The sequence below is a fragment of the Gossypium hirsutum genome, chromosome D08, assembly GCF_007990345.1.
Source record: "Gossypium hirsutum isolate 1008001.06 chromosome D08, Gossypium_hirsutum_v2.1, whole genome shotgun sequence".
Lineage (NCBI taxonomy): Eukaryota > Viridiplantae > Streptophyta > Magnoliopsida > Malvales > Malvaceae > Gossypium > Gossypium hirsutum.
The window spans coordinates 62526663-62597441 of NC_053444.1; the positions used below are offsets into that span (position 1 = coordinate 62526663).

Below are 70779 nucleotides of genomic sequence, written 5' to 3' on the forward strand. Positions count from 1 at the left end.
TAATAATATATATTAAGAGTAATGTAGTCTAATAATATAAAATATAAAAATTTCGATAAGGATTGCGAGCCGTTCAAGTCAAGTATTATTAAGCTCGAAATTGACTTGACCAATAGCTCAAGCTACTTGAGTTAGGTTCAATAATTACTGAATCGAGTTCAAATATTTTTCTAGTTAAACTCAAATAGCTTACCCGCACCAATGTCTCATTTACTTCCAACTTTAATGTTATAAAAATCATACTAGTGGTCGAACTAATTTTTATTTAACCAGTTTTGAATCATCCCTTTAATAATACTTAAATAAAAATAAAATAATATTTTAAAAAAATCAAAAATCGGTTCAACCAGTTAATTTACCGGTTAATCTCAAAATTATATATGAACTATGGTTTAATGTGTAGTTGTATACATAAAATTTTGATTCGATCCAATTCTTATAAATTATTAACACTATTATTGATATAACATCATTTTATGTTTATATATTGCATACATAAATAATTATATTTATCCAAGATAAAAATAAATCGATGTATTTATTTCTTTAAATGTGCATAATTAAACCAAAATTGAAATTTCAAGGATATATTTGAACCACAAATAGAGTTTTATGTGTATAATTATACCAATTTAAAGTTCATATATACAATTACACATTAAATAGAGGAATACATGCATGGTATTTGTAGGGTCAAGTTTCTCTCCGTGATAAATGGAAATGGATTTGACTTTTTTCTAAGCCTTTAATCATGTTTGAATAGTGATGTGATTTAAAGAATATCATGAACTAGCGTGGCTAATATAAAAGTTAAATCATTTTGAATTTATTTTGTATTTTATATAAAAATATTTTAATTATAATATTTATTACTTTTTAAATATATTATAATTTGGAGGGAACGTAATTACATCAACAAAGTTTAAATCCGATCATTGTTCCTTTACACTACTAATTTGTTATTTTTTAAATTAATGACTTGATACTCGACTAACTCGTAACAATATAGAACTTAAATATAGTGTGAAGGGTTAATAATTTTTTGGGCCTTTAGACTCGGCAACTAGGTTCAGTTTGATATTTATATTATTTTTGCTCACTTTGACACTTGAACTTCACAATTATGTCTATTTTTTGTTCCTAAATTTAAAAAATATAAAAGTTTGATAGTGTGGCGCTCTAGAATTATGCACGTCGTCACTTGAACATTAAAAATTTTATATAAATTTTCAGGTGATGATATGGTACAATCTCAGAGTGTTATATACTCAGTGTTTTAATAACTGAATCAGTGGTTGAATAGTTCAGACCATTGGTTCTCAATTCAACTAATTCAATCATTAGACCAACATTAATTAAATAAATAATCATAAAAATCTAAAAAAAATTATTAAACCGATTTAAACCTGCTCAACTGTCAATTTTTGTCCTGAATTCGATTTTTACTAATTTCAAATATTCTCCGAGTCAATCGGTTCAACTCCTTTGTTTAGACCATTATATCAATCAGTCCTACATCCAATCCAATTTTGTTCCAATAATACTAGTCACGTCATCAAATATTGACAGTATCCAAATTCACAGGCAAAAATGGGTATAGTTGTCAAGTTCAATGACAAAATGGACAAAAAATAAATACATATACTTAAATGGATCTAATTACTAAATCGAAGGGCTAAAAATTATATTATCCCTAAATGAAAAAGCTGGGGAATAAAAGGCTGGGTATGTGGATGCGTGTGAAACATAGTGCATAAAATCTTATTATTGTGTGGATTTGGTAGGTGGCGTAGGCCAAAATTTCCTCCTCAAATGCCAAAAAGAAAATCGTCATTTAAGAAACAACATGGATGGATCAATCAATCATTTTCACCTAAAGCAATTTAATAATTAAACAAAATTGCAAGGTCAGTATACCAATGCTACAATTTAGCTATCTTTCTTTTGTATTTAGATTTTTTCCCCTCATTTTTATTATGGCAAATGGCTTATTGACAGAAAATATTCCTGAAAATAAGGAACCTTTAATTGAAATTCTAACAAAATTCCCATTTTAGTCAGAACAAACAAAGATTTATGTATAAGCAAAGTTTTGTTTTTTACTCAAATTTAGCTGATAATTAAATTTGGGAATAATTAAAAGTAATTATTATACTTAAGGTTATTAAATTATTTGTAAGTTTACATTTTAGTCATTTAACTTTAAACAATTATAAAATTATCACTGAATTGTTTGAAAGTTTTCATTTAAGACACTAAATTATTCGAGAGTTTTTATTTAAATTACTGGGTTATTAAGTTTTTTTTTTCTTTAAGTATGACTAGCGAGTTTCAAGCGACGATTCGTATGATGGATTGGTATCTAGAACCTTAAATCCAAGTTGATCTGACGGTTACTGTCGGATATAAGAGAAGAAAACTGTTCAAATTTTGATTCGCAATACGTGACGTTCAAAGTTGTTTCATTAAAAAATGAGATGTAAAAGAGAAAGCGAATGATAGCTTTCTATTGGTGTAGGTTGTATGAATAAATAAGGTCATACAACAACGATCTTAACGTCTGGTGACTTAAATGAAAACTTTTGAATAGTTCAGTGACCATTTTGTAACTTTTTGAAATTGAATGACCAAAACATGAACTTACTAATTTACCCTTAATTTTTTTAATTTTTATTATTTTTAAGATAAAAATCACACTTTGCATGACAAACAATCTAATGATTTTTTTTTGTAATTATTATCCTGTTTTAATTATTTTAAAAATAAAAATTAGAAATTTTAAAATTGAATCCAAAATTTACTAACCTCTGTTATTTCTATGTTTTTTTTTACTAAAAATATGTTTATGATGAAGGAAAAAATGTTTGTGATATTTAATATCTAAAATTATTTATGATTTTTTTCTAACCTTCAAATAAGAAGATAAATACATTTTAATGTGTTCAAACCCGCATCTTCTTATACTAACAATAATACCAATAAAATTAAATGAAATAAATTAAAACAAATAAGATTTTAAGTGGAAAAAAAAGTGAGTTAGTAATAAAAATTAAACTTTAGGTGAACATTTTGGGAGTAAAATTTCCACCGTCAAAACCGCGTTTTGTTGAGCAGTGAGCCATTGACTATGGAAAGGATACAAAAAGCTTCTAAAATTTTAATGATAAATTTAGTTCCTAACGTTTGTATATCTTACTAAAATAGTTTTAATTGTATTTTTTAGCTATCAACCTTTGTTTTTTTTTTCAATATGCTTTTTCTAACAGATTTAAAAAAGTACCGTTAAAAAAGTTAACGGGAATGATGTGAAATTTCATATGTGGAATATTTCTAATGAGATAACCTAATAAGATAACTACATACAGAAAATAATAAAATAAATAATACATTAAGTTAAAAAATAACTCTTAATCTAAAGAAAATAAACGTATTTATCTATAAAAAAATTAACTCAGTAGAAAAACTTCTCAGTAAACAAACATATGAAAGATTGAAATCTTTTGAAAGAAAAGAAAATTTGAAACATTCAATTTATTCATTAAATTTGTTAGAAAAAGAAGATTGGAAAAAAAAAAGAGAATAAAAGTTGTAGGCCAAAAAAAGATTCAAAAATACAAGTAAAGTCATTTTGACAGAACATGTAAACATTAGTGGCCAAACTAATAATAATAATAATAATAATAATATAATCTTTGCCCCTAAATTTGTTAGCTAGATTTATTTTGGTATTTGTATTTTTTATTTATTTATTGTGACATTTAAATTTGACAATTAAATCCATTTTTAGTCCTTGAACTTGAAAAATATAAAAGTTTAATGATGTGACATATTTAGATTATGCCATATCATCACTTGAAAATTAAAAAATATATATGAATTTTCAGGTGGTGATGTAGTATAATCTCAGAGTATCACATCTAGTGTTTTAATAATTAGAACAATGGTTGAACAGGTTAGACCATCGGTTCCCAATTCAACCATATCAATCGGTTTTACCCTCAAACTAGTAATAATTAATTAATTAAAAATTCATAAAAATTATTAAATCTATTTAACCTATTCAACTATCGATTTTTGTCTCGATTTTTTATTTTTATCAATCTTGGGTCAATCAATTCAACCCGTTTATTCGGGCTATTATATTAATTAGTTCTCAGTCCGTTTGATCTGACTATGTTCCAATAACACTGATCATATCCTCAAATCTTGATTCAAGTTCAAGGACTAAAATGGATCTAATGACCAATTTCAAAAATCAACAAAATGAATCTAATTATCAAATTCAAAAACTAAAATAAAAGTTATTATTAAATTAGCACTAAATAATAATTTTTTTAGTTTCATTAAAAAAATTAAAATAAAATCAAAATCTGATTGTCGGTTATAATATAAGTTTTATGAATAAACAAATAAATAATTTTTCTGGTGTTAAGCTTTTTGAACATTTATTATTTTCCCTACCTTTTAAAAAGAAAAGAAAAAAAACCAGTGGACAACCCTGCCTCAAAAAATTTCATTTAAATCTTTTATAATGTATAAAATTTTAAATTTGTAACGGTAAATTATATTTTGACTAAATTTAATTTTTTAAAAATTATAAAGATATAAAATATTAAAATGATAAAATTATAATAAAAATATATAATTTAATTCTGGCCCTCAAAAAAAAAATTCTAACTTCGCTACTAAAAACAACAAACAGGCCATTTTTAAAAAATCTAGCAACTATTAATTTTTTTCATCTCTTAAATTACGATATCAAGGAATAAAAATTTTCAAACTCATTAAATTAAATTCCAACTGTTTCATTTAATAAAAAATTTACCTTAAATAAAAATTAACTAATATATTAAAAAAACTGTACTTGCTAAATTAATTTTGCATTTTAGAGCTTATTATTTAATTTTTTTAAAAAAATTATATTATTCTCTTCCTCACGAGAAATAAAAAATTAATATAACTATAATTTATTAAAAATAATTTAGAAGAAAATAATTTTAAAATAATAAATAATACAAAACAATGCAGATATAATAAAGGTAAAATGCATTCGTTAATGATAAAATAGGGGCTAAATTCGAAATACAAAAAAAACGGACGACGTAAATGAAATTTCGTTAAAAATCATTATCCTCATCATTATTAACTTTTTGGGACTTAAAAGGTAAAATAGGAACAACAATTATTATTCCATTTTTGATTACCCCACGCTCCCAGCTTATGACAACGATTTGATTGTGTTGGCTTTATTTTGTATTTAATTAATATTTCATTTCGTCTTTATTTTCAAAAAAATAATTTAAAGACATTTTAATTTCAAATTTTGAGAATTTAGTTATTTCATTTTAATTTGTTAGAATTTGATCCTTATATTTTACGAAAATTGATGAATTAGTTCAATTATTGATAGACACTTGAACTGTTTATTTTTTTTGTTGGTTTGTTACGTATAAATGGTTGAATTATTAATTTTCAAGTCAACGACATAATTTAATGGTGTTACTAAATTAGATTAATTTCTCTTCTTTTTTGTGAAGTAATTAAAGTAGGTGTTTTTTTTTATTTTTTTTGTAAAATAAAAGGATGAAATTTATAATTAAACCAAATTTAAATTTCATTTAAAATATCGATTTTACTAGTAAATTGATCCTAAATTATAGCTCAATTTTAAAAGTGATACCTAAATTATTAATTTTATCTTAATTTATCCTAGAAAATGATATCACTCCGTAAGAACTTGACACATGGCATGTTATTATTGAACACTATGTATTTTTCTTAGTCAAATGAAAGAAAATCGATAATTTAAATATGACTTGTGGTAAAAAATTTAAAAATAAGTGTATAATTAAAATACCAATTTACAAATAAAGTGAAAAAAGACATATATCCAAGATCGTGCAGGTAAATACATGTTTACAGTTTGATTAGATTGCTCTAAATATATTCAATGTCAAATTTAAAATATATTTAATTTCTAAATTGATAACTAGATAGATAGAATAACATAATCGATACAATTATAATACCCATACGAGAGCTCAATTTCGAAATTTAAAGATCAAATTACAATTTAAGCAATAGTTTGAGGACTTGTAGTGAAAATAATCCTACTTTAACTGACTAACTAACCTCCAGTTTTTCGCTACCCTCTCTCTCCAGCTCTGCTTGGTTCTCGCTTCCGTGATCGAAAGTCCGAAACACATAAATTAATCAGAATTAAATAATATATTTGGAGTCCGACACCAAAAAGTCCTCCATAGCCAAAAAAGCTTAAAGCCAAAACGCCAAAAAGCCACAACTAAACACCAAAAATTCCCTCTCTCTCTCTCGTCTAATCTTCTCGCCCGCAAAGGTTTCCTTTTCAGACAAGTACTTTACGGAATCGGCGCCACCAATCACCGTCGTTATCGTCGGATTCTGGCGAATCTCCGGCCACATTTCACCTGATGCGAGATTCTCATCACCAAGGTCACTCTCTTTCTTTCATTCTTTAAATTGATGTGTGTGCCTCTCACCTGAACAGTAAACGACTGGTTTTCTATGCGGCGGAGTTTCTAGGGAGAGCTGTGAAGCAGTTTTTTTAGTTTCGTTGCTTTCTGGTGTTCTTCTTCCGATCTCATTTTTCTTCGAAGATTTTTATTCTTTTTTCAAAGAAATGTAACTGCTAGATTAAATTTAATTTGTTTTTCTCTAGATTTGCTCTTTTTTTTTCCATATTAAAGTCCGCAGTAAATTCAGTGTTTTAGAAGCTGATTATTATTTATTGAAAACGTAGATTCTTACTTAGTGATTCGACATATTCTAGTTTTTGAATCTGAAAGTTCGTTCTATTTACTTAATTTAGTATGGCATTTTTTCTTTTTTGTCGTCATTTTTTGTTTTATTTTTTTTCTCATTTTCCAATGAATGCAGTTATTTTTTTCTTTTTGTTCAATGAATGCAGTTGATTTCTTTCTTTGATCAGTGTCAAGATGGAGTAGAAATTTGATTTTTAAAAACAAATACTACTTTGCAGTTTTGTTCAGAGCTAATAGCGACGTGTGATGTGATGCAACATTTTATTTGAGAAAAAGAGAATATTATCTGAAATTTTCTCTCTTCAAGAATATTAGACTTGTCTTTTTCAGAGTCTCTCATATTTATCATTTATCCCTTCAAAATCAAGCTCCTTTTTTCTTCTTTGCTTTGAAGTCTCCTTGTCTCTGGTCTCTCTCTCTCTCTTTTCCAAGAGAACTTGATTGGTAAAGAAAATTACAGGTTTGAATTGCAAGGAGTGTTGCATTTTGAGTTGGTTAGAACTTAGGATGGGATTTGTTGTTTGAATTTGTATTTTTCCTTTGAAGTTTATTCTGTTAAGTGCACTCTCATTAAACTAATTTGTAGATTGGATTTGGTATTTTGCCTTTTCCTCTGTTGAATTTACCGTTCTTTATGTATTTTTAAGGGGAAAATCTTTAGAAATTGATTTGGGATTTTACATGTGATGTTAACAGGTGTAGAAATGAATGGGTTTGAGAGCAGGAGAGGTCAGAATATTGAGAAATTTCCAGGATGCTTAGGCAGGATGGTAAACCTGTTTGATTTGAACACAAATGTTCCTGGAAACCGCCTGCTTACTGACAAGCAGCATGATGGTGATCTCCTTTTCATGAAAAATCTAGTTTTGTTTTTCATCTACATTGAAGTTTGATTTGTTTTCTAAATATTGGGATAATTTGGAGAGAGTTGTTTTCACTTGTGTTGATAAGATTAATTATGGCATGGTTTCCTTGATCGGCACTTGTTTCTGTATTTCTTTCTCCAATCCCCCTTTACTAATTGAAGGATATTGAGAACTCTGTAAATTGATACTTGGGAAAGGGTACTACTGCATATATACCTTTACATTTTCTTGCAACATTTTGGCAGCTTTTTAAAGTGCTTTAAGATTATGAAATTTTATTCTGATCCTGGAGGCTTGTTGTTTTAGTTCATGTTGATTACTACTGGTGCTTGCCTTTTCTTTGTCTTTCTATGTTTATGGTGTTAGCTCATATTTCCCCTTAAAATACCTTTCGTATCCAATTTTATACATGAACCTGTGTTGCTTATCGTTGGATATTTATGATTCAGTTATTTCTTGCTATTGTTGATATTGTGCTGTTTGATGGGCAGGTTCTTCACTCTCAAGGAGTCAATCTGACGTGGCAAGGACATTGAGACCCACCTTTGGAGATCAGAATCATCAGATAGAGGATAAAGTGGTAAAAACTGGGCTTAAAGTCTCTGCGATAGCAATTATTATAGACAAGTTGAAATCAAATTCTGAGCAGAACTCATCCCTATTTCTTCCACTTGAATTGTGCTTAAACATCCTTGTGTTTTGATCTGTGTTGCAATTTTTGGTGCCTGCAGATTATATCTGAGCTAAGGAGAGCTTTTTCGAACAAGAAAGGTAATAAAACACCCATAAAGATGCTCATGGCCCAGGAAATGTCTAAAGAAATGGCATCTAGGCATAACCCACCCAATGTGGTTGCCAAACTGATGGGACTTGATGCACTACCAAGGCAGCAGCATAATTTATCTGCACAAAGATGCCATTCTAAAGGTTCTTCTCGGCAATCTTCAAGTCATTCTCATATACTGGCGGAAGGCTGGGAGCAAGATCAGGGCTTTGCAGACAAGGAAATGCTATCCGAAGTAAACCCCTGTCAAGAGCTGGACAAATACAAAGATGTTTATGAAATCTGGCAACAGTCCCCAAGGGCAACTTATTCAAGAGATAGCTCTCGACAAAAAGGGAGGTATAAGGATAATGTGAATGAGAAAAAAATGGCTCTAGTTCGTCAGAAGTTTATGGAAGCAAAACACCTGGTGACAGATGAAAAGCTTCGCCAAACCAAGGAATTTCAAGATGCACTAGAAGTTTTGAGTTCCAATAGAGAGTTATTCCTCAAGTTTCTGGAAGAGCCAAATTCTAATTTCTCTCAGCATCTCTATGATTTCCAGTCTTTACCTCAACCTCCTGAGAAAAAGCGTATCACGGTTCTTAAACCTAAGATGGTTGACAAAGAAAAATTTACTGGAATAGGGAGCGGTGATAAACAGACAAAGAAACCATCTCGGATGCATCACGTAACCGAGTATGATAGAAATAACAGGGCATGTTATCCTCCTCTCCCCAGTCCGAAAGTTGACGAGTATCCTCCTCAACCAACTAGAATAGTGGTCTTGAAGCCCAGCCCTGGGAAGTCTCAGGACATTAAGACTGTGGCATCTCCATCCCCCTCATCACCTAGGATATTACATGGTGAGGATTTTTGTGATGAACCTGAAGATGATGGTGCACGAGAACCAAGAGAAGTGGCAAAAGAAATCACTACGCAGATGCATGAAAATACGATGGGTCACAGAAGGGACGAAACATTACTTTCTTCTGTTTTCTCCAATGGTTACATTGGTGATGATAGTTCGCTTAATAGATCTGAAAATGAGTATGCTGTGGAAAACCTCAGTGATTCAGAAGTTGTGTCCCCAACTTCTAGACATTCATGGGATTACATCAATAGGTTTGGTAGCCCTTATTCTTGCTCTTCCTTCAGTCACGCATCATGTTCTCCTGAGTCCTCGGTTTGCCGGGAAGCAAAGAAGCGGCTTTCAGAAAGATGGGCCATGACCATGATGGCATCAAATGGGAATTCTCAAGAACAAAGGCATGTGAGGAGAAGCTCAAGCACATTGGGTGAGATGCTTGCTCTTTCTGATACGAAGAAGTTGGTAAGATCTGAAGAAGAGGGAAGTACTAAGGACCAAGAGCCTAGGGGATCAACTTCCTGCACGGCTAGTAATCCGAATAAAGAAGAAAATACAAGCGATTCTCCCAAAGATCTTCTCAGGTCAAAATCTGTTCCTGTGTCTTCCACTGTATACAGTGCAAGGCATAGTGTTGAATTATCAGATCCTGAATCTAGCAAAGAACAAATTTCTAAGGAACTTACAAAGGCAAAGAGCATGAAATCATCTTTAAAGGGGAAAGTTTCAAGTTTCTTTTTCTCAAAGAATAAGAAAACGAATATAGAAAAATGTACTGGATCTCAATCTACAGATGAATCGCCATCTACAACTCCTGGAAGACTCGGGTCACCTATAAGTCATCCTCTAAAGATTAGCAATGATGCATCTCAGAGCTTTAATGACAGTTGCAACCAAGTGTGTTTATCTCCAGTTCTAGATGGATCAGTAAGTAAAAGTACATTACCAGATTTGACTGGCACAGGACAGAAACAAGGCACAAATGCTGTGGAGGTACTTCTAACTTCCTCACGTTCTTGGTCATGCATATCTTTATTGAATGTTTACATCTTGTTTAGATAATGAAATAATATCTTCATCGGCTTGAACAAAAACAAAAGGAAAAATCTCCGCCTTTTATGATTGAAATAACTAATTGTTATATTTTCCATTCTGTGGATTGAACTTGTTAATCACTTAATAATACTGTGCTTACCTCATGTAGGGAGGGTTGGCTGTAGCAAAACCTTCAATGCTTGTCCATATAAGTGAGAATCAGGACCAGCCAAGCCCTATCTCAGTTTTAGAACCTCCATTTTACGAGGATGAGAACACAAATCCAGAGTCCTCGTGCAGTAGCAAACCAGTGCACCGAGGTAAATTTCACTTAATAAATTGGGAACTTTGTTATTTGTCTGATTTTATTTCTCCTCATATACCGTCCCATTTATTAATACTGGACCAGGGGTGCCACCTAAGTCTAACTTGATTGACAAGTCACCTCCTATAGGATCGATTGCACGCACCCTGTCGTGGGATGATTTCTGTTCAGATACAGCCACATTAAATTCATCAAAACCCTCTAAGGTGTCCCCAGGTGCCAAGGAAGAAGAACATGATTGGGTTTTATCGGTCCAAACACTGTTATCATCTGCTGGTCTCAATGACAAGGAGTATTTTGAGTCATTTATTGATGGATGGCATTCACCTGAAAGTCCATTGGACCCGTCCTTGAGAGACAAATATGCCAACTTGAACGACAAGGAACCTCTACATGAGGCTAAGCGACGACAATGGAGATCAAACAAGAAGCTCGTATTCGACAGTGTGAATGCAGCCATAGTGGAAGTCACAGGTTATGGATCAAACAATCGCATGAACGAGATGTCATTGCGCAGGTCCCATATCAGGGACATGGAGAGTGCATCGCCCACATTGGTTGACCATGTGTGTGCCCAAATTAAGGAATGGGTTTCCGGCGACAGTAATCATGTGGTGGACAATGATGATGACTGGGACACTGACAGCCTGGTGGTGGAGAAGGCAGTGCGAAAAGAAGTGGGTAAAGGATGGGTTGATCAAACAAAAACGGAAACAGATAATTTAGGAAATGAGATAGAAGGGAAGTTGCTACAAGAGCTCGTGGAAGAGGCCGTGGTCGATTTAACCGGTACAATGTTCTAACCGAGCTCTTATTTTTGTATTTCTCCCCGTCCTTTATTTATTACAACTTCATATATTATCTGTGAATTTATGCATTTGATTCTCAAGAATGAATTGGTTCGCAAATGTTTGGTATATATAATTTTGAGCATCTTATTCTGTCCCCTCACCAACTGACCCTTGTATTTTCCATTATTATCTGGTGTTTAGAAAATAAGTTTGGGAAATTTTCTACCACTTCACAAGTAGTGTTAGGGGTTGACAAGTATAAAATATTTAAAAAATAAATATTTTAAAGAAAAATACATATCAATTTTTCAAAGCTACTTATAGAATGGTAGTGTGTCAAAAGTGGTGGTTAAGGTTTTTCAAAAACTAAATTTGCATTGACAAGTTTTTAGGTCAAAAGTGAATTCTAATTTGGAGGAAATGGTGAAAATGTAACTGTTATAACGAAGTAGTCTATCTGTTGTGGTTAGAACAATTATTAAAGCAAAGATTAAGAGTGGGTTGGATCAGATTTTTTTGGATATTTAAAAAAAAAAAGAGGAAGAATTTATCTATTAATTGTGGTAACTTGAAGATTTCTTTTAAAAGAAAAAGGAAACCCTCATAGGGAGTGGGGGAATGCAGGTTGACAGTAACTAAAAAGCTTATCTCCTGAGATTTTTGGTGGAACTTCTTCACGTGTAAATTTTGTAATACAAGCAGCCAAAACCATTGGCTCTTTTGGTTGGTTTGCCTAATTCTATTTCTGACTGCCAAAATGCATGTTGTGAAATGTTGTCATCTTTCAACCCATAAATAAATATTTTAATATTTATAAGTTAACATCAGTCTCGATTATAATGTAAACTTTGGTTATAAAAAGAACATTAAAAAATGAATTAGTCAATACCTTCTGCAAATTGCTCAACGATAGGGACAAACCATAAGACAAGGAGGACCAGACCTTGTATAAATACAAGCACAAGTTATATAGAGAGAGATAAGAGGGGAGATATCGAATATCTTTGTATAATTATATTTTAATAATTTAATCGTTGAATTTATCATACATGTAAATTTTTTAATTGATCCGATATTTATCATTTCAATCTAAAATAGTATATATATATTAATATTTATGAAATGGTTAAATTTTTTTACATAAAAATAATTAGGAATTTTTAATTTACGTCAATTTGACATACATAATCTATATGAATGGAATATGAAATATGACAATTAGATTGTTAAAATATTAATCGTATAAAAATATACAAAAAGGTACAAAACTTACAACGGTATAAATAGATCTCCGTACACACATATCTATATATATATATGTTTTTTTTTATGCTTGTGTGGAGTAAGAGAAGAATCCTCTTACATCGATGTAAAATTTGATATTTTAACAATTCAACTATTTTTTTAATATTTTGTCCATATAGATCATACATGTCATATTTAAGTCTCATAGTCACGATTAATGGACTACAAAATATTCCCTCATCAAAAAAAAATGAATGATACATTTAATTTGTTGAATGTGACATTACAACCGTAATCTCCCATTTTGTTGTTTGAATTCTCAACACTCCAACCGACCACCTTATAATTTTAGATTCCCAAGTAATATCAAGATGTTAAAATATAATGTGTAATTTCAATCCACACATCCCTTAGGATACCTTAGTTAATGACTGTAATATTAATTTTTGAATAAATTTACCATTTATTTTTATTATCGTATTCAGTTTCGTTCTTTTTGTTTCCCAAATAAAATTTTAGTCTCAAAAGAATGAATAATAGATACCATACCTTAACATTATAATTATGATATTTACTCCAAATAGTTATTTATTAGTATATTAATTATAATTTATAAATTTATTTTACCCATTATATATTTACTTATTAATATATAAATTGTAATTCTATGAAAATTAATTAAAAATATTAAAACAACTAAACTTGTTAAAAAAAATTATAACAAAAATAATTTAGTAGAATAAGAATCTAGTATAAATCAATCATTAAACAGGATAACAAATTTATCTCTACATAACCATCTAATTAGCAAAAATAAATCAGGATAAGAATTCACACATTTAATAAGATGACTCGACCCTAGGATCAGTTTTTTAATCGTCAAAAGCAAAAAAAATAAAATAAAATATTTGGCTTGAAATAATCTACATCTAAAATATACGATTGGAACAATAGGTTGATGAAAAGGGGAAAATAAGGGACATAAATCAACTGCATTATATATTTATAGGTTCAGAAAATAGTACATTCACTCTCACATTCAATTACAAAGCAATCCAGCTAAAACTGGGCTTAAAGACCTATATGCTATACACATCAAACGACTGTGATGCTATCCTATTTGATCAGTTTGAGACCCGACAATTTTCTACACAATATGATTACACATAAGCCAAAAAAAACAAGTCATGAACACAACACAGACATAAACATGTCAAAATCTATATACTACTTTAGAACACAAATCTGATGCGAAAAAGAAAATAATAAAATAGGTCGAACATACAGAAGATATCGTCACCTGAGAGATGGGAACGGTTGTCTTGATCATGCTCTACTTGGAATTCGTGCTAGATGCGTTCTGGTTTAGTAAATCATATTTATCAGCGCTGTTGTATCTATCACCACTGTTCATACCATACTGCAAAGACAAAAATTCAAGGGCATGATTTAGGAAGTAACAGCTAATGTTAAATGGCAGGTATTGTAGCTCAAAACATAATTCAGCACGAATGAAAATAATAGGTTAATCTTGTTTTGTTGAAACGAAATGGGTCGGAACAACAGAAATGTTCAGTATTCTAGTACGTGAATGTCTGTCTTTATGGTCTTAACAATTAAGAGTATACTAATTCTTGACAAAACTAGGCTCCCATTAGTTATATAAAGGGCGGAAATCAATGATAACTGTCACAACCGAAATAAAGGCAGAGTATCACATACAAGTATCGATGATAATGAATGAAAATCTAGAAAGGCTACAAAATGAATTTATTTAGTTGGTCATTTAGAGTCAGGATCTATCAATCAAATCCCCATAGTCAAAGCATATCTCAAAGATAATCAAGTCGACAGCTGTGAACCGCATGCATATTCAATTATTACTGACAGTTCAGACTGGGAACTGAGTTGGATAATTAATCTGTTTCAGATTAGACTGATTTCTTAAATAGATTCCATGCCACTAAATCAATTATATTACGTGATAAGAGCCACTAGACTTAATTCTATTTCAAAGAATCATTTCAACAGATCAAATTATCATTCGAGTCTGATGCAATCAGTCACTAGTTAGAGTCGATGTGGTAATGTTACGGTGTGAATCTGCAAGAAAACCATATGCACACTTGCAAACTGCATAAATATTCAATCATTAGGCATTTGCTACAGAGATGCTTGGTTAATTGTCACTAATGAGTTGGACCATTAATTAGTCATTCTACCACCAAATACTTCATTAGATTCCCCGCAACCATAGATATAACCTGGCAGTAATGATATGACTGTCCTATAAAGACATCTAAGAGGAACCATTTCCACACAGTGATCATTCAATCCAGAATTATATATTGCATAGAGGATTTGACATGATATAGAATAAACTCATAATGCAAAGAGCGGATTGTCCATCTTTTTTTCTGCAAAACATAAGTTATAATACTAAAGAATCAGGATACCTTTTCTCTTATTCGAGAGCCCCAGAAATCAGAGTGAGAAACCCTGCCGTCACCCTTGGCTGAAGTAGATGTGTGGTTAGACTGAGGGTTTAGCAGTGGCTCCGTAGTTCTACCTCTTTCATAATCATCTTCATCATCAATGCCCCTTCTTCTAACAGAAACCATTGCCCGCAAAATTACTGCCACTAGCAAAGCTAATACCTGAAGAATATAGGAAAAATTCTTACAGTAAAGAAGCACGCATATTTGCAGGATGTTTGAAAAAAAAAGTATGATAATTTTATTTTTCTAATAAAAAACACAATTAATTCCATCTAGCCATTGAATATATTACCATGTATGCTAACTAAAATTCTAACCATCTCATAATGGTTTGATTCATCTCAAACAGGAGATTTACCTGAAGTGGACTTCACCTAATGTAGAGTTCAAACAGCATTTGTTCTCCAAAAAATAATTAATCATGGATGGGAAAGCACAGTGATTTGGTTTAATCTCAAATAATTATCAACTTAATTTTATCACCTTAACGAGGAAAATAGGCCAAGGATTTCATCAGATCAATTAATGAATTTTTCATCTGACTAGTAATATGCTACAAAGACATCATCATTTTTGAACATGTAGAAAACTAGTATTCTTAATCTTTCCCATGCATACTTGTTAAGATTTGAACCAAAAACTTACAGCAACCACTCCCCCCCCCCCCAAAGAAAAAAAAAAGAAGAAAAAAACTAGTTCAACTGACTATTCTCAAGATAGCACCAGGCTAACTAAATTACAATATCAGTTTGATTTCTGAGAGACTGAGACGTGTAATAACAATCCTACACCCATCCAATCATTGCTGGAGCAAAAGCCCAAGGGATAATATATTATATAGCTAAGGGACAGTTCAGTAGTAGCACTAAAAAAGGGCATCCATATTAAGAGGGGGGGTCCCAAATTAGAGAAACTGCAAAAACTTGTCAGAAGATCATTGCCAATCAATGAACTTTAGTAGATCATCTGATGAAGTGCCACAAATCACACAATATGCGCTCATTTTGTTACTGGATTTTCATTTGACTTTTGATCATAATAATTGCAATCAACAAATTTAGTAAGGTATAAAATGCTTGAGAACATGGGCTAACTACCTGTATTATGACCACACTGAGGCCAACCCATTTACATATATCGATATTGTCTTCTATGAAGGAGCGAAGACTGTCAAGTTCTCCAGTTGGGTCAAACGGAATGTCCTGTCATAAAATACATTATTTAGTAATAGATAATAATCTGCACAAACACAATGCCCCAAGGAAACTAATTTACCTTCTCCCAATGACGATCAATTGCAATAAATGCCACCAAAGAAGCTTCTATTAAAATGAGAACAATTTTGATGAGTGTATACTGGCAGTTGATCAAGTCAAGGGAAAAAATGCAAAAGAATGTGGTCCATTATACAATTGGCAGGACAGCTATAACTTCAACACTATAGTCCTTGTTATAGAGCCTTGTAACACCAACTACTAGAGGCTTAATACTGAAAATGTAGAACATGAAATTATGAAATTTGTGCTTAAAGTTTTGAACCTATTTTAAGCATGTCATTTTCTTCTGCTACCATCACTTCTCATAGACAAAAGCATATATAAAGTTGAAGAACTTAAAATTTCAGTATATAGAAAACCGTGGTTTAAAATTTGCAATTCTCGTTATAAATTCAGGCATGTAGAGATGTTCAGACTAGCTGCATCTAAACCTCTAAAGCCAACTTCATTCGAAAGAATATATAAAGACTCGTCTAGGTAGGATACAAAACAAAGGCAACAGCCATTAATAGATTCAGCTGCAATGCAACCAATGAGACTAATGCAGCACAGCACAATGCCCACACCCAAAAAAGAGTAGATGAACCTGAAACAAAGAATAAAAGCATCAACTTAATACTCATGCAAGCATTTAGAATCCCAATCATTCAACCACAATCACTGCCAAAAGCAAATGTTGTATCGCCAATCATATGAATATATCGAATTGAAAGACAACCAAATTCTGAATTGTAATAGTCACTAAAAACACTCTTGTACTTGTTAAAAAAAAAGGTGCTCAATACACACTAATAAATTGGTCCTAAAAGTAAGGCTTTGAAGTTGCTAAGTTCTGCGATAATTCAATATTCTAAAACTATCGACTATATATTAAGAGCTGAAACTAAGATTCAAAAGACCAACTTAGCATTGAGTTAGCAGTTCTAATACATGGCATGATTTTGCTGCATAGTTTAATGAACTCCATCTAAGCAATCTAACAAAGTATTTCTTGAATATTATACAATAAAAAGCATATCTAAGTGCAACTGATTACATAAAATGATCAAAGGTTTAAGGTATATCAATATCAAAGAGACCTTAGTTTCTAAACATTTACAGCTCTGTGCTTTTAAATTTGATAAAACATTTAGTGCAGCCCAATTCAAAATCCCCTGGAACTAGAAGCAATTAATTGTAATAAAAGAATTAAAAAAGCATTCACTAAATAGAATAAGTAGTACCATGGAGCAGGTAGCTTCACCGAACTCAATTCAAACCCGACTCCATTATCCAACCCGGAGACCAAACCGGCAGCTAAATCATCGAAAACCTTGGCTCCTCGAGCTCCCCCAACCTCCGGTCTCGAATTGAAGAGAGCCGAGAGAGAAGAATCCGGCCACGGAACTGACGGCGGAGGAGAAATGGGGACGTGATGATTCCATTGATCCAACATCCAAAACGAGTAGAGTAAAATCGACACTCCAAGGAAAGCTTGGAGAAAATTCAAGAACTTCAGAACAAAAGCAAACGAAACATGACAACAATTCGGCCGCATTCCCTAAGATTTCAAAACGATTTTGATTTCAATTTATTTTTTTACTTTACAGAAACCCTAATTTTGATGATGGATTTTGAGAAATGGATAAGATCGAAGCTGCGTCTTTTGGATTTAATTCATTTGGCTTTATTTTGCTTCAAAAATTCTTTGTTTTTTCTGATTTTCTTTTTTCTATTTCCTTTTTCTATTTTGAGTGGGAAACAGAGATGTATGGCCGGGTTGGCCTGGTCCGACTTGGTTCACATTTGGGTTTATATTTTCATCACGAATCAGTTTACTTTGTCTTTGTCGTGTTTTATTATTTAGAAATATAAAATATAAAATATAAATATTAATTTATATTAATATTTATATATTTTATAATTAAAATTATATGAAAAAACATATTATTATTTTCAAATAATAAAATAAGCTACCTAAATATATCAAGCTTGAGCATGTAATTTTTTTGGAACTGAGCCTTGACCGAGCCATGAACACTCCTAATGAGGAGAGTTGGAATTTAACTTTGGTCAGAATTAAGATTTAATGATCAATTAATCCATTTAAATTCGAAAGCAAGTGAAAATTTTTAAATGATTTAAAAATAAATTAAAATAAACTATTGATAAATATAAACAAATTTAGATTAAAATAAAAATTGATATTTCGAACTAAATCAAGTTTGGCCAACTATATACAATATCAATATTATTTATGGTCATAAACCCTAAACTCTCAACATGATCTATGAACAACTCAAGTATGTAATTTGGAGACATTTAACATATTGAGCTGACATTGTTTGAAAAGCACGAAAGAAAATAGTTGGTTTCGTCAAATGTCTCCAATTTATCTCCTTTATTTTAAATTCATCTTTAAAATTTAAAATATTTTAGTTGAGTTTTAAAAATATTAGTATTTTATCGATTTGGTTATTCCATCAACGTAACAATTTGTAAGTGTTAAATGTCTCTTTAAATATAATATTAAACGTGTTTAAAACATATGTATTAAATTATAAACATATATGTATCTCAAACCCTAATCTCTAAACTCAATATTTAGTATAAACCTAAATCCTAAACTCAAAAGCAGAGAAAATATAATAATTATGATTAATATTCAAGTAAATTTATTAGCAATTATTTATAACTCGTCTACTATTTTTTTTGCCTATTAATAAGGACTTAGATTATTATTTACTAACTGTGCATGAAACTCAAAGAACAATGTTGTATCACATATTGTTCCATTATTAATTTAATTTAATTACCATATTATATACCTTACTATTAATTGCATAATGATTTTATTTTATTTGAGAATAAAATATAAATATAAGATTTATTTTTATCAGTAAAAATTTGGGAAAAAAAGTTATTTTATTTTATTATGGATATGATAGCATACTTACACATGTCATATCGTATATATCATATATATATATATGCAATAAAATAAAATTTTAGAATAATTTTAGTAACGAGTAGTTCTAAACTAAGTTCTAAGACATTTGTCACCTATTACATGTTGACACATCATCATAGTTTAACTTTGTAATCAAAATATTATTAAAACATTACAAAAAAAATCATAAAAGCGCATTTTAATTAATAAACACGATTGGCCCCTGCACCACCCAGGTATACAAACTAGTTATATAAATATATGATGCATTAAATATAATTATAACACAAATAAAGGAAATTACACAAAGACCCTAATGCCTAATGGCTTATATATTAATAAGGGTTACCATAATTTTTAGTTTTAAACTTGGCAATTAGATTCACCTTGCTATTTATAATTTTTTTATTCACTTTAGCACTTAAACTTGACAATTAAGTTAATTTTAGTCCTTAGATTTGATAATTATAAAATTTTGATGATGTAACATAATCTCAGAGAGCCACATCATCAAATTTTGATAAAATTCAATTTTAATGACCAAAATAGACTTAATTATCAAATTCAAGTACTACAGTGGACTTAATTGTAGACTAAAATTTATATTTTCCCTGTTAATAATTGAGTCTTTCCTACTTCTCCAAATGGGCCAACCTGTAAAGGGCTTTAAGTAGGTAGTAATTAATTCATAGAACATTATCTACACTTGATTAATTTGCACATTATCAGGGGTGGATCCAAAAATTAAAAAATAAACAATAAAAGGGGTTAATTTATTAGATGAATTTTTTTCTCATGATGTTTTTTTATTTTTTTTAATATGTCTACATTCTCCAGATCCAATTTGACGTGATGAAATTGAATGACCTTTTAACAAACATTTTGTTATTAATTTCTGGTGAAACTTATTATTCGTATTGGTTGTTCATATTTAAAAGATATTTCCTTTCTATTTTATTATTTTTATCTATTGATTGGATTGGATTGAGTCAAATTTTTAAGTTTTTTACTTAAAATATTTATAAATTTATTGATTAAATTGATCGACTCGGTTATTATAATCATAATCTTGTTTTATATTTTGAGGATTTTTTTAATTAAAATAAATTACGTGAGTGAAATACATATGTATACATGTATAACAATTATTTATAAAAGAAATTGTTGATAAGTTGAATCCACAAAGGGGAAGTAGTATATAAGCTGTATTAAAAGATCTCATTATCGGCAAGGCCACATCATGTTTTCTTATAAGGGTGACGATAAAATTTTATAGGTTGATAATGTAACGTTTTAGGATGGATGGTCAGACAATCAATGAGCATAAGGTTTTATGTATTTTTTTATGGAAATAGTCTCACGCAAACATATTTTCAATTCACCGTAGAGCTATCCAATGTTAAAGATCAGTTGGATGTGAGGTTCGTCCAAAAGGGGCATAAGTAAAGCTTGCGGAGGTGATGTAACAAATCATATAAAAAATGAGGCATAGTCGCAGGTTCAAATAATAAAGTTAAAATATTAAAGATTATGATTCAAATTCTATTATATGTATATATTTCATATAAAAAAAAGGCAATAAAGCCATCATAGAATTTATACCAAGCTCTTAACTATAGTATGTATTAAGTTTTTTTACTAAATAAATGTCACAAATTAACTTAATATCAATCCGGCAATATTTAAACTTAAGTAACTAATTCTACCTATGCTTCATTTGTCTTTAATATAAATTTTTTATAAAAATATTTGTTGTACAATGTTTTTTTCTCATATTACAAGTGTGCTATATCCGGTATTTGTTATTTTGTAAAATGGTTGGATATGGACTTAATTGACTATTAGTGTCTAGACCTATTCATAGGCCAGGTCAGGTAAGTGGGAGGATTTAGATAAAAATATAGACCCGAAAATGAGTCTAGGTCAAAAAATAAGGCTCGCTTGAAAAATGGCAGGCCTCGAGTAAGACATTTTTGGCCTGAGTTTGGCCTGATCCGAATTCACAAAAGGATAAAGAAATTACTATTTTTTGTTGTTTTAATGTTATTTTCTTATAGTTTTCTCCCTTTTTTATTACCATTTAACTATTATGTTATTATTGTTTGGATATTGTATAACCTCTTTTTATTGTTAAATTTGTTTTTGTTTTTAGATGCACTTACTTGTTAAGTTACATCTATCTTATTATATATATTTAAAAATAATATAACAAACTTAATATGGGCTGAGCTCGAGTTTTAGCATTTTTATCCGGGCTGAACTTAGCTAAAATTTTAGGCCCATTTTTCGGGTCAGATCTAGCAAATTAGCCTAAGATTTTAATTAGGCCCAACACAAATCCGACACAGCCCAATCCATGGACACCTCAATTAATGTCACATTAATACAAATTAACAATATTAATATAAAAATATCATGTAAATAATAAAATATAAATTCAAATACCAATTAAATAAGTATAAACACGTATTATCCTATTTAATAACTATGGAACAATTCGGATTTTGCGGTCCCGTTTGGACAGTAAACTTGGCGTTCTATTGAATAGCCGTATAACTGAAGTGAACAAAAAATAAATGCCGTCAAGAAAAATGAAAAAAGCCCACAGTGGCAATATTCGTAAATTAGCCCCAAAGGGGTGGTTAAATTCCTTAACCACTCTAACCACACACTCTCATCATCTTCTCCGTTGATAACAGCCTCTTTACTTTCTCTCCCTTTTTTTTTCCTGTTCCTCTGGTCTCTTTTCTTCCATAAACTTAAAAGAAGAAAAAATAATAAATAAAATAAAGCGGGAGTTCTCCGTCAAGTCTCCTTTCTTCAACCACGACAGTTTTCTCTCTATTTCATTTAATACTTTTTCTTTCTTTCTTGCTAAACACATTTTTACGTTTTCCATTTTATTATTATTATTATTTTTCGTTTTTGAGTTTCGAATTGTTGGATTGGTTGAGTAATTGTTTAGATCTGAGTACGATCGGTCCGGATCCGAGTCAAGATGGAGGAGGCATTGGAGCTGGCACGTGCCAAAGACACCAAGGTGCGAATGGCGGCGGTGGAACGGCTTTACCAACTCCTCGAAGGTACTAGAAAGAATCTCACTTCTTCGGAAGTCACTTCGATAGTTGACTGCTGCTTGGATCTCCTCAAGGACAACAACTTCAGAGTCTCCCAGGGTGCTCTCCAGGCACTTGCTTCCGCGGCCGTTCTATCCGGTGATCACTTGAAGTTGCACTTTAATGCGCTCGTTCCCGCGGTTGTTGAACGGTTAGGTGACGGCAAACAGACTGTTAGGGATGCTGCTAGACATTTACTGGTCACTCTCATGGAGGTAAAAGTTATTATTTATATTTGGATAAATATCAAAATTATATAAAAACTCTGATTCAATGTGCGGTGTTTAGATCAATTTTGATTTTGTGTGAATGAAAATTTGATTTTATTAAAAATTTTAAAATCATTAACAATATTATCAAATTAGCAACATTTTTAATCCAAATCTAAGTTTCATGTTTACATATGAATCATAATTCAAATTTGATTCAAGTTGCATGTGCATAATTGCATAAACAAAAGTTTATATTTCAAATTGCAAATTTGAAACAAAGTTAAAAGTCCTTATTTTGTTATTTGGGATCCAAGTTGCAATTGGCACATAACAATTCAGCATGCTGCGCAGTCCCGGTGCACACGCTGCTGGCTTTGCGCTAGCTTAATCTAGCCCTAGGTGTACACTGCAGTACTAACATCACCACCTGTGCCGCACAGTTGCAATCAGGAGACATCATGGCTGGCTCTGATGCCAATTGATAGAGGTCTTTGGGGAACCACACTCTAATAGCTAACTATCGAGGTTGGAGAACCTGCGTCCATTTACACCCCACTAGAATTGGCACATGACAAATTCTTTTTTTTCTTGACTTTGCTGAATTGACCCTATTCAAAAATGTGTGTTAGCGCTGATTTTGAATGGAAATATGCAATGTGCCGTTGGATGTAGTGTTTTATATAGGTTTAGTTGAATCAATGACATTGACAATGTTCCCTCTGGATGGAATTAATTTTCGGAGTAAACATGAGTGCCAGGTCAAGCTTTTGGAATGCTTTACTTTTTAACACTAAATGATGAATTAGTTTGATTTGTAATCTTTTTTCAGGTTTCTTCTCCAACTATTATCGTCGAAAGAGCTGGCTCTTATGCCTGGAGACACAAAAGTTGGAGAGTTCGGGAGGAGTTTGCCCGGACCGTGACATCAGCAATAAGTCTTTTTGCATCTACTGAACTTCCCCTTCAACGGGCTATTCTTCCACCTGTATGCTTTTTTACATTTCTGAAATATATTTTTTATTGTCTCATTTATCAAATGTGACAGATTAGCTGACCTTTATAAATTCATCAGATTTTGCAGATGTTAAGTGACCCAAATCTTGGTGTTCGTGAAGCTGCTATATTGTGCATTGAGGTCAGTTAAACTTCTCTTTTCCAGTGTTATCTTTTGAAGATATTGACAACTTTATGAGGACATGTTAATCTCTCCACGTAAGCATTTTACTTGCCTTTTTGAGGACAGGGAGAGTATAACGAGAAAATTAATAGGCACAAACATCAGGGATCTGAATCTGTTTATTACTAATGAAAACATAAAAAAAAAAAAAACTCATTGGTCAGCACTCCCTTTTATTGGAAAAAGATAACTAGAAACAATTTCTTGGCATCTTGCTGCGGCCTAGGATTAATATGTCTAAAACATGTTTATGTCATTTGACGGTTGTAGCTTGCGCATGCAATCCCGGCCTTGTGGTAGTTATACTTAGCATTTAAAGAAAGAAAATTTATCTCAATTTTAGATTGCTTGCCTTTCAAGTTTTAGATCCTCTTTTTTTTTTTTTCTTTAAGTTCTGTTGTAACCCTCATTTCCATGAATTCAGTAACTTACTAACTTTAATATTGGTTATTTGCTCCTTGGTTTAGTGTCAATGTACATTGCTTATCAAAATTTTCGTGCTTCTTTTGATGAATGTATGTCCTTAATAGTTTTGATCTTGTGTAAGAGTCATTCAGTAATCATTCATTGTGTTATTTATTCTTATATATTTCTGCTTTGAATTGTTTAACGGGTGTTGCAGGAGCTGAGTGCAGTATTCTTTGATAATATGTTCACTTGTGGCATGCTTTTTTCTGGAGAAATTGCTCTTAGATTGGTTTTATATATATATATATTAAGATTTTGTCATATCTGGTGGCAAACACTGATCAAATCATTTCTTTCCCAGGAAATGTATAGGCAGGCTGGTACCCAATTCCGTGATGAACTTCATCGCCATCAGCTTCCTGCATCTATGGTGAATAACTGAATATTTAATTTTTGAGTAATATATTCCATTTTCTATCTTCATGTTGAATTTTTTCATAGCTGCAGTTGAATAATATTCTCTCTTTCTCTCTCTTTTCTATCCCAACTTTGATCTACTTTTTACTTCCTCTGCTCCCTCCCATATGTATTATTATAAATGGTAGTTTGGATCATTCAATGCTGATCAAATTTCCTTATAGAAGAAAGTTATTGGTGTTATTACTTTTTCGTTTTACAAAATCGCATATAAATGCAGGTGAGAGATATCAATGCTAGACTAGAGAAAATTGAGCCACAAGTTAGATCTTCAGATGGAATTTTGGGTGGTTTTGGTTCTGGAGAGATGAAGCCTGCAATCCTTAACCCCAAGAAAAGCAGTCCAAGAGCCAAGAGTTCTTCGAGGGAGTCATCTCTTTTTGCAGGTTTGGATTTGTGTATTTCAAACTCTTTTTAGTTCTATTTTTTTAATTAGAATAGTTTTCATGATATGTTGACCTTTGCACACACTAAACTAGTTCCCAATATTGGCTTCTTCTCTTGACATTTATGGTTTAAATAAGTTCGATGTTTTCTACATTATATGTTTCTCAAATGTGGTGATTACATAATACCATGGTTCAAAGATCTAAATGTTACTGAAGTGTTTTGCGTTTGATTTTTTGCAGGTGAAAGTGATATCACAGAAAAACCCATAGATCCGATTAAAGTTTACTCAGAGAAGGAGCTGATAAGGGAATTTGAGAAAATTTCTTCTACTCTTGTGCCGGAAAAAGATTGGTCTGTACGCATTGCTGCCATGCAGAGGGTTGAAGGCCTTGTTTTTGGAGGTTTTTATCCTTATTCTCATTCTTCCACCAATCTTGTTCTTACACGTGTCTATACTGAAAGAATATAAGAGTTACTGTTATTGGATGAATAGTTAAGAAATGGTTCTTTCTTGTTGATTCTGCTGAAACAAAATTCTTGGTCTTAAAGAACTGACCAATGTCAACTGAGCTAGATATATAAATTCCTAGGTACATAAAGGGGTGTCAAGACCCAGGTAAATAAGTTTTTTGGGCTGTCCCTTCTCTTTAACCTATTTCCCCTTGGTTTTTACATATCCAAAGTTGTACTATTATATTCTTTATTTGCTATCAGAAATCCAATTTTATATGGCACGGGCATACTATATTACCCTGATTCTTCATTTTTTGAAGTACCTGTTTCCGATACATATTCAGATATAGTTATGGAGTATGATCCTCCCAATATGAGGAAAAACAGAAAATATTAAACACACGCATATTGGATATATATATATATCTGTCACAGACCCAATACATATCTGTCACATACCTATATAGCTTATGGGTTGAGACCTGATGGCTTTAACTATTAATACTACTATAAATATACAGGAGCTGCTGATTATCCATGTTTCCGGGGACTCTTAAAGCAGCTTGTTGGCCCACTAAGTACACAATTATCAGATAGAAGGTCAAGCATTGTGAAGCAGGTCTGTGCCATTTTTATTGTGTCTCCTAGTGCTGAGGTTATTTTATTTTAATATTTTAGGAGATTTTTTCCGGGTGTTTATAGGTTATTAATGTGGTTATGAATTAGTAGTGTTGATTCTAGCACCGAGAGTAAGGTGTTTTTTCCCTTCTAAATACTTGCTTTTTATTAAGTTCACTGGTGAAATTTGTTTAGAGTGGTTTAGTGAATTTTCAGACAGATTCAATCCCTGGGAATTTTGTTCTTTCCTTCCTTGATTTTGCCAGTATGGTTATTTGTTTAGAACATATCCATAAAGTAAAAAAATTGCTGAAGGTTCTTGATAGGGAACATGTCATGGACCCATTATTTTACCCGTCCTTTCCATATTGACACTATTGAAACTTCCAAGAACAGTGTTTCATCTATTCCACCCTGTAGAGGATGATATCAGCTGAAAACTTTTACTTGAGCAGAGGTCATAGTTACATGGTCTTTGTTGGTGAGATTCCATGTTTGTGCATAGTGTTTAAGCTTCTGCCTCTTAACACTTTTGAATGGAATTTAATATAGTGGCAGTCAGTAATCTTGAGAGAGTTAAAATATTACTGGTGGTTGAGTTGAAGACAATAGTTTATTTCCCTCTCCCATAAGTGCTTTTTTTGGCTTTGGACATATGGTTGTTTCTGAGCATGTTTCTTTTTCAGGCTTGCCATTTATTATCATTCTTATCGAAGGAGCTATTGGGAGATTTTGAGGCATGTGCTGAGATCTTCATTCCAGTAAGTTCAACTTTCTTGTGTAGTGTAACAACATTTTTATTCTTGTAAGCATTTCTTAATCTCATGTTATGATAATCAGGTCCTTTTCAAGTTGGTTGTGATTACTGTGCTTGTAATTGCAGAGTCTGCTGATAATTGCATAAAAACGGTAATGATTTATTTATCTCCCCTTCCCTTTTCTATCTTCCCTTTTGTTTTTGATTTTCTGTTTTTGATGTTATCTTTTCAATTTTGCAGATGTTGCGTAACTGCAAAGTTGCTCGTGTACTACCTCGCATAGCTGATTGTGCAAAGAACGACCGTAATGCTGTACTCCGTGCCAGGTATTCTAATGCCTCTTCTATTTAATGATAAAGTCCTTTATTTGTTATGCATCTACTCACTTTTTATCTCTTTGCTGCAGGTGCTGTGAATATGCATTGTTGATACTTGAACATTGGCCTGATGTGCCTGAAATACAGCGATCGGCTGATTTATATGAGGATCTGATTAGATGTTGTGTTGCTGATGCAATGAGTGAGGTATCTATGTTGGAAATTACTTCTATTCGTTAATGTTTGATGTACATAGTCCTGCATTCAGCCCTTCATGTGAAGGTCTGAGTTGATCCATTTTATAGGTTTCTCTCCTCGAAACATGATTGGTTCACGGCTGGCTGATGCTTCACTTGGCATCTTTTACTAATATAATTTTTTTCCTATATAGGGAGTCTGATAAGATGACTTTATGTAGCAATGTCAATTCAAAAGTTAATGTTATTTACCTTTTTCTACTTGTTTGAACCCATACTATTTAACAGGTAAGATCAACTGCTAGAATGTGCTATAGAATGTTCAACAAAACTTGGCCAGATCGTTCTCGTCGCTTGTTCTCCTCCTTTGATCCTGCCATTCAAAGGGTATATATTCTCTATTTGATGGATAGTTGGAATAATTCCATTCCTAGATCGTGGTTTCAAAATCTGGCTTTTTGTACAGATAATTAATGAAGAAGATGGAGGGATGCATAGGCGGCATGCTTCTCCTTCTCTCCGTGACAGGAATGTACAGATGTCATTTACCACTCAAACTTCTTCTACTTCAAATATACCTGGATATGGAACATCTGCTATAGTTGCAATGGACAGAACTTCCAGTTTATCTTCAGGGACGTCCTTTTCTTCTGGGATGAGTTTATCCCAGTCAAAGCCCCTTGGTAAAGGTGCTGAGCGTACTCTGGAGAGTGTATTGCATGCAAGCAAACAGAAAGTCAGTGCCATCGAAAGTATGCTTAGAGGTCTGGACATTTCCGAAAAACAGAGGTCAACAAGTTTGGATCTAGGTATTGAATGGAATTTCCATTTTACTTGGTTTGAACTAGAATTCCTATTTTAGATGAGGTTGTCAAATGATGCAGTGATAGTTGCCTTAAATGATATGGAAATTGATTAAAATTGTGAGCGGCTAAATTTCTCTTTTATTGCCCACTAGTGCAGGAGTTGAGCCTCCATCATCTCGTGATCCACCATTCCCTGCTGTTGTTCCAGCTTCTCACAGTCTCACAAGCTCTTTAGGACTAGAATCAAGTACCTCTGGTGTCGGTAAGGGTAGTAACCGTAACAGTGGTCTGATCATGTCTGACATCATTTCTCAAATTCAAGCTTCCAAAGACTCGGGCAAGTTATCATATAGAAGTAGTGTGGCAACAGAGTCTCTGCCAACTTTCTCATCATACTCGGCCAAGAGGGCATCTGAAAGACAAGATCGTGGTTCCTTTGAAGAGAATAGTGACATCAGGGAGGCCAGGCGGCTTACAAATCCACATATTGAAAGGCAATATTTGGAAATGCCATACAGAGATGTAAGCTCTAGGGATTCACATAACAATTACATTCCTAACTTCCAAAGGCCGCTTTTAAGAAAGCATGTAGCTGGGCGTATGTCTGCTGGAAGGAGAAGAAGTTTTGATGATAACCAGCTGTCACTTGGAGAGATGTCAAATTATGTTGAAGGTCCAGCTTCTCTCAATGATGCCTTAAGTGAGGGACTTAGTCCTAGTTCTGATTGGTCTGCAAGGGTTGCTGCTTTTTCTTATCTCCGGTCTTTGTTGAAGCAAGGCCCAAGAGGTATTCAGGAAGTGGTTCAAACTTTTGAGAAGGTAATGAAACTGTTTTTCCAGCACTTGGATGACCCCCACCATAAAGTTGCACAGGCTGCCCTTTCAACTCTTGCAGATATTATTCCATCATGCCGAAAGCCCTTTGAGAGTTACATGGAAAGGATCTTACCCCATGTTTTCTCACGCTTAATTGATCCCAAGGAGTTGGTTAGGCAACCTTGCTCAACGACATTGGAAATAGTAAGTAAGACTTATAGCATAGATTCTCTCTTACCTGCTTTGCTGCGTTCACTGGATGAACAGCGGTCGCCAAAGGCAAAATTGGCTGTTATTGAGTTTGCCATTAGTTCCTTCAACAAGCATGCTGTGAATCCTGAAGGTTCTGGTAACATTGGCATCCTGAAGTTATGGCTTGCTAAGTTGACGCCATTGGCCCATGATAAAAATACTAAGCTTAAGGATGCAGCTATTACTTGCATCATATCTGTATACACGCATTTCGATCCAACCGCTGTTCTGAATTTTATTCTTAGTTTATCAGTTGAAGAACAAAATTCCTTGAGACGGGCACTTAAGCAGTACACACCTCGTATTGAGGTGGATCTAATAAACTTTTTGCAAAACAAGAAAGAGAGACAGCGCTCTAAGTCATCCTATGATCCCTATGATGTTGTAGGAACATCATCTGAAGAAGGATATATTGGTGTGCCCAAGAAGAGTGCTTTCCTTGGGAGGTATTCTTCCGGTTCCATTGATAGTGAAGGAGGTAGGAAATGGGGTACCACCCAGGAATCAACCCTGATCACTGGCAGTATTGGCCAGGCAACATCTGATGAAACTCGGGAGAACTTATATCAGAACTTTGAGACCAGTCCAAATGCAGATGTTCTTCTTTCTAAAACTAATGAATCATCTTATATGGTTTATTCCATGGGTCAGAACTTGGGATCTCGAAACTTGGAAAGTAATTTTAACTTGGAAGGTGTATCTACTCCACAACTGGAAATTAATGGTCTGAGTAGATCCGACTCATTAGGGGCTATTGGTGGGGTTGCTCATAATTATGAGACTTCATCAGGTTTAGATCTTAATCACCTTAAACCAGCAGCTGTAAAGATTAACTCCATGCCAGATGCTGGGCCTAGCATTCCTCAAATTCTTCACATGGTGAGTTTAGTATTTATCCTGCCTTTTTTTGGTGATGATAATTGTTTTTCCAATTGAGCATTTGTAGGAAATAGATTGTTGGGTTTCAAGAACTTCCACTTAATAAATGCTTTCTTCTATTTTTCCTAGATCTGCAATGGGAATGATGAGAGCCCTACCGCAAGTAAGCGCAGTGCACTTGAGCAATTAACTGAAATTTCTGCGGCTAATGATCCCTCGATTTGGAACAAGGTGTATATATATATTTATACATGTTCTATGCAAGTTTGACTGAGATTTGTTTCCTTCTGTTGAAAGCTTCTTAACCTTGCAGTACTTTTTACGAAAAAGAGTGTCCTCTAAGCCTCTATGTCAAAAAATGTAATATTTAATTGTATTTATGCAGTACTTCAATCAGATTTTGACAGCTATACTTGAAGTTTTAGATGATTCTGATTCTTCAATCAGAGAACTTGCTCTGTCATTGATAGTTGAAATGCTTAAAAACCAGGTTTGCTCATAGTTAGTTTTAGACGTTGTATGGGTTTTCTTTTCTCTCATAAGCTAGTGTGCTTGTTCCATCTTTCTTTCTTTTTATTTTTTGTTTTGTCATGATTCCAGAAAGATGCTATGGAAGATTCTGTTGAAATAGTAATTGAGAAGCTGCTTCATGTAACAAAGGATATTGTTCCAAAAGTAATTTACTTTCCTCAAAGTTGCCCTTGAAAATATTCTTGCTCCTCTTTCCCCTCTCAATTGTCTGCTCCATGTTCAGGTTTCAAATGAAGCTGAGCACTGCTTGAACACTGTGCTGTCTCAGTATGATCCATTCAGATGTTTAAGTGTATGTGCTCCTCCTATGGATGTCTGATTTGTTTTCCCAACTAGAGAAAGTCCGTTTTGTCCTTTTTCCCTTCTAGTTTCAGGTTATTATAAGTACTGATGTTGTCAAATGACTGGGGTTGCAGGTCATTGTACCTTTATTAGTTACTGAAGATGAGAAGACTCTAGTTATTTGCATAAATTGTTTAACGAAGGTATTTATTCTGAATCTTAGTTGAAGTTAACATTTTAATTGAATTTCCCCTATAGTTTTCTGGCCAAGATTCTTCATACGGGAATCAAAGTCACGTGCATATATATATATATTTGAGTGATTGCAAAATAATCAGGGCATATGATTGTGACCATTGTTTCCCTGTTTATATGCAAGATGTCCTCAGTTTGGATTAGACTGTTGTTTACTTCCTTCGACTGTTACATTGTTCCTACAAGTAACTTTTGTCAGGTAATGTTAAGTGTTGTCTACGTATTTCTAAGCTCTTTGCTTTTCTTTACAGCTTGTGGGCCGGCTATCACAGGAGGAACTAATGGCTCAACTGCCCTCATTTTTGCCTTCTCTTTTTGAAGCTTTCGGAAACCAGAGTGCGGATGTCCGGAAGGTAATATTTATGTTTTTGCATGTTTGTTGTTCTTGCTTTATAAATTTGTTCTTATGGGGTTGGGTGTCATCAGTTGAGTGAAGGGAGAGAATTTATCATCTGGTAGAAAGAATATTTTTGTGCCTTCTGCATTAGCATTTCTGAACTAAAGGATTGAATTTTCTTATGTTTCTGAACTAAAAGATTGAATTTTCCTATATTACTCGGACTCAAGTGTGTCTAGTACCTATAGTTGACACCAGTATGATTATTGTCTTTTTAAGATTTTCCATGTATATGGAGGATTCCTGGAGGGTCATATTCTCGTACCAAAGCCTATAGCAAAATTTCCTTTAGAACTCTGACCAAAAAGAGCGTTACATTGAAAAAATAGTAGAGGAATCCGTTTGTTTTTGTCTCTCCCTAGAACCAAATGACCTCTCCAACTGTTTCAAAATCTTCCTAGCATATTTTATTTTCCTTTACTCTCTCTAAATCTTATCAAGTTCGGTTGTCTCATTGCATTATTTTTTTTGATTATGCAGACGGTGGTTTTCTGTTTGGTGGATATTTATATAATGCTTGGGAAAGCATTTTTACCACACTTGGAGGGACTTAACAGCACACAGTTGCGGTTAGTTACAATCTATGCTAATCGGATTTCACAGGCCAGGACTGGTACCCCTATAGATGCTAACCAATGATAGCTGGTTCATTTGGAACGGGATGTCGGGTTTCAGAAACGTTTACTTAATTCATTGTTGTGTATTTTGTATATTGTGTGAATACATTTCAATGATGATTTCATGTTCTTTTAATTAAATATATACTCATCTTTTTTTTTTTGGTTTGCTGCGTTTGGCAAAAGAGTGTTTTTGGTGAGTAATCAGATAGTGAAATTGCACGAACTATTGTGCCCATTTTGTAATCACCATTTTCTTTAACATTGTTCTATATTTGATGAAAAGAAATATTGTTTTGGAGAAATATAAATTCAGGTTGGGTCCTTTTTTAGTTGGGTTTGGCTTCATATATAATGATGTTCATGTAATAACGTCAATGAAATTTTGACTATGTTTGTTGGTGTTGGTTGAGGTGAGGATGTTTCAGAGTTTTACAAAGTGTATCTAAAATATACCTAATAATGCCGATAGGGTTTTTAGAATTCGATCGGTAGTTTGATAGTTTGTCTGTTAAAATTAAATAAATTATTAAAAAAATCTTAACATATTAAAAAATATTAAAATTTTGGTTCAATTAGTTTTTTTTGTTCGGTTCAATTTTGATTTTTCATTCGATACTTTGATTGATTTTTGATTCAATTGGTCCGATTTGGTTCAAATGATTTTTCTCTTGAAGGTTGAGGTTTAGGATATTTTGCATTTATGTTTGAATTTTCAATTTATATTTTATTTTGGTTTCATGTCACATAATGTGTAATATTTTCTAAATTTATTCTGATTTAAATTTGGATATATTTTAAAATTATTATTCTGTTCATTACTAGTGGAAACTTTTAATTCTGATTTATATTACATGTGTTTTTTTTTTAATTTTTTTAATACTCCTTAAGGACTGTGGAGTTTTTTTAACTTCATTGATGATGAACTAAATAAACTTCCATAATTACGTTATCAAATAATTAGTTTTAATGGTAATTATATAAATGTATTACTTGTAATTAGCTACATGCTTTAGCTACATATTTACTTGACATTGTTTACTAACATTTATTTTATGCGATTTTTATTAGTGATCGTGAGGGTATTAATATTTTCTTCACATATAATTATATTTTTAAATTGGAATATTTATCTTACAGGTTAAATATTTTAATAAATTTTAATTGATTTTAAAGTTTATTAAAATAACAATAATCATGATATTACAATGAATGATGGGCCCATAAATATATGAAGATACAACATTTTATTTTATTTTTAAATTGTTTTACAACGTCTAATATTCAATATACTCTTCAACATCATCACTTTTTAAATATAAGAAAACTTATTTAAACAATAGATTATATCCACATTAGGAACATATTTGTATTAAATATTTATTTTTTATTTGAAGAATATGAATTATGATCACTCATTGTATAAAAAGAATCATAAGGGAGTATATTCAAAGAATTATACTAACAAAATGATCTTTTAATAGCTTGAACTAGACGAGTTTCATTAATGATCGGAGAAATGACTTATTTCTTTGAAAGAAGTTCTCATAACGTAACCTGTTAAAACTGTTAGATTTTCAATAAGTTGGTATTGTTCCTAATTGAGGTTTTATCTTTCAGTCCTGTAAAAATTCAAGTGCTTTAAGAGGCTACCCGAGGCGACAGATTCAACAAAGTAGGAGAGTCTTGTCTAGCCGCAAGGTTATCTACCAAGCAAATGCAAACATTTGCACTATATATTGAAGGCACAAGCTCAAATCCTACCAAGCACAAATCTTGACATTTTTTTAATAAATTATCATATATCACGTATAATTCATCCCAACAGGATGCTCCCACTGTATTGAACCTGCTGTATTAAGCAAATAGCATAGCTGTTCACAAGTGACCTAAACACAGCAACAGGAGCTCAAGTCCTGTGAAATACAAATGTCGTACACATTGCAGAACACTTCAAAATTCACAACCGAGTTAACTCAAATGCACAATGAACATAAATCCCCTAATTAAAGGCCATTGATGTAGTTGTTAAATGTCACCAGCTTTGGGATGTTTGTGTTGAATGTTGTCGGCTGTCATTATGGTAAAATATGAGTAAATCATAAAGACATAAATAAAGATTGTCCTCACTAAATGCCTTTTATCGTTATTACTGTTTCTGTTTTATATGCTTTATCTTTATCTAAATCCTTGTTTTCTACTTATTTAATCAAATCACTTTAATAACTACAAATATAATCTAATTTTTAATTTCCTACAATTTGGTTGGTCTTATATAAACCGTGGCTTAATTACTACCATGTTTAATTAATTAATTAATTTTATACAAATGCAAAAATTGAAATAAAAGAAGAGAAAATAGCAAATATATATATAACATCAAATTAAATATACTATGAATTCTATTCAGAGTTTAAAAAAAGATTGTACCAAGTTGTGATGCCGTGGCATCTATATCCCTTTCTCTTCCTCCAGTTTTATACAATCCCCTTCTCTCTGAGTTTTTTTTTTGGGTGAATTGCATTAGATCAAAGAGCAAATCGACCATTCTATTAAAAATTGATCCTGTACGTTAATATGAGATATACGTGGCACATCACATGTCATTGTTTGGCTATTCTTTCAACCACGCAAATTTTCAACAGTACAAATAGATAAAAATTTTAACAAAAAGAACTGATTTACTCTTTAATCTAATACATATAGACTGTTTTGCCCATTTTTTAAACAAAAAGAATAAAATAAAATTGAACTTTTAATACAGGGACCTTCATTATACTTTTACCTCAAATATTATTATTATTAAACTATTTTATGAATGTAAAGAAACATTATTGGATGAGATGGCTCACAATATCATATGCACCATTTGATAGGAACAAAAAGGAAAATCCCGTAGTACAGTTTCAATAAAATTGTGCATCTGATTCGCTTATCTAAGCAATATATATATATTTGAGTGTTCATCACCTCAATTCGATTCATTAAACTCTAATAAGCAAAGACTTTTACTGCAGATTTTTTTATTTAATTTTCTTGAAAACATTCCTCTCCAGTTATAGAAAAAAAATCCCATTTATTAGATTTTAAACCAAGAATCGACCATTGGAACCAAAATCTATAATATATATACATATATCATTGTTCAGCTCTTGAGCAAAGCTCAATAATTTAAACCAAGAATCGACCATTGGAACCAAAATCATTATTCCCTTTGACCAGCTAAGTTCAATCTTTTTTCTGAACATATGTCGGGATTAGGGGTGAAATAAGAAAATTATTTTAGGGTCCAAATGAATAAAACTTTTAGAGTGTGAAAATACAATTTTATTATTATCTTAATTTATAAAATTTTAAAAATTGAAGGGATTATTTAAGCACTCTTTTATTTTTGGAACTTTAATCACAAATGTCGAACATGAATATTTAAAAAAAATAAAAATCCGGGTAATATCTGTTGTATGAGATGCAGATATATCTTAATGAACTCATCTCCTTGGCATATTCTCCAGGGAAGTTGATGCCATAATTTTCAAAAAGAAGTAAAATTGTAGTTTTTGAACCAACAGGATATCATATTCTGAGGTGAAATACAAGAATTTTATGGGAATGGGCTTTTTCTTTTTCCTTTTTGGATAGTATTATATATGGTATAATTCTGTTTCCAATCCAAATACTATTTGGATTTTTACAATTTAGTCCCTCCTACTTTTATTTTTAGGTATTTCATCATTGTACTTGTCTTCAAAATTCAAAAGTTTAATTTTGAAAAAGAAAACACATTTAGTAGATGTTAGTCAACAGTGTTATTGATTGAATTTTAACTTTTAAATCAGACAAGTGGAGGGATTAAATTAAAAAGGTTGGAATGGTATAGTGACTGAGTGCAAAATTAGACCTATATATATATATGTTATTCTTTGATTTAGTGAACATGGTCAAAGTTTGTTCTCACCCAGGACACTTCCAGTCTAATCAATTTTACTAATTATTGACAAAATTTTGACCGAACAATTATTTGTTTTGTTTTTGTTTTTTTTTTATGTTCACACAAAAAAATTCACTAATTATTCACTAATGTAGTTTAATATTTGTCTATTTCTTTGAGTTTCATAGTCCTACAAATTATGAAACTCAAAACTCACCAAAAAAAAAAAACACACCTCAAATTGTAGCTTAGATGGCTCAAAGCAAACATGGTGGGAGAAAATTAGGGCAATCCAACAAGATGACGGCACTCGTCGTGGACGACAACATGATCAACCGAACGATTCATCATCGACTTTTGGAGAATCTGGGGGTCGAAAATGAAGTTGTCAGCAACGGGAAAGAAGCCGTCGATATCCACTATTCCGGGAAGATGTTCGACCTTATTTTGATGGACATGGATATGCCTATCATGAATGGCATTGAGGTACAAAATCTTATTTTCTTCATATATATATACACATATATAAATGTTTTGGTTGATTGAAACTCGGCTTCCATCCGGAATGTGTTAGGCTACGAAGAAACTTCGTGAAATGGGAATTCGGAGCGTGATTGCGGGCGTATCGTCACGAGCAATGGAAGAAGAAATACGAGAATTTATGGAAGCTGGTTTAGATGATTACCAAGAGAAGCCATTGACAATGTCTAAGCTTGTTTCTATTATCCATAAGATCAACGGGTAGCAAACACTCCATAGCTTTTGGTTTTGTTGTATCATCAAAGAAACTAACCCATAGTTGTTTCTATCGTAACCAAAGTTAATTATATATCTGCAAAGTCTTTTTTGACTGTTAAATTACAAGCAACATGAAATTATTAGAAAAATCGACCTGAAATTAAAATTTTAATCTATTAAATTGAATTTGAAGTTATTTTTTTATCATAATAAATCAACAATTTATCCATTCAACTCAAGTTGAATTTCAATCTAATCTCGATGAATCTAAAATGATTTTAACCTGAATTTAAAGTGATCGTAACTTATAATAACATGATTTGATAAATTCAAGTTTTAAATTTGAATCTAAGATTATCAAAAATTTAAAATGATTTCAACTGCAAATTTACCCAAACTCGAAATTTTGTGTAACAAAAGAATTTTATGTTTAGTACATCCAGGCAGCAAAATCCATGAATATTAGAACTTGGTGGAAAACTCCATTGGTAAACATCCAATTGAGAAAGATGAAGTCACATACATATAAAAATATATTGGTGACTCACATGATGTTTTTTCATTATGAAATTAACCTTCCTACTATGCATAAGAGTTGTCTTTATATTTTAATTTTTTATATTTTTGCAATTTTAGTACTAACTAAACGATAATTGTAATTCATTAAGTTTTATTTTAAAATAGGATGCAGTAAACATATTATTATATGTGAATATCATGTTAGCTTATTAATGTTTATATATTACTGATAAAATTTTCAATCAATAGATATTTAATGGGTATCGTTTATGTTAAGATTGAAATTTAAAATTTTTAAAATAGGATAGGCATTAAAAATGATCCAATTGGAGAATATTGACTAAAACTATAACTTTACACATAGTGCAAAACTAATAGCAAAATTGAACCAAACATATTTAAATGCTACTGTTTAGATCGGGGTAAAATTACAGAATTCGAAAAATATAAATTGAAATTGATCAATTTAAAAAGTAGAGAAATCCATAACTTAAGCATAGTATAAAGATTAATAGCAAAAATTATCCTTGATTCAAAGTTGGAATGTTAATTCAAACTAATATTTAAAATCTAAATTACATTCTTAGACCTGGGTCAAGCTTGGACAAAATTTTTTTTGTTCTTGAATTAGTCTATCGGCTTGAATTTAAATTAAATATTTTTATTAAAATTAATTATATAAATTTTAATATAAATTTATATGTTTTATTATTTTATTATTTTTTAAACAATTATACAAGCTTTTTTGAGAAAGTCAATCTCTAGTTGAATTAGGACCTAAACTCAATCTGAAAGTTTTTTAAATCAAAACCAAAATATGATTCGATCCATGAACACTTCCAATACCAATTCTCGTTTAAAACAAAACACAATAAACTTAAATTTAAGTATCTTAAATGTGCACACTATAAATTATGTGAGATTTTGATGCATATTCTATTTTGGTTTAAGTTTCATAACATGTAAATTTTATTTAAAATTTTGTAAAATGGATATAGAAAATATAAAAAAATATTATTTAAATTTATTATATTTTAAATTAAAATATATATTAATTATTAATCTTGTGTTTTTAAAAGATTAATTTTAATAATAATTATTTGGATTTGTATTATTTATAACTATGATTTTAGATGTAACTATGCTTGTAACTTGACAATCATAAACATTAATGAATTTACATTTTGATCACTCAATTTCATAAAGTTGTAAAATGTTTATTGAATTATTTAAAAAATTTTCATTTAAGTCACTGGACTATTAAAGGTTTTTTTTTTTTTTTAAGTCTAGTTAGCGATCCCCAAACGAAAATTCGATAATTGGTACGGTAGATCAATACCCTTGGATGAGTAGAAGAACATACCTTAGATCCAAGTCCATCTGATGGTTAGTGTCGAAGATCGAATAAGAAAATTGTTTGGATTTTGGTTCATAGATTCGTGATGTTCAAAGCTATTTCATGAAAAGAAATAGAATTGTATAGTAGAGAAGGTCATATAATAACAAATTTAACAACTCAGTGACTTAAATGGAAACTTTTAGATAGTTCAATAACAATTTTGTAACTTTTAAAATTGAATAATCAAAACGTAAATTTACTAATAATTTAACATTCAGTGTAATTTACCCTTATTTTACTTTACCGACAAACTCGAAATGCATGCATGCATCTACAATTTAACCAAATTTTCTTCGTAAAATCAAACAAATTCCTCTCTTTTTCAATATTTAGAAAAAATGCAAAATGTTGAAAGATTCCTCTCGTAGTCGTAGACCCCTAAAATTAATATAATCATTCTTAGTCTACTTAAGGAATGAGAAAAAATAAAATACATGGGTATATTAGATTTATATTTAATAATAATATAATAAAATATAAAATTATATTAATATTTATATTATTAAGAAATTTAAATAAAAATTATTTTAAAAAATCATTTCATTTAAATTTAGATTGAGTTAAATGGCTCGAAAAAAAATCTTTATTTAAACTTGGTTCAAATTTATTAGGGGTATTTAGATTTAAATATTAGTTTGAATTAACATTCTAGCTTAGATTAACATTCCGACCCGATGTCAAATTTTATTATTAATATTTATACTATGTGTAAGTATGGATTTAATTATTATACTTCTTTGAATTGGTCAATTTTAATTTGTCGTTTTCGAATTTTGTAATTTTAAATTTGGCTTAAACGGTTGCAATTAAATCTGGTTGGTTAAATTCGACTAGTAGTCTTGTATTATATGTAAAGTTATAGATTTAGTTTATGTTTTTCCAATTGGATTATTCTTAGTCCCTATACTTTTCAAATTTTAGATTTTCAATTTTAACACAAATATAATCGTTAGATCCAGTGATGTTTGAACCAGATTGGGTCGCCTAGTTGGAGTACCGATCCAGATAATGGTAGCGGACTAGTTGAACTGCGGACCGGTACAATCCAATTGAACCGGCTAAAAGCTGGTTGAACTGATAGTTGAATAAGTTTTTTATTTTTATTTTTTTATGAATTTTTAATTTTCTTCATCGAACTAATCGAACTGGTCAAACAAGCGAACTGGTGGCCTGATTAGTTCGACCACTAATCCATTTCTAAAAATATTAGTTAAATCCATTACTTAATTTTTTTTAATAATATATAGAAATAACAAAGTAACATGACATTACACATATGATAAATATACATCAAATTTTGCAAATATCACAACTTAGCTTAATGAGTTTAATAGCAATCGCTAGGTCAAAACTATAATTTTAAAATACAAAATGTATAGGAACTAAATATAAACAAAAAGAAGGTACAAAGACTAAATTCACAACTTATGAATAGTACAAGGGCTAATAACAGAATTTAACCTAACTAGAAAAAAAAAACCCTAAACCCCCAATCCCATCTCCCTCTGCATTTCTCCCCCAAGTATCAATCTTTCGAATCTCTCTCGACGCTAAGCTACCAATCTTTGCTCCCATCGATCTCTGGCAAAGGTAATTCCTCTGATTCTTATCCAACCTTCTTCTTTTTTTTAATATTACTTTTACTTAGATTTTTTTCTAATTTAAGACCTTAGAAACTTCAGATTTTGGGTCGCATCTATCTGCTAGTTTCACTTAACAAATCCTCGATTTCGTTTTGGGATGATAAAAACTATTTTTTTTTGATGATTTTCCTTGACTAATTTTATGAAATGTTTTACATAAGTTGCTTGGTTTTATTCTTAGCGTTAATTGTATTAGTTGATGACTTTGTTAAGACCTGTATTAGATTGTTGTTGTTTTTTTTTTTTTACTTTATAATTCAAATTTGAAGCTCATAAATTTATTCAGACACTAGATTCATAGGATTAAGGTTTCAGTTTATTGATGTGAAACATGGGGTGTTGTCTTCTTTGGATGCTGTTGAAAAACATAACACATCTTCGAAATTTTGTTTCCTGTATGTAAAAGAGTGCTTAAAGATTCCTCTTGAAGCCGTTGTCGTGCAAGAACCATGCTGCTAAAGAACCGATACGTGGTCGGAATTCATGGCACTGAAGAGTGCAACATGGTTCGAATAGAGGTTCTGAGAGAGGGTGTGTGGTTTCTTCAGCGGCATCTAAAAAATGATAATATTTCTTTTGCATTAGCAGCACGATATGCTCACATAGTTTATTATTTGTGTGGTTTCCCCTTTTAACAGGTTAGTCTTTAATGGGAACCGAAGCGACAAAGGACCCGTTGAAAGGGGTAGATTGGAAAGCAATCGGTAGTGAGTTGCAGAAAGATCCGAGCGCTGGCGGTAAATCGGTTGTAAAGAAACGACTTCCAAAGAAGATTAGGCAAATCCCGGATTGTTATTTCCTTCCTCGAATGTCAACTCCTTCTACACTTGCCTTTTACGGAGCGTGTATTGCTGGTGGGATTGGCGCCGGGATGTTACTCGAGGTCTGGATAAACAAGAAAATTAAAGGTATATATATCCGACTTTTCTTGTTTGAACTTTTTGTTATTATCATAACATGTTTAAATGCTTATTTGTTTGTTTTAATTATAACCGGAAAAAGGTCACCCAGAACTGAGAACTAGTGAATAGAAATGAAACATCTGATTCTTGGTTTGCATCAACATACATATATATGTATATATATCTTCCATTTTAGGCAAAGCTTATTGCTAAATGCACCTTTTCTTTTTTTGACAGAGGATGGAGGTGTGGTATGGGAGTTTGGCAAGTAGTGCTTCACATCATCAAACGACGTCGTTCTCATCTGAGTTTCAAATGGGAGTCATCTTGGTAGTGTTCATCTCTGAAAGCATAGGATTCTTCTGGGTTCACTTTTTGGGCAAAATTTGATCAATCCGTTCCATTTTTTTAACTTTTGAAATCGAAATTGTATTAAATAAAAATTAATATCTGAAATCAATGATTGCGATTTGGTTCGACGATATATTTTTTCACAATAATTATAATACATGTTCTACAGTAAATTAAATAATTAAATTAATGTCATAATTATAATAATTGTAATAAATTTATAATAAATAATGAGTGTATTACATTTTTAAAAGAGATGGATAAGCCAATAAGTAATTAGGTATAATGATAGGATATATTGTACTCCCAAAGAGAAAAATAAATTTGAACTTTAAAGACAATATTGTTGGAAGAAATAACTTAAACCCAAAGACGTAAACGGATATGCATAATATTGAAAAAGAGTAAAAAATTATGAATAATTGTTTCTTTTATAAATAAGATAATAAAAGCCAGCACAATAATTTGAGTTCTAGCAAAACAAAAAACAATAACCAACACAATAAATTAAAGTTCTAGCAGAACAAGAAAACATGAAAATCTTAAATTTGAAGGACTCCTCAAGAAACTACTATTGCAGCATCCCAAAATAGTTTCTGCAAAAAGAAAAAGAAAAAGGGTAAGTAATAGGCTAGGATGAAAGTGCCAACAATCTGATGTAAGTATATAATATATAATACTAGAACCCAGGTGTAAATGCAATCGAAAACATATCAAAATCTGGGATAACTTACATATTTTGTTAAATGCAACAATATCACAGCTCTGAACGTATTCATTAATTGGTTCCACTGTAAGATGTTCCTCAATCAGAGTATCAACCGACACTAAATCATCCACAATTGTCATCATAATTTGCAATTTCTTGATTCCGTAACCAACAGGCACAAGCTTAGCTGCAACATGAAATGAAATCCAATGTCAGTTGATGAATAAATTCTATGGCATACAATTTATAAACAATATTAGATTAAGCACTTACAAGCTCCCCAAAGTAGTCCTTCCATTTGAACACTTCTTACTGCTTCTTCAAGCTTTTTCATGTCTGTCTCATCGTCCCATGGCTTAATATCCAATAATACCGAGGACTTTCCGGCTGAGACCGAAGAAGAATAAAATCCCAAGTTAAAATAGTCAACTACGAACATAACAAAAACAAGTTTAAAGGCGGCTCACATTCTTTCTTCTTGGAAGAGGCCTTAACTGCAGCTGCACGTTCTTCAGCTGCCTTCTTTTCCTCCTCAGTCTCTTCACCAAACAAGTCTACATCATCATCGTCGTCATCTTCAGCAGCTGCAGCCTGCACTTGCATAAGCAACTTGAGAATCAGCAAGCAAACCAATTGATTAACTAAATTAGAACATATAAGCACCCGGATTAACTTGCCTTTGAATCTGCAGTTGGAGGAGTGGCCACAGCCTCAGCGGGAGCAAATCCCTCAACAGTCACACCACAGCCTTCTTCAGAAACACCTCTAAATCAAGCATTACATTTCTATTAACCATCCAAATCCCACATAATAAACTTATAAATAATCACAAATAAAAGTAGAACTTACGAGATCCTCAAAAGGGCATCGATGTGTTTGTACCATCGAGAAACATTCAGATAGCTAGACGATGGGGCCCCAGATAGAGCTGTGTAGACGGTGATATCATCCTTTGAAGCTTGGTATCTGCAAAAACAAACAAATAAACAAAAACCCTAAACCGAACAAGATCAAACCTAACCACTGTAGAACATTTCATAAAAGTAAAAAATTACCCAGAGATGTAACTGCGAGTGAGGAGATACTCATCGAGCTTCTTCAAGCCGGCAGCAGAACCCAAGTCGTTGAATGTAACCGCCATTTCCTGTTACTGAAATTAAAATGAAATCAAAGAGAAGAGAAGAAATCAGATTATGAACTACTGTTTTTAAAAACTATAATAATGGATTCGATACTAAGGTTGTAATCAAGCCAATACTGACAAGCTCAAGACCGACTCAAAATTCAGAGCTCCATCTTTAAGCTTGAGGCTCGAGTTCAAGATGTAATGGAGCTGCTCGAACTCGATTAAAAATAAATTAGATTTTTGTAACATATTTTACATATCTATATTAAAACTGAATGGAAAAATATAAATTCATCTTCCAACAAAACACAGATTAACGCATGGATTTGACAACGCATGATAAAGTAGTGTTATTTTTCTTTTATATTTATTGCATATAGATTACTTTCTAAAATTATGGAGAAGCAAAGAAGATTCGATGAAGTGTTGCAGACAGGATAGTTTACTGCTAACATTAGTAATAAAGAAAGAAACTCGATCCTATGTTGATTCCAGTAAAAGTAAATCAGAAAATCAAAAATATTAATGAGGTTTAAATTGACAAATCATAACAGTTTTCCTCTAAAGAAAAACTAGAAGAACAGACACTAAAAAAAACAGAATGGAGAAACAAAGAGTGGGAGCTTACAAGGATAGGAGCTGGAGGAAGAACGAGAGTTTGGAACCTGGAAAGGCAAGAGAAGGAGAAGAGAAGCAGATGAGCGGCGCTGCTGATAGGATTTGGGTGAGGGAAGGAGTAGGTTTAATAGTTTATAGGGGTTTGGGTTTGGAATATTTATGTGTTTCACCCCCTAAAACTAAAGTCTTCCTCTAATACTCCGGAAAGTGAATATTTTGGTAAAAAGACCTCTCCAATCTTTCTCAATTTCAAAATTGAACAAATTAATCCCTTTCAATTTTAAAAGTAAGCAATTAAGGACAATTAATCACATCAATAATGTTTTCCATCAATTGTATACAATTTTGATTGATATAATAATAAATTTAGCTTTTCATGTTGATATATTTAGTCATTTCGGCCTTAGCTCTAAAAAATTCAATAAATTTAACCTCAACATTCACACATTTGCACAAATGTTACAAGATAAATTTGTTAAGTTGAGACCAAATTGACAAAATATGTAAACTTTAAAGACTAAATTTATTATTATATCAACTAAAATTATGTACATTTGGTGGAAAATATCATTAGTTGGACTAAATTGCTTTAATTTTTTTAAGAGAAACTAAATTACTCAATTTCAAAATTAAAAAAAATCGGAGATCTCCCAATATTTTCTGTTGATGGCTCTTGAATTTTTAAAACTTCTTTAAATACCATACTTTCTTTTAAGTAGGGTAAATTTACATTTAATCCCTCTTGATTTTGTACCCTTTAAAAAATTATAATTTGATAAAATAAATTTAGTGATACATTTGGTAAATAAATCATCAATCATTATTTGCCTTTCCAACCAATCAAATACGTATTAAAATTAATTATATTCTTATGCTCATAACTCACAAGAATGAAAAATAATATTAAACCATTACAAGAATTAATAGAAGATATATGTTGACATGATTTACGTTCTCTAATCATATATAATCTTTTTCTTTTAAAAGAAAATCAGTGCAAATTGAGCTTGGGGTTCTAGTGTTACAAATTATGACAGTAATAGACCCTCCTTGAAGGATTTAAGCTCTATTTTAATGGATTGCCGGCTTTAGAACAATAAACTTTTACTTATATCTGGAAGATCATATCTCGTAAAGCTTCACAATAATCATTAAAGACCGCATTCTTGCAAATCAAAACCGACCGTAAGTGAGATAAAACCGGGCACAAAATTTACCCTCCGATTAACCAAAATACTAAACTTACAGAAACATCGACCGCCGACCAGGCTCAGACAGCAGCAAACCTTGGACATAAATATATATTGGCATCAATGTATTCGGAGAAAGAACTTCAGAGGCCTTATGATATGTGGTCATTGATTGATTGCGGATAAAATCTGATGATAGAGAAAACAATAGACAGTTAAACTTCGGGCATTACCAAGTTCCGATCGGCAACAATCGAGTAATTATACAGAAACCTGACAGGCGAAGAAGAAAAGATGATATTGTCAAAGTAGAACTATAAGATTGCACTTGTTGAGTAAGATACCTTATCGCTGAAAATGCGAAAAACATCCAGTCCCATAGCTTTGTCGAGTTCCTAACAAAAGGTAAAAACACGATTTAGTAGGCGCACGAACAACATCAGCAAAAAGGAAAATAAGTCTCAGATCTTGGTTTTCAAGTGGGAATAACATCACTGACATTCAATGCATCTGGGGAGCTATTGATATCAGAGATAAGTTTTTGAAGATGTTCATCCTTCAAGGCTTCACGGATGTCATCGGAAGAAGCTGCATGAGAGAACATGATAGATATAAATAGTTGTGTGAAGCGATTTAACCTGATTCGGCATCAAGACAGTTTGTCTAAAGTTTCTCCGGCTCTAACATCATATGGATAATGAAAACATTTTGATCATACGAGCTAGTTATCTTAAGCTGGAAGCCATACATCTCAATCTGGTGTACAATGAGTCCCCGAGAATCAATTTACCTGATGTGGACAAATATTTTGGGGCCTGACGTGAAACTTCATGCAGACCAAATCTAGCTAAAACCAATGCAATCGGCCTACTATAAAATGCAAAAAATATTCTACCACAAGTCCACCACAATACCATCGGCAGATCCTTTTAACGCATTACAACCATTGAATCATCTAAAACCATCATCGATATATTGAGCTGTAAGATATCCCTATGAGATTTCAGTATTTCTCCCATGGATACATTGAATTCTTATTATCGGAAGCAAAAGATCTACTAAAGATATCCGAGCTAGGTAAGATTAAAAAGAATATACCAATAGCCTGCATCTGCATAATTTGTAGCACTTCACTTGGGTCCTCAACTTCTAGTTTCCTCCCCACCAGAAATTCTCGACTAGCAGCTAATAGAAACAAAACAAACAACATTTGAGCTTTTGTAGGTTTCCAAGAAAAGAAGGATTTGATTAAGTTGTTGATATTAACACACCAAGAAGAAGAAAAATAATTCACGTGTATGAGAATGATATTTCATGGAACTGAGTTCTTTGAGTTGCAATGACCTCCAAAAACTCGTAAAGTTAGACACCGTAACATGTCAGGCAAGCAAATGTAAAACATGATTCCTTTCCCCGGGCTTTTAGAACCGTAAAGGTACTCACTTGGTTAGATATAACAAAAAACATTTGTTTTTAAAAGAAACGGTGGCTTCCATCAATGAAAAGTCTTTCACAACTTCTGAATTTTTCAATCACCGAAAAACATGCAGTTGATGAACTGAGTTCTTACTGGGTCTTCCTTCAGATGATTTCGGCTCGACACTGGGGGGTACTGCATCATTGGTGGACTCCGGCTTGACACAAGTTGTTACAGCATTATCGATGGACCCCAAATTCACACTGGGGGTTCCTGTATTATTCACAAATCGCATTAGTTTTTAAATATGGCTGTTCTAGAACCACAGAGCAGAGCTCAACTTCAGCTAGGAAACATCAGTAAAACCCCTTGGCTATGTTATTTTCTGTTGACCCGAACTTGAGTGGAAATACACATCGGTTATATTTGCAGTTGGTTTCCAATTACATAAAGCTCAATATGAATTATTCAACAGACCAGAAAGGCAGTGTCGATACTGCTGAAAGTTACGAAACAAAAAGAGAATTCCAAATTTATCACTTCATAAGAGTTTATAGCATCATCAACACAAGAAAATTGACCTGAGGTGAAATCAATTAGTACCTCTCAACATGTACCAATCTATAAAAAGATATCATTAGAACATCTAATGCATTAAAAATATAAGCATCATTGATTAGAAAAAAATTCTCAACAGATTTTTTTTTTACGGATTCCAACTTCTCGCAGGGAGTTTCTGCATTATTCATAAAAGCACATTAATTCCCAATTTCTAGTATCACAATAACAATGTCACCTTACGAATTTAGCTGCAAAGTACAAGTAAGTTAAAAAGGACAATAAACCCAAATTTTCCTTTAAATCTTTGTCTACAAAAATTGAGACCATACACAATTGGTTAGGTACTTTTAGCAAACACACATTCAACACCATTATTAGAAGTTTAGAATATAAGTTGATGAGAAAGGATTAGGCAAACAAAATTCCTATGATTAAAAAGCAATAAAATCAAGCAAAATTTGAATATTTATCAACCTAAATGAAGAAATAAAAGATGAAATAGAATAATTAAGGGGAAAAAAAGAGAACTAAAAGGAATTGTTGGGTGTTATACCTTTGTGTGTCTTGAAACATGCCAGAGAACAGCTGAAAAAAAATGAAAGAGTAAAATAAACAAATAAAAACCCAGAAATAAGAAAACTGTAAAAAGAATGGAAGGGAGCTGAAGAACTTACTAAGGAACAAGACAAGATGGGCACTTGTATTTGGATTGAGTTTGGTTGCAAACTTGACACTGCCGTGAAGGACCTCCCATTTTTTTTTCTACTTCGCCAAACAACAAAGCAAAAAAAAAAAAAAAAAAACCTTTTTAATGTTTGATTTGGGGCGTTAAAAACTAACCCAAGAAAACAAAAGTAGTTATTGATTGGAGGAAGAAGAAAGGTAAGACGATGGCGGGGCAGAGACGATTGCCTCCTTTCCAAACTCCTAAGGTTTTTTTCTCTTTTATTTGTTAGTTTTTGTTAGTATTGTGGTCTAATAATGATTTCAGTCCCTTTAGTATGTTGAAATTATAATTTAATCCCAGACCGAGATTAATCCTGGAAACTAAGAAGAAACTTCCACACAGACATCAATCACAGGAAATTCGTGGATAAGAAACAGTCTAAAATCTAATCATAACTCAAACAAAGCACACTCACTAGAAAAACCCACAACATCATGAAAAACACTTAACTATTCAAAGAAATCAATCCTAGAACTAATCTTAGGAGCCAATAATGTTCAATCCTCATTGAAAACAACACCAGTGCACGTTGTGGGCTTCGGTAATTATTCAATGAAATTAGTGGATGATAGTTTCTTTTTTCTTCATATTCATGCTTAGAACTTGGAAAAGGAGGCTGTTTTTTAATCTCTCCTGTCTCAACTGTTGTTCAAGATCAGTTTTGTTTTAATGCAGAAACTAGAAAGAGCGACTGAGGGAGAGACGTTACCGTCGAGAGAGTGACGGACGGTGGCGGCAGCCGAAAGATGAGGAGTAGAGGCGGAAGCCGGTGGACAGAGGAGAAATGTAAAGCTGGCACCAGCAGGGGGAACGGCCGACGGGCGACGGAGGTGAAGCACGGGGGTCAGCCAGCAGGGATGTTTTCTTCTATTTTGGTTTCGTGAATTTAGGTTTTTGGGTTTTTAATAGGCTTAATTGAACAGAGACCCTTAACTATGGCCTCTTTATAAGTTAGGGAATAAAGTTTTTTTTGTCGGGTCCGTAATCAAAGTTCGGCCTTGCCTTCAGATACCATACCGCTATACAATTACAACCCATCTTTGCTCAATGAGTGCAAAATACCCATATTTTAGCACCCGGTGCAACGGCTCAAAGTGCAACATCGAGCGCCAATTTGATTTAGGGTGGCAGAAGGGGGTAAAATTACTTTGTTATCTATTTCATTAGGAATTGTGGGTTTTTTGGTCCATCACATTCATACATTTACTATTCATGTAACGATATCTTTATTTTTGAAAGTTGTTCTATTTACTCGTAGCTCACATTTGATATTGGATCAAATAAATCTCGATTTTTATTTTCCTTATGACGGGCCTTGAAGAGGGAGCATGTCAAGTTTCAGCTTGGGATAATGTCTTTGTACAAGCCCATTTTGCCCGGGCCCATACCAGCAAAACATATACACTAGGCCCAACTAACCCAAACAAACCCAAAATTATTAACCTAGCCCAAAATTTAAAAAAAGAGACCAATGGCCCAAACGGCCCAAAACATAAACAAATTTCAGCAAAAAAGAAAACCCTAGGGTTTCCCTGCCTCTCCAGTTTCGCGCCACCTGCTACCATGTGCGTCTGACGCCTCCTGCCATCGCCGTACGGTCACCTGCAAACACGCAAGAAGAAAAGCAGAAGTAGACAAGACTAGACAGAAAAAATTTAGCTTTCTTTGGCTATAAAGCTGAATATTGTAAAATGAAATAGGGGGCTTCATCACTGTAATCGGGAGTCCCGATTTTTGAAAAGAAAAAAAACATTAAAAGAAAGAAATACAAAGCAGAAAACAGAGAAGGTTTTCCCTTCTTTTTCTCTATCATTCTGTTTAGAAGATCTTTTTTTCTTTTGTTTTATCTACTCCTTTTTAGAATATTAGTAATAAAATAAATAAAAGGGGACTCAACGGGAACCGCCACGGTTTCGCCGTCGGAGGGTTTCTCCTCCGTCTCCGATTCAGATCCGAAAGGGGTTGAGGATTCCCCTCTTTCTCGCGGGTTGAGAGAGCTTGGCTCTCAAGGACGCCGCAACGAGGGCTAAAGGGCCTTTCTTTCTCGGCGTTGACCGCCGGCCACGGGGTGCCGCAGCGGAGGCCGAAGAAGGCCATCATTCGGATGGTTGGGGGGAGGTGGAGAGTTTTTGTTTTTTTTATTTCTTATTTTTTTTGAAGCAGATTAGAATGAGATTTAGGGGTTTTTTTTAGTTTTTATAGCATTTAAAACGGCGCCGTTTTAGCCCCATAACCCGCGCGTCGACCCGACCCGCGACCCAGGGTCCGCGTTTTTTTGTGCGGGTGGGTTATTTACGTGCGCGGTCCTTCCGCTTTTGAAGCGCGTTGCAATTTGCCCCTTTTTTGTTATTTTCTTTTATTTTTAATTTAGCCCCAGAGTTTTATTTTGGTTTCATTTTGGTCCACTACAGCACTGCCTTTTGGGGCTATGGTCTATTTACCTGTTTGGTCCCCCCTCTTTCGGCGAATGTCACAATTTAGTCCTTTTCGTTTTTTATTTTAAATTCGCCCAATATTTTCTTTTTTATTTCGATTTAGTCCGCATTTTAGCACTTTTATTATTTAAGTTAATTATTACTATTACTATTATTATACTAATATAATTGCTTCTATATATATATGTATATATGTGCCCATATGTACGTTTTTTTTTATATATACTATAGTTTATATATGTATGTATTTACATGCATATATACATTCTTACATGTATTCTCTTTTATTTGCATAAATATATATATTTGCATATCCTTTATACTTCTAAAATATGTATTTTGTATATACTCTTTATATTTTATGTATTCCATAACTTTTTATATACATATATACATTCACTTACTTTATGATTTATAACTTAAATATGTTTATATATATACATGAACATTTTATTTCCTACTATTTGTATTGTTATTGTTATACTATTTGATATTTATTTATTTATTTATTCATGTATTCGTTATTATTTTTAGGAACTGCTTTAATTATCTTATATACTGGATTTGTTATTTTATGTATTTTATTTCTTTTTGATTATTGCTTATATTAGTTTTACTTGTATTATCATTATCATTGTGTTATACATGTTAATATTGCATTTATTCCTACCATTTTGTGTTAAGTTAATTTTATTTAATATGGTTTTTAAATAAAACCAAATCTCGTATTTAGATTCGAGAAGGTCGTACCCTAACTTACTGGGTTTCGATTTTCATAATAAATCTAAATACACGAATCTTTTTAAACTCAAGTTTTAAACAATCTCGGGAATTAAGAAAAGATTGTACCCTAACTTACTGAGTCTCGATTTTTTCGTTAAACCCGAATAGCAAAAATATCCTTTTAAATTTCCAAACATATAAAATTTTGAAAATAAAGGCAATATTCTGTATTTAGAAAATTTGAGAAAATCGTGCCCTAACTCACTGAGCTTCGATTTTTCTCGTGTTGATTCTAAATAACTGAATATCCTTTTTAAAATTAAAACGCATGCGGTTTAAATACAAAATAAAAGGCAAGCTTACTCTCAAAAAATACGAGGTGTCGTGTCCTAACTTACTGGATGTGACATCTTGTTAATTCGAGATAAGAATGCATTTTTCATTTTGATTTATTCGAGTCATTTTTAAAATAACGCAATGTAAAGAGGGATCGTATTTTTAAATTCTTTTCGAGTTTTTAATTTTCGACACCAAGACATTAAGTAATCAACTAGGTACCAATTTTGGGCGCATCGAGGGTGCTAATCCTTCCTCGTGCGTAACCGACTCCCGAACCTATTTTTCTGAATTTCGTAGACCAAAAGCGTTGTCTTAATAAATCTAAACCGTTTATTAAAAATAATCATTCTTCGAGGTGACCCAATCACACCTCATCAAAAAAGATTGGTGGCGACTCTCATTTTCGTTTTCATTTTCAAAAAAACCAAGTCGACCCCGTTTTCATCCAAAAAATAGCGTCAACAGCTTGGCGACTCCACTGGGGAAGGCATAACACGAGAGTTAAGCCACGAGTTGATTATTTTTTGTCTTTTTGCCGAAATTTGAAATTTTGGTTTAAATTTACGATCCTTTCATTGCATTTCATTCGTCTTTATTTCAGTCTTCACCATCTTGTTTATAATTACTGTGTTTAGATGTATATTTCTGCACATTGTATTGCATGACCGTTGGTCACACCTTTTTAGGTGGGAGTGAGAAACTACGCCTTCGTGAGGTTTTCACCTCCGCATGGGATAGTGAATCGCTTTCAGGATACATCCATACCTATGTCTTCGTGAGATTTTCATTTCCGCATGGCCATAGGGAAATGTATTCCCCTGAACCGAACTCGATCCGTATGAGCCTATAATGGGTGAGGATCGAGGAATCCGCTGGTTCGGGTACCCTTCTTTTAGAGCCAACCCTCATATAGTAGACTTAGAAACTTAACCTAGGTAGAGCCACTCCAAACCCCTAGTATCTACCTGATTAGGTACTTTTGTTTTCTGTGCTTGCTTATGTTTTGTACTAACCCCTCTTGTTGTGTTTTGATTATGATTGCATTGCATTGCATTTGCATCTTAGGAAAGAGAGATGGATTCAAGTTCGATTACTAAATTAGAAAGCTTGTCATGGAATACGAATTCCTTGATAAAGTGGAAAATAATACGACTTCTCGAATATATTTTGAGGAACGTAAAAAGGGCGATGAAAGAGTTCGTGATCTGCTTCGTGGCCTGAGGATTCAAGGAGATTGTCTAAGAGCCTTCGACGTTCCAAGAAGCTGACGAGCCTTATGAAGAGGGGCAGATGATTGATCGTGACCAAGATCAAAAGAAGGAGCTAGCAATGGTATCTATTGGCGAGATTACTTCAAACATGCGGATGAAGAAAAAGACCGATGTTGTTTCTTAGAATATGAAGATGATGTCGTACATGTATCCATTTTATGTAAGGGAATTTGCTTTCTAGAAAAGTTTCCTAAATGTAATTGAATCAGAATCAACGTTTCTTTAGGCATTCATTTCATGCATTTGCATCACATTGCATTACATACATTAAAATCCATTGAAAGAGTCTGAACGAGTAAATTTATTTCAACTAACCTGGAAAACCAACTAACTAAACACTCTTACGATATCCAAGCAAAGGCTAGAGAAATGGAACGAAGGTTGGAAAAATTAGAGCGAATGCAGATTCAGATGCAGGGGCAATTGACTGAATTTCAACAGAAGATGAAAGATCAGATGCTAGAATTACGGAGAACTATGATAAACCAGTTCAACCGATTGCTAGCTGGAAAGTCAAAAGAAGTGAAAGACCCGGTGGTTTACTTTGGGGTTGATAATGAGGATCTTGTCTATTCCTTAGATTGTACTCCAACAAGTGTCCAGGTCCAGCCAGATGGGCGCCCACAAAGAGTACTTTTTACTATCGGATCCCGATATTATCAGACTGGTACATCGACACCAGTGAATTGCCTGACAGGCTTAGGATCCAATTTGAGGAACGATTTAGCTAATCCTGTTGCTAATCTAGCCGAAATAAAGCAGATGAGGGTAGAGTACTCAGATATTATAAAGGCCCCAAGGAAGAAGGAGAATAAAAAGGATAATGTAGGCGGATATAACAAGGGCCACTCAAAGCCAATCACTGTGGGCAGACCAAAGACGGAGATCACCAGCCATTAGAGCCCTTTAAAGCAAGAATCTGTAGTGAAACCAGGTACTGAGAACCTCCAGTTCACACCAATTCCGATGTCATATAAGGAGTTGTATCAAAGCTTGTTCGATGCGCATGTTGTTGCTCCTCGTTACTTGACCCCTTTACAACCTCCTTATCCCAAATGGTACGATATGAACGCGCAATGTGATTATCATGCGGGAATTTTAGGGCACTCAGTAGAGAATTGCATTGCCTTTAAAAAACTGATTGAAGGGCTTATCAGTATGGGCATTGTTAAATTTGATGATTCCTCTAGTGCAGAAAATACACTGCCCAATCATATTAATGACGAGGCGAATGAGGTGTACGAAGAAGTGTTGGGAAATGTTCACATCAACGACGTGTCTGAAGACACAATTGCGAAGGGACCTTGTTAGATGTCCGCCCTTATGAATTCTGGAGTGTTCTAAACAATTAGACTGCGGAAGGAATTCCTATAGTTTTTAGAGCTTTTCTAGAGTAATGTTCAGAACATTTTTGTTGTTTTAGCCTAAAAGTGATAGAAATTCCTTTGTGAAATAGGCTCATATCTGAACGTTATTATTCTAATGAAATACATCTTTGCGATCATTTTTGAGCCAATGTTCTTTCATTCTTTATGAATAATTATTTCTGATTATTTCATTCTTTTAGATTTTCTTCCACATCATTCATTCATTCATAATCATATTGTATAAATAATTGTTCATAAATTTATACTTTCTTTTGTATATTCTTTGGTACTTATTATGAGTCTCCAGATATCGATGACATGAGTGACACTGCTACAGACTCAGATTTTCCTTTTGAGCGAGGCATGTGTTTAGACAGATCTCATGACTTTTGAAATGACATAGATTGTAGCTTATCTCCGAACTTGTTGAGGATGGTAGAATAAAAGGATAGACAGATCCTACCTCACAATGACTCATTAGAAATTGTGAGTGTGGTAAAGATTAGAATTGACCTGACCGCAGAGACGAAACAAGACCTTGTTGAGTCACCTCTAGAGTTCAAAGATGTCTTTGTATGATCATAATAGGATATGCCCGGATTAATCGCTGATAATGAAATATGCACAACAGCACGATGTTAGAAATTTACAGTATGAACGATGTAATTCTTTGCTCGGGCAATGCCTTTCTCATGGAGTCAGCATAGCTTTGCCCATTTGAAGTCAAATTTCTACCTCTTCAAGTTGTTGTTGGGTCCATCCTGATTAAAGAGGAAGATCTAAAGTTTTATGTCGTAGTTGCACCCCAAAAGGCTAAGATCAAGAAAGGGAAGAAAAAGAAAAATCAAAATCAAAGTCAAAATGAAAATGAAAATGAAAAAAATCAAAATTAAAATAAAAAAAACAAAAAGAAGAAAGAAGAAAAAATCAAAATCAATATCAAAATAAAAATGAAAAAAAGAAAGAAGAATGAAAAAATAGAGACCTAGATGAAAAAATCAGAATGAAAAAAAAAAGAAAAAGAAAAGGAGAGGCCAAAGCGAAAACCCGCAAAGGGCGCTTTGTGACCAAATAAGGTTTTGAGTTGAAAACCAGAAAAGGGCGACTCAAATTTCGAGCACAATGAGGCATGGACATCACCATTATCGAAGACTTCTAATGGGCATTGCTTCATTTTGAGAGGCTACTTCATGAGCCAAAGTCATCGTATACCAATACAGAATTTCAGAGAAGAGAGTATTGGAGAATGCATTGAGCTTAAACAATAGCACGATCGCTGAGGTCTCAAATCAACTCAGAAGTGGACACCACGATTCGTCACTGAATTGCCTAGAGTTTAACATCAAAAATTGAAGGAAAATGACTGAGACTTACAAGGATTGACATGAGAAATTACTATTTGCCTTCCTTGCTTGTCGAACATCTGTACCGGGGCAATACCTTTCTCTTTGGTTTGCGGGGTTTATGTACTTTTACCTATTGAAATCTTTGCTCTCCGGGTATTAGTTGAGCTAGAATTGGATGAAGCAGAATGGATCCAATCGCGATGCGATCAGTTGAACTTAGGAAAAAGGTTAAAAGCTATTCTTCAGGGTCGGATGTACCAGAAACGAATGATACGAGCCCATAATGAACAGTGTCATCTCAGAGAATTCCATGAGAGGGTTGGATGTCGAAAAAGATCATTCCTCTCCAAAATGATTCCAGAGGGAAATGAATGCCAAACCGAGAATGTCCCTACGTTGTAAAGAAGACATTTTTCAGAAGAGCACTGATCCTGAGTGAGATTGCTAGTCCTATAAACTCGGATCCAGTCAAGAAATACTTCGTTTAAAGAAGAAAAAAGGACCAAGGTGAAAACCCGCAAAGGGCACTCTGAGTCAAAAAATAATTAAATAAATGAAAAATGAGAATGAAAAATGAAAATAAAAAATGGAGAGGCTAAGGGGAAAACTCGGAAAGGGCGCCTTAGGCCAAAGGGGATTTGAGTTGAAAACCCGAAAAGGGCGGCTCAAATATTTGTTCAAAATGGGGCATGAGGCGATCAGAGCGATTCGAATTTTGATCATATTGGGGCATGTGGTGATCTTGCTATGCATGAATTAACAAGAAAGGATATGCGACGTCTTGGAGCATCGACAAAGCACTGTAGATCTCCTAAACACATGTTAAACTCAAAATGGTCTTCAGAAAGTTTGTACAGAGAAGTTCAAGTTGCGATATCTGAGGCACTCAATTCTCATATTATTTGTTGTTTTTGGAATACTTTTTTTCCAAGATATATATTCCCAATCAATCTCTTTGTCATCCTTCTTTACTATTTTTGGATAACTTGTTCTTTCGAGCTATGCTCAGAACCAACTTTATTCTTAGCTATTGTTATGACCCTTTTTTGCAAGCATGTTGCATTGGAATAATGATTAATGGACTAATAATACGTTCACAAAGGAAGTTTTGCTTATTACTCTCGAAAGTTTCTAAATAATATAAGAGCCTGAAGTAGGACTATTGTTTAGAACACACCAAATTTAAAGGTTGGAAATTTGAGAAGGAATAGTCTAAATTTAGACTTTCTCTTTGGATTTTTGTTTTCAAGTGTATCGATTGAACAAAATGATAAGATGTCGTGTCAATGACAAAGCTTAAACGAACAAGCAAGCAATGATCATCAGGCAATAGAAAGTGGTTACCTCGGAGAAGAGAGCTTCATTTGCGCATGAGTCTTTGGTACAACACCCTGAGAATGGTGTAGGAAACCAGAACGGTTCAGATCCTATATACCCGAATTGTGATAAAAGAGGACTGAGGAAAAGCCACGTATTTCTACCCTTAAATTACTGTGAGAGAATGATGGTATAAATTTTAGCGTCCCAGTGGATATAACTTTGAGGTTTACAGTGGGGACAGTCTGGCTAAATGTTTCTTCAGAAAGCGCCAGTCGAAAAGGAAGGTGTTGTAACATTTCAGTGACAAAACCTTAATAAACTTCGAGTAGTGATAACCTAAGTGGGATCATTCTCGGAAAAATAAAATTCTACATTCATGCAAACACCATTCACACATGTCTAGTTAGGAGCATTTGATTCATTTTGATCATGTCATCCTAATCATTAGGCATAATTAGGTTCATTATACAGGTCTTATTTTCCTGAGATTACAGTGGAACAGACCGAAGAATTTTAGGTCTTATCTCCCTGAGATTACAGTGGAGTAGACCGAAGAATTTTAAATCTTATCTCCTTGAGGTTACAGTGGAGCAGATTGAAGCCAGATATATTATCTCCCTGAGATTACAGCGGAGCAGATCGAAGACACTATCCTATCTCTCTGAGATTACAGTGGAGCGGATTAAAGGATCTTATCTCTCTGAAGTTACAGTAGAGTGGATCGTATCAGGTCTTATCTCCCTGAGATTACAGTGGAGCAGACCGAAGAATTACAGATCTTATCTCCTTGAGATTACAGCGGAGCAGATCAAAGATAGTAATCCTATCTCCCTGAGATTACAGTGGAGCGGATTAAAGGATCTTATCTCTCTAAAGTTACAGTAGAGTAGATCGCATCAGGTCTTATTTCCCTGAGATTACAGTGGAACAGACCGAAGAATTTCAGATCTTATCTCCCTGAGATTACAGCGGAGCAGATTGAAGCTAGTAATCCTATCTCCTTGAGATTACAGTGGAGCGGATTAAAGGATCTTATCTCTCTGAAGTTACAGTAGAGTAGATCGCATCAGGTCTTATTTTCTTGAGATTACAGTGGAACAGACCGAAGAATTTCAGATCTTATCTCCTTGAGATTACAGCGGAGCAGATTGAAGCTAGTAATCCTATCTCCTTGATATTACAGTGGAGCGGATTAAAACCAATGATCTTATCTCTCTGAATTTACAGTAGAGTTGTAACACCCCTAACCCGTCTCCGTCGCCGAATCAGGGTTACGAGGCATTACCGAACAAACACAACCATTTCTAAAACCAAACTGATCACAACATGAAAATTTAATTACTTTCGCATAGCTATTATAATTTACAATCAAAATGTAATTAACATCGTACTCAAACCTATACATGCCATAAGATCGAGTTCAAATATTTAACAAAATACCAAAAGAAGTCGATAGTGTGATGGACTGTGCTGATGATCCCCGAGCTCGTAACGCGTCTCCAAATCTATAAAAACGAATGAACGAAAGCAAACGAAGTAAGTTTTTATAGCTTAGTAAGTCTCCAGCATAACTAAATGTATAATTATAAACACATAATTATTATAACCTTTTTAATCTATTCTACTGAAATTTCAACTAACACAACCAACTAACATTCATACATTATTCTACTCAGACCATTTCATTTATAGTCAGATATGTATACCTGTCGGATGAATTCAGTTTAATATATATATTATACAAAACAACATTACAATTGAATGTATACCACCGAGCATATATATATACATATTATATACATATCAAACCGATTGTATATGTACACTCAAGGTAAGTTCTAAATCAATTCAAATCTAACACAAATATATATACATCAATCACATCTTATATTTGTTTGTATATAAATATACTCATTATGAATTTATACCTGAATACTTAGGTAACACATACATTCGAAATACACACATATATATATATATATATATATCTCAAATGCATACATGATTAATTATAAACACATAGGCTCAACATATATATGTTTAACTACCACATATCACCATATGCATTTATAAATTCAGCAATCACATATATCTAATGTACATATGTATTCATCGATTTCATATAATCACAAATCATAGATATATCTATTGCATATTCTAACACAATTTAAACAGATTCACCGGCATTTTGCCTGCTAGGCTTAAAGCCTGATTCAGTACACCTGCACTTAGCCTGCTAGACATATAGTCTGAAATGTATCACCGGCATTAAGCCTGCTAGACTTAAAGTCTGAATTACTTCACCGGCATTAAGCCTGCTAGACTTAAAGTCTGAATTACTTCACCGGCATTAAGCCTGCTAGACGTAACGTCTGTATTACATTCAATCACTTTATAATAATTCAAACTAACAATTTCATATCTTCACTACCATTCAAAAACTTTTACGTGAATATACATACAAAATCGAAACTTTCACATACATATATAATTCCATACCAAATTTCGATTCAAGAATTTATACATGTGCATTTATACATATTCAAATCTACCATATGAATGTATAATTTCATACTCAATTTCAAAACAAAAACTTGTACATATATAAATGCACAATCAATCCTTGCATACTTATATAATGACATAACTAAATTCAATACACAACACATACATGTATATTTGCATGCTTATTCGACTTTATATATATACATACTTATATAATCATTCAAACCATACATATATATATACCTATATCTTATACATACCTTTGATTAATCCAATAATTTATACAAGATCATACTTGTATATTCGAACATGTTATATACAATATCTATAGTCCAAAGTTTATTCAACTATTATACTTTAAATTATAGCTCAATCATAAGATAAAATTAGTATGCATGTATAAATATTAACTTAATAACTTTTAGTTGCTAATAGACTTACCTCGGATATCAGCAAACACGATCGACTATTCAATTACCTTCGACTTCCCCCGATCCAAATTCGTTTTCTTCGTTCCTTGATCTAAACATAGTCAAATTTAACCTTTTTATTCATCAAAACATTCATTTGAGTCCAACAATACATAAATGGGAAAATTACCATTTTGCCCCTAACATTTTGCACTTTTTGCAATTTAGTCCTTTTTGCACAAAACACCAAATACACAAAATTTGCCCATAACACACAAGGGCCGAATATTCATGGTTCTCATACAAGTCCACACATTGCATTTATTTCACATTTTAGTCCCTCAAAAATTTATTTTCACAATTTAGCCCTAAATACTCAAATTCATCAAAAATCCCAAGACAAAACATGTTAATCTAAGACATATCTTCCATTATTCATCATCAAACATCACAAAACACAAATATTCATCAATGGCATAACTCAAAATATTCATTAAAATTAGAAATTCAAGCATGGGTCGGGTAGTATTCAAAGCAACGATCTCAAAAACGTAAAAATTATCAAAAACCGAAACCAAAGCATACCTTAATCAAGCTAGTAAAGTGCCGAAACCCATAAATGCCATGGATGTTTTCTTTCTTTGCAACATTCGGCCAACAAAAGAGATGATAATGGCTTGTTTTATGTTTTGTTTTATTATACTATACATTATTTATTAATTTACTTATTTAACCTTTAATAATTAATAAACAAAACATATATAATAAGGTTATATTAGTCCTTTGCCACCCACTATCTATGTTTTAGTCTAATTGCATCATTAATCCCCCATTTTAAAAAGACAACAACAATTAGGTACTTTTAGATTTAACCCCTAAATTTTTATTTTAAGCGATTTAATCATTTTATTTAATCGGACACTCAAATGACAAAATTAAAACACGAAAATTTCACACAATTAAATTCACACATAATAAACACACAAAATAATATTAAATATTTTTTGACTCGGACTTGTGGTCCCGAAACCACTATGTCCGATTAGAGTCAAAACCGGGTTGTTACAACTCTCCCCCCCTTTGGGATTTTCGTCCCCGAAAATCTTACCGGTGAATAGGTTTGGATAACGCTCTTTCATTGTATCTTCTGACTCCCAAGTTGCTTCTTCAACCCCATGTTTATGCCACAATACTTTAATTAACGGAATTTTCTTATTTCGTAATTCTTTGATCTCACGAGCCAGAATGCTAATCGGTTCTTCCTCATATGTCATATCAGAGTTAATTTCAATCTCCGTCGGACTAATCACATGTGAAGGATCAGATCGGTATCTACGGAGCATCGAAACATGGAATACGTAATGAATCTTTTCTAACTCAGGCGGTAACATCAATCTATAGGCAACCGGTCCGACACGTTTTATAATCTCATACGGTCCAATGAATCTTGGACTCAATTTGCCTTTACGACCGAATCTGAGTACTTTCTTCCACGGTGAGACTTTCAAAAACACTTTATCGCCGATCTGAAATTCTATATCTTTTCTTCTCAAATCCGCATAAGATTTCTGACAATCTGATGCTGATTTCAGGCTGTCCCGAATCACTTTCACTTTCTGTTCGGTCTCTTTAATCAAATCAACCCCGTGTATCCTATTTTCACTGAGCTCGGTCCAATACAGTGGTGTACGACATTTACGACCGTACAAAGCCTCATAAGGTGCCATTTTAATACTAGATTGAAAGCTGTTATTATAAGCAAATTCAATCAAAGGTAAATATCGTTCCCACGTACCTTCAAACTCGAGAATGCAACATCTCAACATGTCCTCAAGTATCTGTATAATTCGCTCCGATTGACCATCTGTTTGCGGATGGAAAGCTGTGCTAAAATGTAGTTTCGTACCTAAAGCATCTTGTAATTTCTTCCAAAACCGCGATGTAAATCTCGGGTCTCTGTCCGAAATAATAGAAATAGGCACTCCGTGCAATTTTACAATCTGAGAAATGTACAATTCAGCAAGTTTATCAAGCGAATAATCAATACGAACCGGAATAAAGTGAGCCGATTTTGTCAATCTATCCACAACAACCCAAATTGCATCTTTCTTGCTGGGTGTTAACGGTAAACCGGATACAAAATCCATCGTAACTCTGTCCCATTTCCATTCAGGTATCATGATCGGCTGCAGCAATCCAGAAGGTACCTGATGCTCGGCTTTTACTTGCTGACATATTAAACATTTCGAAACAAAGTCAGAAATGTCTCGTTTCATACCATGCCACCAATAGTGCTGTTTCAGATCGTTATACATTTTTGTACTTCCCGGATGAACAGAAAATCGGCTATTATGAGCTTCATTCAAAATCATCTGTATTAACTTTGAATTTCTCGGAACACATAATCGATTTCTGAATCTCAAACAATCCTCAGCATCAACTAGAAATTCTGAATCAACATTTAAGTCACACTGAGCTCGTTTTGCAAGTAAATCATTATCGACCTTCTAGGCTTCACAAATCTGTTGAACAAATTACGGTTTTGCTTTCAACTCAGCTACTATCGCACCATCATCAGACATAACCATATGTGCGTTCATTGCACTCAAAGTAAACAGTGATTTTTGACTTAGGGCATCAGCAACAACATTAGCCTTTCCCGGATGATAGTCAATCACAAGCTCGTAATCTTTCAGCAATTCTAACCATCGACGCTGTCTCAAATTCAGATCTTTTTGAGTCATCAAATGTTTCAGGCTTTTGTGATCGGAATAAACATGACATCTTTCGCCAAACAGATAGTGACGCCATATTTTTAACGCAAATACAATAGCGGCCAATTCCAGATCATGCGTCGGATAGTTCTTTTCATGCGGCTTTAACTGTCTCGAGGCATAGGCTACAACTTTGCCTTCCTGCATCAAAACACAGCCCAAACCGTTTAAAGATGCATCACTATAGATAACAAACTCTTTACCCGATTCGGTGTTGAACTAGGACTGGAGCTTCGGTCAAAAGAACTTTCAACTGATCAAAGCTTTTCTGACACTTTTCTGACCACTCAAACTTAACGTCTTTTTGTAGTAGCTTTGTCATCGGGGTCGTAATCATAGAGAACCCTTTCACAAAACGTCTATAATAGCCAGCAAGCCCCAGAAAGCTTCGAACTTCCGAAACATTCCTCGGAGAATTCCAATCAAGTATAGCTGAAATTTTACTCGGATCAACCCGAATACCCGATGCTAATACAACATGGCCCAGAAAATTGACTTCACGTAACCAGAACTCACATTTACTAAACTTTACATACAACTGCTTATCTCGCAAAGTTTGTAACACAAGTCTCAGATGTTCGGCATGCTCATTTTCATCACGAGAGTAGATCAAAATGTCATCAATAAATACTACCACAAACTGATCTAGATACTTCCTAAAGATCTGATTCATCAAATCCATGAAAATAGCAGGTGCATTAGTAAGTCCGAAAGGCATAACAAGAAACTCATAATGTCCGCACCTCGTTCGGAAAGCAGTCTTTGGCACATCTGAGTCTTTAACTCGCAACAGATAGTAGCCTGATCTCAGATCTATCTTCGAAAACACAGTAGCCCCTTTCAACTGATCAAACAAATCATCAATCCGTGGTAACGGATACTTATTCTTTAAAGTCACCTTATTGAGTTGTCGGTAATCAATGCACATTCTCATCGTTCCGTCTTTCTTTCTCACAAATAGAACTGGTGCACCCCAAGGAGAGAAACTCGGTCGTGCAAAACCTTTATCAGTCAACTCTTGCAACTGTACTTTCAATTCTTTTAATTCGGTTGGTGCCATACGGTACGAAGCTATCGAGATTGGAGTCGTCCCTGGTACTAACTCAATACCAAACTCTACCTCTCGAATAGGTGGCAAACCCGGTAATTCTTCGGGAAACACGTCTAAATACTCACACACTACTAGCACAGATTCAATCTTCTTTTCGGTCACTTTACTATCAAGAACAAATGTAAGGTAAGCTTCACAACCTTTTCTCACATACTTCTGAGCCGACATCGAGGATATTATTGCTGGTAAACCATTCAGATCATTAGATTCAATCCGAATAATCTCATCATTCTGACACCGTAGATCAATAGTTTTCCGTTTGCAGTTTACTATAGCATCATGCAGAGTTAACCAATCCATACCCAGAATTATATCAAACTCGTCGAATAGTAACAACATCAAATCAGCCGAAAAACATAAATCTCGAATCATCAACGGACAATTCTTGCACACTTTGTCAACCAAAACACACCGGCCTAGGGGGTTCGATACTTTAATTACAAACTCAGTAGACTCAACAGGCAAAGTCTTACTGAATGCTAAAGTCTCACACACATAAGAATGAGTCGAACCAGGATCAATCAATGCAATAACATTAGTATCATAAAGAGTGAAAGTACCAGTAATAACATCTGGAGAAGAAGCCTCCTCTCGAGCACGGATGGCATAAGCTCTGGCAGGTGCACGGGCCTCAGATCGAATTGCTGTGTCCCTGGTTCCTCTCTGACTACTACTTACATTACTCAATTGTCTCGGCGGTCTACCTCGGACTGGCACATTACTCGGTCTGGTATCCTGCACAGTGTTTTGCTCAGCTACCATCGGACACTCTCGAATGAAATGATCTTTTGAACCACACTTGAAGCAAGACCGATCATGGAATCTGCAATCCCCAGGATGCCATTTCCCACAATGCTTGCACTCTGATCTATTTTGTCGAACACTACCAACGCTAGCAACTGAAGTAGCTCGTGAACTCACAGGGGGTCGATCTCGATCATACTTAGGAAACCCTGCAGTAGCTTTAGATTGGCTATGATCCGCTCTGAATTTCCTTGAGGTCGACTGAAATGATTTACTGAATGATCTTTTACGAGAATCTCGAGCTTCATAGTCAGCTTTCCTCTTCTCTTTCCCGAGCTCCTCAGCTTTACAAGCTCGTTCAACAAGTACTACGAACTCTTTTATCTCAAGTATACCAACTAACAGTTTAATATCTTCATTCAGCCCATCTTCAAATCTTCTACACATGATAGCTTCAGTTGAAACACACTCTCAAGCATATCTACTAAGTCTCACAAATTTCCGTTCATATTCTGTCACTGTCATACGACCCTGTTTCAGTTCAAGAAATTCCTTACGTTTCTGATCAATAAATCTCTGGCTGATGTATTTCTTACGAAACTCAGTCTGAAAGAATTCCCAGGTCACTCGTTCTTTCGGAACCACCGATACTAGTGTATTCCACCAGTGATATGCAGTGTCCCGTAGCAAGGATATGGCACATTTCAAGCACTCATCAGGGGTGCAAGACAACTCATCAAACACTCGAATAGTATTATCAAGCCAGAATTCAGCTCGCTCAGCATCATCATTATCAGTAGCTCTGAACTCTTCGGCCCCGTGTTTTCGAATTTTGTCAACCGGAGGCTTAAGTAATCTCATCGGATCACTTACTTGGGGTATAACAGGAATCGAAGATGGATTAGTCGGGGGTGGAGGTTGTTGTGTAACCGGATTAGTTCGGACATAATGAGTAAACCAGTCATTCATCATTTGGTAGAAGGCTTGTTTAGCCTCTCCCTTCTGGTTACTCGAGGTCGGTCGAGAATCTACCGGCTCTGTCCCTTGTGTGGGAGCAGGCGCTATACTCTCAACATCATCGGCTACGGCTCGATCGGGATCCATTACTATACGAAAACACATTTTTAGACGTCAGCAGTCATCACACTATCTCGATATAAAATTATGGCATGTATAGCTAGACTCATACATGCTACGTTAGTCCAAGAATCGACTAAACCGTAGCTTTGATACCAATAAAATGTAACACCCCTAACCTGTCTCCGTCGCCGAATCAGGGTTACGAGGCATTACCGAACAAACACAACCATTTCTAAAACCAAACTGATCACAACATGAAAATTTAATTACTTTCGCATAGCTATTATAATTTACAATCAAAATGTAATTAACATCGTACTCAAACCTATACATGCCATAAGATCGAGTTCAAATATTTAACAAAATACCAAAAGAAGTCGATAGTGTGATGGACTGTGCTGATGATCCCCGAGCTCGTAACGCGTCTCCAAATCTATAAAAACGAATGAACGAAAGCAAACGAAGTAAGCTTTTATAGCTTAGTAAGTCTCCAGCATAACTAAATGTATAATTATAAACACATAATTATTATAACCTTTTTAATCTATTCTACTGAAATTTCAACTAACACAACCAACTAACATTCATACATTATTCTACTCAGACCATTTCATTTATAGTCAGATATGTATACCTGTCGGATGAATTCAGTTTAATATATATATTATACAAAACAACATTACAATTGAATGTATACCACCGAGCATATATATATACATATTATATACATATCAAACCGATTGTATATGTACACTCAAGGTAAGTTCTAAATCAATTCAAATCTAACACAAATATATATACATCAATCACATCTTATATTTGTTTGTATATAAATATACTCATTATGAATTTATACCTGAATACTTAGGTAACACATACATTCGAAATACACACATATATATATATCTCAAATGCATACATGATTAATTATAAACACATAGGCTCAACATATATATGTTTAACTACCACATATCACCATATGCATTTATAAATTCAGCAATCACATATATCTAATGTACATATGTATTCATCGATTTCATATAATCACAAATCATAGATATATCCATTGCATATTCTAACACAATTTAAACAGATTCACCGGCATTTTGCCTGCTAGGCTTAAAGCCTGATTTAGTACACCGGCACTTAGCCTGCTAGACATATAGTCTGAAATGTATCACCGGCATTAAGCCTGCTAGACTTAAAGTCTGAATTACTTCACCGGCATTAAGCCTGCTAGACGTAACGTCTGTATTACATTCAATCACTTTATAATAATTCAAACTAACAATTTCATATCTTCACTACCATTCAAAAACTTTTACGTGAATATACATACAAAATCGAAACTTTCACATACATATATAATTCCATACCAAATTTCGATTCAAGAATTTATACATGTGCATTTATACATATTCAAATCTACCATATGAATGTATAATTTCATACTCAATTTCAAAACAAAAACTTGTACATATATAAATGCACAATCAATCCTCGCATACTTATATAATGACATAACTAAATTCAATACACAACACATACATGTATATTTGCATGCTTATTCGACTTTATATATATACATACTTATATAATCATTCAAACCATACATATATATATACCTATATCTTATACATACCTTTGATTAATCCAATAATTTATACAAGATCATACTTGTATATTCGAACATGTTATATACAATATCTATAGTCCAAAGTTTATTCAACTATTATACTTTAAATTATAGCTCAATCATAAGATAAAATTAGTATGCATGTATAAATATTAACTTAATAACTTTTAGTTGCTAATAGACTTACCTCGGATATCAGCAAACACGATCGACTATTCGATTACCTTCGACTTCCCCCGATCCAAATTCGTTTTCTTCGTTCCTTGATCTAAACATAGTCAAATTTAACCTTTTTATTCATCAAAACATTCATTTGAGTCCAACAATACATAAATGGGAAAATTACCATTTTGCCCCTAACATTTTGCACTTTTTGCAATTTAGTCCTTTTTGCACAAAACACCAAATACACAAAATTTGCCCATAACACACAAGGGCCGAATATTCATGGTTCTCATACAAGTCCACACATTGCATTTATTTCACATTTTAGTCCCTCAAAAATTTATTTTCACAATTTAGCCCTAAATACTCAAATTCATCAAAAATCCCAAGACAAAACATGTTAATCTAAGACATATCTTCCATTATTCATCATCAAACATCACAAAACACAAATATTCATCAATGGCATAACTCAAAATATTCATTAAAATTAGAAATTCAAGCATGGGTCGGGTAGTATTCAAAGCAACGATCTCAAAAACGTAAAAATTATCAAAAACCGAAACCAAAGCATACCTTAATCAAGCTAGTAAAGTGCCGAAACCCATAAATGCCATGGATGTTTTCTTTCTTTGCAACATTCGGCCAACAAAAGAGATGATAATGGCTTGTTTTATGTTTTGTTTTATTATACTATACATTATTTATTAATTTACTTATTTAACCTTTAATAATTAATAAACAAAACATATATAATAAGGTTATATTAGTCCTTTGCCACCCACTATCTATGTTTTAGTCTAATTGCATCATTAATCCCCCATTTTAAAAAGACAACAACAATTAGGTACTTTTAGATTTAACCCCTAAATTTTTATTTTAAGCGATTTAATCCTTTTATTTAATCGGACACTCAAATGACAAAATTAAAACACGAAAATTTCACACAATTAAATTCACACATAATAAACACACAAAATAATATTAAATATTTTTTTGACTCGGACTTGTGGTCCCGAAACCACTATGTCCGATTAGAGTCAAAACCGGGTTGTTACAAGAGTAGATCGCATCAGGTCTTATTTCCCTGAGATTACAGTGGAACAGACCGAAGAATTTCAAATCTTATCTCCCTGAGATTACAGCGGAACAGATTGAAGCTAGTAATCCTATCTCCTTGAGATTACAGTGGAGCGGATTAAAATAAAGGATCTTATCTCTCTGAAGTTACAGTAAAGTAGATCGTATCAGGTCTTATCTCCCTGAGATTACAGCAGAGCAGATTGAAGCTAGTAATCCTATCTCCCTGAGATTACAGTGGAGCGGATTAAAATAAAGGATCTTATCTCTCTGAAGTTACAGCAGAGTAGATCGCATTAGGTCTTATGTCCCTGAGGTTACAGTGGAGTAGACCGAAGAATTTCAGATCTTATCTCCCTAAGCAGTAGTGGAGCAGATGAAAGAAACCGAATCTCATCTTCCTAAGCAGTAGTGAAGCAGATTTAAGCCACCAGTCCTATCTCCCTAAGCAGTAGTAGAGCAGGTCAAAGATGGTAGATCCTATCTCCCTAAGCAGTAGTGGAGCAGATTGAAGATGGCGAATCTCATCTTCCTAAGCAGTAGTGAAGCAGATTTAAGCCACCAGTCCTATCTCCCTAAGCAGTAGTGGAGCAGGTCGAAGATGGTAGATCCTATCTCCCTAAGCAGTAGTGGAGCAGGTCAAAGATGGTAGATCCTATCTCCCTAAGCAGTAGTGGAGCAGATCGAAGACGACGAATCTTATCTTCCTAAGCAGTAGTGAAGCAGATTTAAGCCACCAGCCCTATCTCCCTAAGCAGTAGTGGAGCAGGTCAAAGATGGTAGATCCTATCTCCCTAAGCAGTAGTGGAGCAGATCGAAGACGGCGAATCTCATCTTCCTAAGCAGTAGTGAAGCAGATTTAAGCCACCAGTCCTATCTCCCTAAGCAGTAGTGGAGCAGGTCGAAGATTGTAGATCTTATCTCCCGATCACACCTCATCAAAAAAGATTGTTGGCGACTCCCATTTTCGTTTTCATTTTCAAAAAAACCAAGTCGACCCCATTTTCATCCAAAAAATAGCGTCAACAATCTTAAATGTACAATTCAATTTTGGTAATAATATTGTATTTTAGTTGAAAAATGCAATAAGATGTTTGAAGTACTATAAGTAACCAAGGGGTGGTAACTCTTATCACAAGAGGAAGTTTTGCGCATATTACTATTAATGGGTGATTATGCGATTTCTTATGAACACAAGCATCTTAGATAATTTCATCTTATGGTTCTTCATTATCTGTATATGGCATTCTTTTATTAAGTGCTCATTTTGTATGAATTTTTAATTTAATGTTTATATTAATATTAATATTAAATAAAATAATTTGTATCAATAAATGTTAAATAAAATAAAAAATATTTCCTCCCCATTTCACCAAACCGATCGATTAAAGTGGCTTCGAAATCTAAAAGTGAAACCAAATCGACGTCATATAAATCAAGTAATCATTGCGACCGAGTTAAAATAAAAAAAAGACCAAACTAAATTGGATTTAATATCATTAAAAATATTAAAAATAAAATAAATTTAATTTAATTAAAAAAATTGAAACTTAATATATTTTATCTATGGTACATAAAATTATACTGCATCAAATATTAATTATTAATTGATAATAGTGTTAACAGCATTAATAAATTCATTAAAACTGGCATCATCACTTCTAAGGTCAATAGTGTGACTAAATTAAACTTACGAACAACATTATAAAAATAGAAATAGAAATATTAGCAACAATGAAAGGGTAAACATCTATTTTTATACAAGGAAATATTATTTTATGAATATGATATAAAAATATTATTTAATAAATTGACAATTTTAGATGAAATGAATTAAAGTTCTAATTTTGCAATGAACCGAAATAAAGAGTCTCCACTCTCAAGGCTTCAAGCAAATTACTAAAACAAGTGTTATTGTAAATGCCATAAAAAGGATTTAACAATTTTTTCATGCTTCATATTGCTACTAGACAGTATGAGATTGCCATGAAATTCAAAAGACAAATTTGGGAACAACTTGAATCCAGAATTACAATAGAACCAAGGAAAGATGAATTGAGAACTTAAAAGGTTTTTCTACATATAAAGTCCTTCTGGAACCCCTTCTTTCTTCTTAAACATCACCTTTTCCTTGGCCTTCTTAAAGTCTGCATGTGTCACCTGAAACATCGAATTTAATCAGACACTTGGACCAAGAACTTACATTAATATATAACATAGATTTAGGTAAAAGTTGGTAAAAATGCCATGAAGGCACATTTTACCCTTTCTATTAAAAAAATAATGAATT

General features: G+C 33.1%; 8 protein-coding genes across 13 annotated transcripts in view; 4 read left to right on the plus strand and 4 right to left on the minus strand.

Annotated features, from left to right (window-relative positions):
- The first annotated feature begins 6163 nt into the window (after positions 1–6163).
- LOC107942547 (uncharacterized) lies at positions 6164–11565 on the plus strand. Of its 3 annotated transcripts, none has more exons than XM_016876240.2 (6): positions 6164–6471; positions 7497–7637; positions 8158–8246; positions 8398–10290; positions 10502–10652; positions 10742–11565. In XM_016876240.2, the coding sequence occupies exons 1-6, from the start codon at positions 6450–6452 to the stop codon at positions 11458–11460; spliced, it is 3015 nt and encodes a 1004-aa protein (XP_016731729.2). In that variant the 5' UTR covers positions 6164–6449; the 3' UTR covers positions 11461–11565. The 3 variants fall into 3 exon arrangements, with proteins under 3 accessions (XP_016731729.2, XP_016731731.2, XP_040954682.1); XM_016876242.2 differs by having other exon boundaries at positions 6198–6471; positions 10787–11565; XM_041098748.1 differs by lacking the exon at positions 6164–6471 and adding an exon at positions 7144–7260.
- Positions 11566–13675: 2110 nt separating this feature from the next.
- Positions 13676–18274, minus strand: LOC107942550 (tetraspanin-20). The gene is made up of 6 exons (XM_016876245.2): positions 17692–18274; positions 16955–17054; positions 16467–16547; positions 16289–16393; positions 15150–15350; positions 13676–14113 (listed from the first exon to the last, which is right to left on the minus strand). The coding sequence occupies exons 1-6, from the start codon at positions 18003–18005 to the stop codon at positions 14027–14029; spliced, it is 888 nt and encodes a 295-aa protein (XP_016731734.2). The 5' UTR covers positions 18006–18274; the 3' UTR covers positions 13676–14026.
- A 3709-nt stretch (positions 18275–21983) lies between these two features.
- Positions 21984–32687, plus strand: LOC107944919 (CLIP-associated protein). Its single transcript, XM_041098749.1, has 21 exons — positions 21984–22728; positions 23555–23710; positions 23798–23860; positions 24672–24740; positions 25008–25173; positions 25417–25578; positions 26152–26249; positions 26935–27009; positions 27089–27157; positions 27247–27332; positions 27413–27530; positions 27809–27907; positions 27987–28329; positions 28484–30273; positions 30403–30504; positions 30659–30763; positions 30874–30948; positions 31028–31096; positions 31221–31289; positions 31593–31694; positions 32219–32687. The coding sequence occupies exons 1-21, from the start codon at positions 22396–22398 to the stop codon at positions 32375–32377; spliced, it is 4308 nt and encodes a 1435-aa protein (XP_040954683.1). The 5' UTR covers positions 21984–22395; the 3' UTR covers positions 32378–32687.
- Positions 32688–36470: 3783 nt separating this feature from the next.
- Positions 36471–37145, plus strand: LOC107942544 (two-component response regulator 24). The gene is made up of 2 exons (XM_016876236.2): positions 36471–36769; positions 36858–37145. Exons 1-2 carry the CDS (start codon positions 36536–36538, stop codon positions 37026–37028), a joined length of 405 nt encoding a protein of 134 aa, XP_016731725.2. The 5' UTR covers positions 36471–36535; the 3' UTR covers positions 37029–37145.
- Positions 37146–40379: 3234 nt separating this feature from the next.
- Positions 40380–41966, plus strand: LOC107942553 (uncharacterized). The gene is made up of 3 exons (XM_016876251.2): positions 40380–40529; positions 41221–41490; positions 41722–41966. Exons 2-3 carry the CDS (start codon positions 41232–41234, stop codon positions 41754–41756), a joined length of 294 nt encoding a protein of 97 aa, XP_016731740.2. The 5' UTR covers positions 40380–40529; positions 41221–41231; the 3' UTR covers positions 41757–41966.
- Positions 41967–42247: 281 nt separating this feature from the next.
- On the minus strand, positions 42248–44462 carry LOC121219937 (elongation factor 1-delta). Its single transcript, XM_041098750.1, has 8 exons — positions 44299–44462; positions 43600–43694; positions 43394–43510; positions 43222–43309; positions 43012–43135; positions 42818–42931; positions 42570–42731; positions 42248–42431 (listed from the first exon to the last, which is right to left on the minus strand). Coding segments are annotated over exons 2-8 (693 nt in total). The 5' UTR covers positions 43686–43694; positions 44299–44462; the 3' UTR covers positions 42248–42429.
- Positions 44463–45225: 763 nt separating this feature from the next.
- LOC121219938 (zinc finger HIT domain-containing protein 3) lies at positions 45226–49289 on the minus strand. Of its 4 annotated transcripts, none has more exons than XM_041098752.1 (9): positions 48893–49188; positions 48131–48221; positions 48010–48041; positions 47590–47631; positions 47049–47168; positions 46577–46663; positions 45978–46066; positions 45823–45873; positions 45226–45667 (listed from the first exon to the last, which is right to left on the minus strand). In XM_041098752.1, the coding sequence occupies exons 2-9, from the start codon at positions 48208–48210 to the stop codon at positions 45644–45646; spliced, it is 525 nt and encodes a 174-aa protein (XP_040954686.1). In that variant the 5' UTR covers positions 48211–48221; positions 48893–49188; the 3' UTR covers positions 45226–45643. The 4 variants fall into 4 exon arrangements, with proteins under 4 accessions (XP_040954686.1, XP_040954685.1, XP_040954687.1 ...); XM_041098751.1 differs by having other exon boundaries at positions 48131–48218; positions 48893–49182; XM_041098753.1 differs by lacking the exon at positions 47590–47631 and having other exon boundaries at positions 48131–48218; positions 48893–49289.
- A 21096-nt stretch (positions 49290–70385) lies between these two features.
- LOC107941791 (26S proteasome regulatory subunit 4 homolog A) overlaps positions 70386–70779 on the minus strand; it is a 3487-nt gene continuing 3093 nt past the window's right edge. Inside the window, exon 6 of the mRNA XM_016875402.2 lies at positions 70386–70649. Coding sequence (XP_016730891.1) covers positions 70566–70649 — 84 coding nt within the window. The 3' untranslated portion in view covers positions 70386–70565. The remainder of the gene's footprint in view (positions 70650–70779) is intronic.

What these genes read in the sequence shown, in the direction of transcription:
- LOC107942550 (XM_016876245.2), bottom strand. Translation starts at nt 18,005, where the DNA reads ATGCGGCCGAATTGTTGTCATGTTTCGTTTGCTTTTGTTCTGAAGTTC. An exon ending in TCAGTGTGGTCATAATACAG is followed by an intron (nt 15,351 to 16,288) that starts GTAGTTAGCCCA and finishes TATATTCTTCAG; the next exon opens with GTATTAGCTTTGCTAGTGGC. An exon ending in GCTCTCGAATAAGAGAAAAG is followed by an intron (nt 14,114 to 15,149) that starts GTATCCTGATTC and finishes TTGTCTTTGCAG; the next exon opens with TATGGTATGAACAGTGGTGA.
- LOC107942553 (XM_016876251.2), top strand. Translation starts at nt 41,232, where the DNA reads ATGGGAACCGAAGCGACAAAGGACCCGTTGAAAGGGGTAGATTGGAAA. An exon ending in GATAAACAAGAAAATTAAAG is followed by an intron (nt 41,491 to 41,721) that starts GTATATATATCC and finishes TTTTTTTGACAG; the next exon opens with AGGATGGAGGTGTGGTATGG.
- LOC107942547 (XM_016876240.2), top strand. Translation starts at nt 6,450, where the DNA reads ATGCGAGATTCTCATCACCAAG. An exon ending in ATCAGATAGAGGATAAAGTG is followed by an intron (nt 8,247 to 8,397) that starts GTAAAAACTGGG and finishes TGGTGCCTGCAG; the next exon opens with ATTATATCTGAGCTAAGGAG. An exon ending in TAGCAAACCAGTGCACCGAG is followed by an intron (nt 10,653 to 10,741) that starts GTAAATTTCACT and finishes ATACTGGACCAG; the next exon opens with GGGTGCCACCTAAGTCTAAC.
- LOC107942544 (XM_016876236.2), top strand. Translation starts at nt 36,536, where the DNA reads ATGGCTCAAAGCAAACATGGTGGGAGAAAATTAGGGCAATCCAACAAG. An exon ending in CTATCATGAATGGCATTGAG is followed by an intron (nt 36,770 to 36,857) that starts GTACAAAATCTT and finishes GGAATGTGTTAG; the next exon opens with GCTACGAAGAAACTTCGTGA.
- LOC107944919 (XM_041098749.1), top strand. Translation starts at nt 22,396, where the DNA reads ATGGAGGAGGCATTGGAGCTGGCACGTGCCAAAGACACCAAGGTGCGA. An exon ending in ATCCATTCAGATGTTTAAGT is followed by an intron (nt 31,097 to 31,220) that starts GTATGTGCTCCT and finishes CTGGGGTTGCAG; the next exon opens with GTCATTGTACCTTTATTAGT. An exon ending in GCATAAATTGTTTAACGAAG is followed by an intron (nt 31,290 to 31,592) that starts GTATTTATTCTG and finishes TTTTCTTTACAG; the next exon opens with CTTGTGGGCCGGCTATCACA.
- LOC121219938 (XM_041098752.1), bottom strand. Translation starts at nt 48,210, where the DNA reads ATGGGAGGTCCTTCACGGCAGTGTCAAGTTTGCAACCAAACTCAATCC. An exon ending in CCATCTTGTCTTGTTCCTTA is followed by an intron (nt 48,042 to 48,130) that starts GTAAGTTCTTCA and finishes ATTTTTTTTCAG; the next exon opens with CTGTTCTCTGGCATGTTTCA. An exon ending in TATGCAGATGCAGGCTATTG is followed by an intron (nt 46,067 to 46,576) that starts GTATATTCTTTT and finishes TCTCTCATGCAG; the next exon opens with CTTCTTCCGATGACATCCGT.
- LOC121219937 (XM_041098750.1), bottom strand. Translation starts at nt 43,685, where the DNA reads ATGGCGGTTACATTCAACGACTTGGGTTCTGCTGCCGGCTTGAAGAAG. An exon ending in CTCTTCCAAGAAGAAAGAAT is followed by an intron (nt 42,932 to 43,011) that starts GTGAGCCGCCTT and finishes CTTCGGTCTCAG; the next exon opens with CCGGAAAGTCCTCGGTATTA. An exon ending in AGGACTACTTTGGGGAGCTT is followed by an intron (nt 42,732 to 42,817) that starts GTAAGTGCTTAA and finishes TTCATGTTGCAG; the next exon opens with CTAAGCTTGTGCCTGTTGGT.